Source organism: Lactuca serriola, chromosome 8 (genome assembly GCF_051521515.1).
Source record: "Lactuca serriola cultivar US96UC23 chromosome 8, Lser_US96UC23_V15, whole genome shotgun sequence".
In the NCBI taxonomy this organism is placed as follows: Eukaryota; Viridiplantae; Streptophyta; class Magnoliopsida; order Asterales; family Asteraceae; genus Lactuca; species Lactuca serriola.
Window position 1 is genome coordinate 143890262 of NC_136415.1, and position 72089 is coordinate 143962350.

Genomic DNA, 72089 nt, shown 5'->3' on the forward strand with positions numbered 1-72089 from the left:
TTTCTTGTCTTTCCCCTTTTCTAGTTTCTTTCCCCTGGGAGCAGGCCTGTTAGCGTCGTGGATAGATTGAATCATTTCTGAAGTGAGCTCTCTAGGGCCTGAACGAAGAAACTCCTTGTAAGTTTTGATGATGCGAATATCCCTTGGAACACACGCATACAATGACTCAGGGATTGAGCCAACGAACTGAAATTTGGAAGCATCAGTTACAATAATCTTCGTTGTGTGGAAAACGGCGATTGAGGAGAGTGGAGAATCAGCAACGACAGGGACATGATACTTGTCCATTGCCCACTTTGTGACCAGCGTCCAGAATCTGGCATAAGATATTTCAGAATGGCGAGAAGTAGAAGCGAGGCTTTGAATCAACTGCTGCCATAAAACCGAGGCATAGTCGAGATTGACGTCGTGGTACAGCCCGTAGAGAATTGTCATAAACAGTCGGCTAGCCCCATCAGAACCTGCACTTCGTTCTGATAATCCTTTGAACAGCACAGTGAAGAAGCCATTCCACTGAGGAGGAAGAAATGATTTCTTGAACTTGGTAACAGTGGTTAGAATCTCGGTGTAACCCATGTTGTAAAACATGGAGAACAACTGTCCCACAATAATAGACTCAGGGTTAACCCTTGACTCATCAGGCTCAAACCCTAGAAGCGAACAGAATCGCTGTTTGGAGATGGAGGATTTGGTATCAAGAATGTCGAAGAAGATGCGATCGACAGACTTGTCATAGTGGGCAGTTGAGAAGATCTGCAACAAGCACTCCATTGGAACGATTTCAGCCTTGGTTAATGCTTGAACCAGTGGAGAGTGCTTAAGACACTCCACAATTGGGAACATGAAGGCGTCGTAGGCATGTGGGGTGAGATCAATGACCAGGCTTTGCTGAGGTCGGATAGGCAGAATGTGGGAGGTAGCGTGAACAGAAGAAGAATCCGCCATTGAAGAGTGTTTTGGAGAAGAAGATGAACAGTGGGAGAAAATAATCGTTTCTTGCTCTCTGAATATTTGGTGCAGTAAAGAGGTAAAAGACTTTAGGGTTTACTCTTTATACCGTTGGTAGAGGAGAGAGAAGAACCCACCCCCAAATCTTCTTGAAAATCGAAGCGTTTCTTGAGTTGATTGATGCGTGACAGTTTAGCAACCCCTATGATTATGCATGAGAGATAAAAACTCTTCCGTTTTGCACGCTTTCCCATCAAATGCCCTTTTGAATACCAAAACGTTTAGACTTTCGGCTGAGTCAACAACTTATCCTTTTAAAATGAGTTGTCTTCATAGATAAAAGTGAACACGTGTAGCATTAACAACAACATCCCATTTAGAATATAGCATTAAATCCCGGAGCCAAAAAAAACTTGTAATGAAGGAAACCAGATTTTTGGAAAATCAAAAACATTTTCGTGCATAGAGTGTCAAAGATAAAGAAATAAATCTACATATATGTAGGAATTTGTGATGTCAATAGAGACACAAAACTATGGATCCCGGGCACGAATCTCTTCCTTCAAAGTCAAGAGAGACCTTAAAGTGTTTGTGTGGTTTCCCGTTGAATTACGTGTTGGATTAGTGTCTAAGTCCATAACTATTTTGGTATGTACTTGACCCGATGGTGCATGGTCCTTTTAGGTTGCCTTCACCAAAGCAACTTGATTAGAGAAATAAATAAAGAGAGAGAGGTTATTATGATTTATTAATATGTTATAAGAATAATATATTAAAGGAGAAATCATATTTGTTTAATTAATATTGGTCAGTAATTAAATAAGAATTAATTTTGTGATCAAGTGTAATTAATTAAACTAGAGGGGCTGAATTGTAATTATGTGATAGTTACAAAATAAGGTAAGGATTATCTTAAATATAGGGTGAACGAATTTAAGGAGATAATGCCTTAGAATTCGACTAGGATAAGGGTTTCTAAGACTTATCTTATGGTTGCTTGGTGGGCAAGCAACTAGATAAGGATAAGGACTAAAACCCTAATCTTTACACCTATATAAACCCCCTAAGGCTCATGAATTCGTCTAAGCCTTCCCAAGATGTCCTAAGGACGAATTCCTACCTCTCTCCTCTCTCTTTATACCTTCTCCATTTGCTCTTGGTGTTTGTAAGCCATTAGAGGAGTGACACTTGTGACTCTAAGCCTTCCAAAGTCAATTCAAGGAGGAATTGGGATTGTTATTGCTACATAACAATCAAGGTAATATCATAAATCTAATTATATGTTAATATTGATTTCCATATGCTAGAATTAGGGTTTATAGTCTTGGATTCAAAGCATGTACAATAGAGAAACCTAGATCCAAGCATTAGGGTTTGTATGAGCACATAGGATGTCTTATGACCAAAACCCATCAGTGGTATCAGAGCCTTGATTGGTTTCTATTGTATTGATGCTTGATATGTTTGGAAATTTCGAATTTTGTGTTTCTGGAGGCTGGACTCGTCGAGTCCATAGATGAACTCGCCGAGTCCAAGGTGACTCGACGAGTCCATGCCTGACTCGACGAGTCGGCTCGTCAGATGGAGGGTATTCTGGGATTTCTTGCTGTTTTTGCTTATGGATTGTTACCTTATCATGTTAGATCAATATTAATACGATTATATGATATATTTGACTATAATTTTGATCTAATTGAAGATATTTATCAATTAATAAGATAATTGATTAATTATTTTGAGTAAATTGATAAATTGTTTTGCAAGAAATCATTAAATAAATCAAATATGGATAATTATGTGATTAATTGTTAATTTAGATTATTTGTTATTTGATCCTTGTTGTTATGAAAAGTTTCATATTTTGCCCTTTAGTTTTATAGTTTAAATTTGAACCCAAAAGTTTTGTTGTTTTGAAATTTAAATAGTTGAAACCCTAATGTTTTGAAAAAGGTTTCAAAACTTGCCCTCAAGTTTTGGAATTTAAAATTTGGTTAATAGTTTAATTTTGATGTATACTTAAATTCTAAACCCTAATGTGTTGAAATGTTTCAAAACTTGCCCTCAAGTTTTGGAATTTAAAAGTTGATTAAAAGTTTAATTAGGAATGTTAAATTCTAAAACTAGTATAGTTTTGAAAAGGTTCAAATCACACCCTTATGGTTTTATTAATTAATTAAGGTGTATAATTAAAAGAGGTTTAATAAATCCATAAAAGTTTTGGTTTACAGTTTAATTGAATTAAAGGTATAATTGTTAAATTTGACCACCTAATATTTTAAAAGTATAAAATACACCTTATACTATATATAACATTAAAAGTCTAACATTATATATATGTATGAGTAAAAGTCAGTCTTACCGTTAGTAGGCCTCATTCACGAAGCTGGTCTATGAGGGGTGTTTAAGGAAATTGCCTATAAAATGGCGATTGAATGGGTATCCACTCTTACCCACCGCACTCTTGACTAGTGGAGGGTCGTTAGCCGAACGGGTAGGATAGGACAAAACCTTTCATTATAAGTATAATAAAGTACAAAAGTAACTAAATGTTTTACAAATTCCCAATCTTAGTTACTTAGGAAAAAGTGAATTAATGCAATTCCATGAAATTACACTTTGTGCCCTTGCAAAGACGTTAGTGGAGCGTGTGTGGTTTACCGGCACACTAAATGGTTCTAAGCAAAGGTAGCAAAGGGTGACTCACTGTTTGTCATAGTTCGGTGGAGCGTGTGTGGTTTACCGACACATCGAATAGGTGACTGTAACATGTGAGGGCACCATGTAAGTTTGCATGGTTATTCACACCCGCTTTGTGATCCTCAGCATCCCAGTCACAAATAAGAGGGGCATATCGAGATTTAAACATGCCATTGAAAGTTCAATGAATTTCAAAGGATCTAGGTGTTTTCATAGATTTAAAAACTTAAACTCCTTTTCATTTTTCATGGTGGAAAATTAGTGAATCATCATTCACTTACCTTCAAATGTTCTGCAATTTGGGTTACGGCATCCCTCTCCCGAGTTATAGAATATTGTGTTGGGTCCTAGCCTTAGTATTTCATTTGGGTGATTTACTAAGGACTCAATCAATCAACTAACTTGAATTCGTTTTCTCCCGTTTTGTAGATGTCAAAGTTTGACAACTATGGTCTTCCCGAATCCTGTGGAACAAGCTTTCCACATGAAGATGATATTCCACGATTTGATCGAGGAACGAGAAATCATGCTTCACTTCCTCCTCCTCCTCCAATTATTCTCCCTAACCCACAAGTTCAAAGGCTTGAAAAGTTCAAGATCACTCAAGCCCTTTTGGCAAGTAAACATAAAGAAGGAAAGCCGGTGTGTGCACACGTCCTGAGGGATGAAGTCACACATTGATAGGTTAAGAATGTTGGGATCCGTTGTCTGTGAGGAAATGGTTGTTGATTGGGTTCTTCAGTCACTTCCTAACTCATATAGTGAGTTCGTAAGAGAGTACTATATGATGAACTACGACTTGACCCTTATAGATCTCACCTATATGCTTATTGCTGCTGAATCAGCAATGATTTGGCGCAATAGAAAAGAAAAGTTGATTGGTGAATCTGCCTTCAAGACCTCTATGGATATAGACAATGGCAACGAAAGACATGCTATGATCGAAAAGTTTGATCATAAGAGAAAGGCAATGTCTGAAGTATTTCCATGTGTTGTTCCAAAAGAGTCGATTTGCTTTTATTGCCAAGAGAAAGAGCATTGGAGACGAAGCTGCCCTATTTACCTAAGATATCTAAGAGATGGGAGAGTCAAAACGCATGGCTTTGCTTTAGGTAAAATCCATTGACTAACTCTTTTAAGCTTCATTCTAGATTCTTAATACATAATGTGATAAGATTACAATTGGTGTTTTGTAGAATCGAAGAAAAGAAAGGAAGCTTAAGGGAAGAAGTGAGCAGAATCTAACCATGAAGGAATGGATTTCGATCGCATTTCTCGAAGATTAGATTCTTGAGGTACTAATTAGAGTTAGAATTATATTGCTAAGAAAGATGTATTAGCATAAGTTTTTCAATGAGTTGCATTGTAAGGACAAATTTTTCCGCAATAAAATAAATTTTTTATTTTAAATTTTATTTATTTATCCTTGCAATGGCGTATATGAAAAATTGATGTTTGAATGTTTCTATTATTAGCAATAATGGATTTGGTTCTTATTATGTTATTTATGGAAAGTCGAGAGTTTTCTAAATAGGGAGAGTTTCTCATCGCCCAAGTTTCAATTGGATAGAAATTTGGAATCACGCAACTTGGTTGCATGATGAATGAGAAATTTCATATTTGGAAATTAGACAAATTCATTGACAAAGTGTCAAGTAAAGGGCTAAGAGATCGAGCACACAATGTTGCGTGTTGATCAAGTCCACCATAAGAGTAACAATGATATTCGTCATGATTTACTAAAGGTTTAGTAAATATGATTATACTTACAAGATTAAGTGTAATTCTGAATTGATTAAAGGGTTTAGATCAATAGCAGAACGAATAAGAAGAATCAAGTAGGCAGAAAGATAAAAGTTTCTCCATTCTAAGAAGATGGGAGAGTACCTTTTATGCTTTATGATAGGTCTTAATGATTAAGAACCATATCTCAATTGATCCTCTAAGTGAGTCTTAGTACAATTGTATGTCTAAGAAGAGGAATCAAGAATTGAAGAAATGGTTAAATCAAGAAGTCAATCATACTTCGTTCCGAAAACAAGTCTTAAAGTTAAGATTGTGACATCGAGTGAAAAAGTAAGGTTTATAACATTCATCAATTGTGGAAAGTTGTGATGTCTTGGATAAGATATAGACCAACTAGGACCAAAGTTATGAAGTGTTTTGTTTTAATAAAAGATACACTAACTCTTGAATATTTGTTTGTCAAGAAATGATTATTGACAAGAGAATCTTATATGTCAAGGAGTCAGTGGGAGTCTTATTGTTCTTGAAAGGCTTCAAGAACAAATCAAATAGACCTTATCGATCATCACTAGCGCACGAGTTGAGGTTTGCAACCTATCGTGTTGACATTATTTGGTTTCTGTGCTGTTCCAATTGAGTTAATTATGCATGTGAGTTCTATGAATTCTCATTTTGAACGCATAAAAGGCAAGGAACCTTAATCAATGAAAGGTACATTGATAGGAAAATGTGAGCTGCTTAACTACTTGGAAGACGTGGTGGGCAGCTGTGCTACCATAAGGCAAGAAATCGAGATCTAGAAAGTTCGATCCATATGAGTTTGAATTTGTCGTAAACTTTGGTTTTGACAAATTCACATGGATAGGAACAAATAAACCATTAAATCTAAGTGTCATAAGATTTCCTCCTTCATTAAAATGATTGTGAGGAAATGCTTTCACTAAGAAAGATTTTAAGAAGATAGTGATTGTAAAATTGCATTCTCGAATTCGATTATGGTTACGGTATCCCTTTCCATAATTTGAATTGTGAGGTTTGGCAATTGTTTACACACATATAAACTATCTAAGGCAAAGGTGTATAAGTTCAAGAAGCATTGATAAAAGATTATCAAAGCACTAAGTATTAGAAACATGAACTTAAGAAATTCAATAAGTATTGTTTTTCTGAAAGTTAAGCTGTTTCTGAATACATGTCGAAGCTAGTGGGAGCATAAGTGTTATGTTTTATAATAATCATCATGATAGTGGGAGCATAAATGTTATGATTATATGATTATTAAGGCACGTATTGCAAGTTGGCAATATTAATTATAGAAAACAAGAGTTATACCTTGCAAAGTCGTAAGGGTTGTAAAGTTGTTTTGCTATAATAAAGGGAGAAAATATTATGCTTCATTTCAAATCTAAAGGTTTAGGTTGAGAAATGTTAATAAATTTAGTCAAGGGTACATAGTGTGTTCTTAAAATTTCGATTATGATTACGACATTCCTCTTCACAATTCGAATTTTGAGAACATAGCAAATAAAACATTATGCGTCATGTCCCATACGCTTCGGGTATAGGATCGATTGCAAATGCTTTAATGATTGACCATTCTAAAATTTTCCAAATGTCGAGCGCATTTAGAGGGAAAAGGGACTAGAATTGGTTTTGACTAAAAGAATTAAACAACTATCAAAGGACAATCCAAAGTTCGATGAGGATTGGTCGCTTGTGAGTAGTTGGAAGTATAGTATTGGAAAATATGGAAATGTTTCCATATTGGATGGACCATATCGACATCATTACGAATAGATAAGATTCTATTAAGAATGAGTTGTCACATGGAAAATATGGAAGCATATCCGTATTGGGAATTGAATATTGAGAAATCTATGACTAGATTAGAAACTTCTATGCAAAAGGATGTTCAAAGAATGTACTTTGAGTAAGAGACATCACGTCTATGGAATTGTCTTGTAACAATCTCCGATAAAGGACTTTGTAATATCATTGGCAATAGTCTTTGTGACTTTGGAGCAGTGACATTACGAAAGGATAGTTGCATAGAATGTTAGAATCTAGCATATTCTATAAGTAACAAGAATTTGATATTCTTTAACTTATGAAAAATGGATTTGGAGTTGTGAAATGAGAAGGATTGGAAATGTGTTCAATGTGATCTATTTCACAAAGTAAGAACCATAGGTAAACATTGTGTGCATGATAGGAGCATGGGACAAGTGTTGGAATTCAAGTAAGAAGTTGATTACCCGAAACGACAAATAATGAGTAATCAATATGGTGATAAATAAAAGGCGTTTTATTTATACTCAAAGGTTTGAGGCCATATGGGATTAGTATTATTCTTGTGTTTCACATTTGCATGTTTTGACTTCCAGAATAATTGAGTTTATTAAGAATAATCGAATTATTCGAACGGGCCACAGTTGTTCATATGTTGGAAGTAGGTATGAAAGAAGACTGTCATGAATTGGTGTGTGGATTGTCTAAAGAGCATTAGACATAAGCAAATGTTTGCTGCAACGTTCATGAGTGCTTATGAATATGAATTTGAGCATTGGATTAAACCCACACTCACTTGGATCACTCCATGAATTGTATCACGAGTGATTGGTGAGACGATAACATCTTATATTCTTGAAACCGAGATGTGTGAGTTGTATCTTGCGAATCGGTTGCACATTGATAATATGTAAACGCACTAGTAACTTGGTGTTATAAAACATATTGTTGTGAGTGATTCGGTGAGTGAGTGCAAGCAATCATTGTATCAAGGTTTATCCGTTCCTTTTATTCAAAGTAGGATAAAGGCGATATCTTTGGGCCCCATGATGGTTTAGTGATGACAAACGTAAATGCTCGGCCGGGCTAGGGCTAATTTGATTTGTTCAATTAGTCAGTCGTCATAAATCAGAAATCGAGAAGTAGTACAAAGAGAATGATTTGAAATCATGTCTCATATGATATCTAGAATGGAGGAATATGTGATCCCTTATCTAAGGACACGCGTATCTGATAGGATCAGAGTTGAAAGCGGCTTTGGAAAGCGATGGTTTAGTGATGATAAACGTAAATGCTCGGCCGGGCTAGGGCTAATTTGATTTGTTCAATTAGTCAGTCGTCATAAATCAGAAATCGAGAAGTAGTACAAAGAGAATGATTTGAAATTATGTCTCATATGATATCTAGAATGGAGGAATATGTGATCCCTTATCTAAGGACACGCGTATCTGATAAGATCAGAGTTGAAAGCGGCTTTGGAAAGCTACGATTGTAGATCAGGATCTGAAGTCATACGCATAATAGTTGTTAGACTTATCCAAGTGGGAGACTGTTGGATTAGTGTCTAAGTCCATAACTATTTTGGTATGTACTTGACCCGATGGTGCATGGTCCTTTTGGGTTGCCTTCACCAAAGCAACTTGATTAGAGAAATAAATAAAGAGAGAGAGGTTATTATGATTTATTAATATGTTATAAGAATAATATATTAAAGGAGAAATCATATTTGTTTAATTAATATTGGTCAATAATTAAATCAGAATTAATTTTGTGATCAAGTGTAATTAATTAAACTAGAGGGGCTGAATTGTAATTATGTGATAGTTACAAAATAAGGTAAGGATTATCTTAAATATAGGGTGAACGAATTTAAGGAGATAATGCCTTAGAATTCGACTAGGATAAGGGTTTCTAAGACTTATCTTATGGTTGCTTGGTGGGCAAGCAACTAGATAAGGATAAGGACTAAAACCCTAATCTTTACACCTATATAAACCCCCTAAGGCTCATGAATTCGTCTAAGCCTTCCCAAGATGTCCTAAGGACGAATTCCTACCTCTCTCCTCTCTCTTTATACCTTCTCCATTTGCTCTTGGTGTTTGTAAGCCATTAGAGGAGTGACACTTGTGACTCTAAGCCTTCTAAAGTCAATTCAAGGAGGAATTGGGATTGTTATTGCTACATAACAATCAAGGTAATATCATAAACCTAATTATATGTTAATATTGATTTCCATATGCTAGAATTAGGGTTTATAGTCTTGGATTCAAAGCATGTACAATAGAGAAACCTAGATCCAAGCATTAGGGTTTGTATGAGCACATAGGATGTCTTATGACCAAAACCCATCATTACGATCAATCACTAGTTAAGAAGTGTTGAAAGGCATCTTTTAATAAGGCTTATTGGGAGGCTTTCGCTTCAATTCAGAATTCCTGATCTTAACATAAGACAGAAATAGACTGAAGAACTTGTGAGACCAATGTGGTCTGTTGAACAATTAGGTTTGGATAATATTTAAGTGACATGTTGGAAATACTTGGTGTGAAATCTCAAGAAAAATTAAAATTGGATTCTAAGGGAAGAAATGTTATGGTATGTAACAATTTCATAAGAATCACACAAAAAGAAAAATGAGAGATTTCATGGTACAACCACTTGGGTGGATTCGTTAATTCGTGAGTGAAAACTAGAGCAAATTTAATTGTTCACCGTCAATGCATAGTAGGTATTGAATTGTGGGTTTCACTTAGCACGTAGTGACACGAAGCTAAGATCACAAACACAGAGATTGTGTAACTATAAACCTCAGTGGTAATTTCTGTGAGTCTTAAGGGTTACTTGTATGAAGCGAATATGATGGAGAAAAATATTTGAGGAGGTGTAAGGAAACCGAAGTACCTCTGCTACAAAAATAGTGACCAAGCAGAAAACTCTTATCTCATATGAGAAAAGAGTAAGGTAGCTCATGATTAGAATAAATGTATCAGCCTAATTGGGAAGACAAGGTTTGTATATACCAGGTCAGTAAGGCTTTATTCAGAATTAGTTGAGGCTTTGGACAACATGCAACAACATGCTTCTAGGGACACTTAACTATTAAAAAGCGTGAGAATGATACCTGCCCCATCGATAATCCATAAACGCTGAATACAAACAGAAGTAGAGACAAAAACAAAAAAAAATATTTTTGGAGTTTTTGATAATTTGGTAAAGAGAAAAAAACAAAACAAACCAAACAGAAAAAAAAATTTGGAACCGAACCCGAAATAGACCGAACGCTCGGTTAATTTCGGTTCCTAAAAAAATTTTGGAAAAAAAATTTTGGAAAATAATTGTACAAAGGTTTATAGCCAAAGATACCACCTTTTTGAGATAAGCGAAAACAAGTGCAATGGGACCGAACCCGAAATAGACCGAGCGTTCGGTTCATTTCGGTTCCCATGTGAACCGAACCCGAAATAGAAAGAACGTTCGGTTCATTTCGCTTCCAACTTTTAGTTTTGAGAAGGTGTTTTTGGTACTGACTCCGATTCCATCATACCTAGTCCTTGTAGAATATTATTAAAACTTGCTTCAGGAAGGGCTTTGGTGAAGATGTCAGCTAGTTGATCAGTGGTTCGAACAAAATGAATCTCTACGTTTCCGTCTTCCACATGATCCTTAATAAAGTGATACCGCAATGCAATATGTTTGGTCTTGGAGTGTTGCACCGTGTTATGACAAATCCTGATTGCACTTTCTGAGTCGCAATATAGAGGGATCTTTTTCATATTGAGTCCATAGTCCCGAAGTTGGCTTTGGATCCAAATCACTTGAGATGTGCACGAGGCGGCTGCAATGTACTCTGCTTCAGCTGTAGACAGAGAAACACATGTTTGTTTCTTAGATTGCCAGCTCACCAACTTCCCGTCAAGGAACTGACAGCCTCCTGTAGTGCTTTTCCTGTCTAAACCACATCCTCCAAGGTCTACATCTGAGTAGGCTTGAACAAACAAACCTGAGTTTGAGGGATACCAGAGACCGAGAGAGGTGGTTCTCTTCAAATACCGGAGTATATTCTTCACTGCCAGCATGTGTGGTTCACGAGGATTTGCTTGAAACCTGGCACAATAGCACACATAAAACATTATATCAGGTCTGCTAGCTGTAAGGTACATCAGGGAACCAATCATTTGGCGATATAGCGTTATGTCAACTGCCGGTTTTTCCAAAGATGGTGTGACCTTGGTACCGAACGCCATAGGGACTTTGACCATTAAATCTCCCATCATTCCGAATTTAGCAAGAAGAGTCTTGGTATATGCTTCCTGGTTTATAAAGATGCCTTTGGGTCCCTGTCTAATATTTAAACCAAGGAAAAAGTTAATCGGACCCATTGAGCTCATTTCAAAATTTGTCTCCATCAACTTTCTGAATTCAGCTGTTAGGCTAGGATTCGTTGAGCCAAAGATGATATCATCGACATAGATCTGAACTATCATAAGGTGGTTACCTTCCTTTTTACGAAAGAAGGTTGGGTCAACTGAACCTTGTTTGAATTTAGACATCTTTAAAAACTTAGTTAGTGTTTCATACCAGGCCCTAGGTGCTTGTTTCAGACCGTAAACTGCTTTATCTAAGATGTAGCAGTGATTTGGATACTTTTCATTCACGAAACCAGGAGGTTGCTCCACATACACAGTTTCTTCAAGTTCCCCATTCAGAAAAGCGCACTTCACATCCATTTGGTAGACCTCGAAATTCTTGTGTGCAGCATAGGCAAGAAATATTCGAACAGATTCCAGCCTTGCTACCGGAGCAAATGTCTCTTCGTAATCAATTCCTTCTTCCTGGCAGTAACCTTTTACCACTAGCCGAGCCTTATTTCGAATCACATTACCCTCCTTATCCATTTTGTTTCTGAATACCCATTTGAGACCTACGACTGAGGCATCTTTCGGTGTTGGAATGAGACGCCATACCTTATTTCTTTCGAACTCATTGAGTTCATCTTGCATTGCCTGAACCCAATCAGAATGATCAAGAGCAATATTGACGGTCTTCGACTCAATTTTGGACACGAAAGAATTAAACATGCAGAACCCTACTTTGGAGAATAAAGCAGTTTGTTTCGCCTTCAGTTGTGAACGAGTTAGAACTTTGTCTGATGCGTCACCCACTATTTGAGATACAGGATGATCTATGGTCCATTTGGTGAGAGGAAGATAATTTGGGTCATACGACGGATCCAATTCAACATTCACCATTTCTTCTAATTCTGAATGAGTATCATTGTCACATAGCATATCAGAATTCTCCCCCTCGACAGATGATGAATCATTTGGATTGGACCCAAAAATTCTTTCTTCAACCGGACTTCCGGCTGTCACTGGACTTTCGGGTGTAGCTGGGCTTTCGGGTGCTACAGGACTTTCGCGTGTAGCTGGGCTTTCGGGTGCTACTGGACTTTCGGGTCCGTAAAAGATTGGATTCTCCCCCTGAATATGTGAGTCCTGATCATTTGAAGAGGATAGATTCTCCCCCTCGACCGAAGTACCGCTCTGGGGAGGTTCTTTTCGAACTAGTTCTTCCGCTCCCATTCGTTTGGCTGCATCTTCTACGATCTTCTTAAGGTGATCAATCTTGTTGTCTGCTGTCGTGGCTTCAGAGTGGGCTGCTTTCTCAGGTTCATCAAATAGATCCATGAACTGGTCAAAGAGATTGGCGATAGAGGCTGTGACTTGACCTGTTTGAGAGAAAATCTCTCCAATTGCTTCTCCAGTGGACTTCAACTTCTTGACGTAATTGTCATCGAACGTCACATAACAGGTTTCTTCAATTCTTTTTGAACGCTTATTCAAAACCCTGTAAGCCTTTGAAGTAAGAGAATATCCCAGAAAGATACCTTCATCAGCTTTGACATCAAACTTGTTGCGATGTTCTTTGGAGTTGAAGATGAAGCACCTGGACCGAACACATGAAAGAACTTGACATTCGGCTTCCTGTTGTTGATTATCTCATAAGGAGTAAGAGAGAAACGCTTGTTGAGATAAGACCTGTTCTGAGTAAAACACGCTGCAGCAATGGCATCAGCCCAGAAATATAAAGGAAGAGAAGCAAAACTTAGCATGGTTCGTGACGCCTCACACAGGGATCGGTTTCGCCTTTCGACAATACCATTCTGTTGAGGTGTATAAGGTGTTGAGAAGTTGTGACTGGTCCCTTTTTCTGCCAAGAAGTCTTCGAATTCTTTGTTCTTGAATTCCAGTCCATTGTCGCTCCTAATGTTTCGAACGACTTTCCTCAGTTGCACTTCGATCTGCTTGATAAAGATCTTCAGTTTGGGAGTCGCCTCAGATTTGTGCTTTAGAAAGAACACCCAAGTAAAACGTGAGAAGTCATCAACAATAACAAGAATGTACTTGCTACCGCCAATGCTCTCGATTGATGATGGACCACATAAGTCGATGTGAAGCAACTCAAGTGGTTCAACAATTTTGGTGTTTATGTTGGTTGGATGACTTTGACGACTTTGTTTTCCCATTTCACATGCAGCACATAAGTGTTCTCGATCAAACTTAAGCAATGGAAGACCCCGAACATGACCGCCGGTGACAATCTTGTTGATGTTTTTGAAGTTGAGATGTGAAAGCCTTCGGTGCCACAACCAACTTTCGTCTAAAAGAGATTTGGACAAAAGACATATGGCTGGATTACCTTTGATTGGTCTGAGATCCAGAGGGAACATTTCACCTTTTCTATCTAATTTGAGAATGACTCCGTTGGATTTCTTCTCTATAATTTCTGAACCTTCGTCGTCGAACGAGACTTTGAGACCGGTACCTCCTACCAGTTGAGATACACTGATGAGATTATGCTGCAACCCTTCTATATATGCCACCTTCCTTATTGTAAAGTCTCCATTGGTTATCATCCCATAACCATTTATCGTCCCATAAGAGTTGTTACCGAACTTGACATTGCCACCATTTTGAAGTGACCGAAACTCCCTTAGCTCTTCCTTCCTTCCTGTCATGTGACGTGAGCAGCCACTGTCTATGTACCATTTGTCGTCAAACTGCTCGTCACTAATAACCTGCAAAAATTAGGCGGATTTAGGAACCCAAAGTTTTTTGGGTCCACGTGAGCCTTTTACAGAAACAGGAATAGTAAGAGAAACATCAACGAGATATGTTCGTTTTATTAAGGTTGTTTCATCTTTTCTTTTAATAGTAAACACTTTGATTTTATTAGAATTAGATGCAGGTGTTTTGGATTTAGGTTCTGATGTTTCGACTTTAGCCTGCTTTCGGTCTTCATTAGCTGAGGAAATTTTCCTTTTTCCTTTCAAATCCTTTGATGATTTTGAATTTGGTGTAGGACCAGAATTCGACTTAGAAGAAGATTAAGAACGAGAAGAATTAGAAGAAAAGAGATTAGAATGAGAATTTTTCCTGTCTTGAGGTTCGAAGTAACCCTTTGGTTGAGCTCATTTGATGGACCGAACCTGGACTTTCGGTTGCTGATTGATGATGAACCGAAGCTGGATTTTCGGGTGTTGCAGGTTGGTGGCCCGAAACTGGGTCTTTTATTGTAAAAGCTTGACAAGCTGAAATCTAGTCTTTTCCCGTTGTTATTTGGTGGACTGAAACCAGCTCTTCGGTTGTTGTTGCTTTCGGGACCGAACCTATCCTTTCGGTTTTGTTCTTCCTGTGGCCCGAAAGTCTTCCTCTGGTTCTTTTGAATCGGTGATTCGAAGTTCCTTTTACTCCTGTTTTTTTTCTCCTTTTGACTTAGAATGTTTGTCAAACATAGTGTAGTGAGGATTTTGAGAGCGCCAAAACTGCTTTCGCTCTGAGAGATTTTTCTTGTATCTCAAGTTTCTCTGCTGCTTTTGATTTTTCACCTGTTTCGGTTTTCTGTGGATATTTGCCTTTTGTTTCGGCTTCTTAGCAACAGGTTCACTTTTCATGGAAGAGGTTTCGCTAGTGGAGGTTACTTCTTCCGCTGGAATCTCTTTTGTGCCACTGGAACTTGGTACGTCAAAATTGGTAGGCTTATTCAGAGGTTCGGGCACATATCTTCCTTTGGCCTTCCATGATGTTCGCTCCGACAAACCGACTGTTTCATCTGCGTTGTCTATCGGTGCAGACCAGAAAAACTCATCACAACCATCTGCATTATCTTCATTCACCATGGCAGTGAGTTCGGCTGTCTGATGTTCGGTTACTCCCATGACCTTATAAACCTGATTGGGAGTTGTTCTGAACTTTTGAAATACAACAACCTTTTCTTTAAGGATTGGGGACTTAATTTTGGACAAACGAGCGAATTCCACAGAGTTTTCAGAAATCAGATTTTTGTGGTTTTCAGGTTCTCTGCTAATGAACTCGGAACAGTCAACAACATCCTCTACAGAAATTTCACTCATGTCATCATCCTCATTAAGTTCAGATTCGTTTTCAACATCAATTTTATTTTCTGAACTCAATTTGGTACTCAATGAGTCAAATTTTTGTATGGTTTCGGCCCTGAGTTTCAACTTATCATTTTCATCCAAAAGATTTTTAAGCATGTCCTTATGGTCTTTGGACTTTATAAAAGATTCAATTTTGTCCAGACCATACATATAAGTGGGATTGACGTCATCAGAAGATACAACACTTTCACAGTTGTATGCTTCGGCATCGATTTCATCCTCCTTAAACTCAAGGAAGGGTAAAATCATGCGATGTATCTTCTATCGTATTTCACAATTTAAATGCAGCTGAGTAATGTTAGCATAAAGCCTTTTGGCAATTAAACAAAAAACATTCCTATGTTTTAATAATTTGAGATTGTCTCTTTGCAAATAAATGTTCTCATCCCTAGACTTAACCAGCTCCAACTCTTTTTGCTCTATCCAAATCCTTCGCTCCTCACTCTTGGATGACTCCCTGCTTATTTGGTCAGTTAGATTAGAATTCGTGACCCGTGTTTGAGTTAAACAACTATCTAGATTCGAAATTCTTGAGTTCAAGTTATTTAATTCCTTTTCATATGATTTTTGTGGAATTTTAAATGAAATAAAAATAGATTGTACCTTCTTGATCAGTTCATCTAACTCACTGATCTGCACACTGAGAGGTTTCGTTGTAAAGCACAAGTCCTCTCGCTCCTTAGCCTCTTCGTTTCCACCGTCAGTGTTGTATCCCCTCATTTGAGATACATCTGTCACCATCAGACATCTTCCATCAGCTTCACCACTCTTTGCTACATAAGCCTTTCCATGAGAAGGCTTTCTCACTTCATCATCTTCTGAGTCAGTCGACCAAACCTGCACGCCACCGAATTCATCATCATCTACCGAACCCTGCACAATAAGAGCATTCATAGAGGGATTAGTAGTAGCTTTCTTCCTCTTTATTTCTTCCAGTCTTTTCATAAGACTTGCTTCTTCATCTTTATCCTCATCTTTCTCTGCCATCTTCTTCAACACGCGATCTTTTGCGTAGTGATTTTTCCCACCACAGTAAAAGCAACTGACACCAGAGTCAGCTTCACCCTTCGCTTCCTTCTTCGATTCTTCAACCTTCGGCTCCTCTTTCACTTTTTCAGAGCTGTAGCTTCCCTGCCAATTTCGATTTTTGCTGGTAGGGAACTTTTTCTTAATGAACCTTCTGGGATTTGACACCATCATAGCATAGTCTTCATCTGTCAAATCGTGATCTCCCAGATTTAAATCCTCTTCGTCTTCTGCTGCACTCTTACCTTTGGACAGAAGCGCCAAAGACCCCAAATTTGAAACCACGCTTTTCTCTTGCAGCACTGTCTTTTCCTGGGATTTCAGAATCCCCACCAGTTTCGCCAACGAGTACGATTTGAACTGCTCATGTGCTTTAACCGTTGACACAACAGCTCTCCATTCGGATCTTAGGCCATTTAAGAATGTGACCTTCTGTTCGATAAGCTTTCTTTCAATGTCATGCTTGATCATCTTGCTGAGAAGATGATTGAACCGATCAAATGTTTGTGTAACAGCCTCATCCGACATCTGCTTGAATTCTCCAAATTCAGAGAGGAGTAGGGTCTGAATCGAATGCTTTAGATCTTCAACTGTGGAGTACAGTTCTCGCAGCCGATCCCAGATCTCTTTTGCTATACTGCAAGAACTGACTAATCGAAACATGTCGGATTGAAGAGCGAATTGAATTAGTCTCAATGCCTTAATGTTGCATTGCAACTTCTCCTTTTCATCCTGAGTGACGTCTTTCACATCTTTTAATATATCATTATACTCCTTTTGAGTCTTAATGATCCTGGACGTGCTTGAATGAGCGAAAGGACCAGAAGTGATAGCTTCCCATATCAGATACCCGTTATCTTCAGATCCAATAACGTAATCTTCAAAGTGGTGCGCCCATACTTCATAGTCTTGTGTATAGAGAATTGGAATCTTAGTGGTTGATCCGATGCTGTTAGAGATGTTGATGGGATTGGATTGAGAATCGTCCATGCTTGATCGTGTAACCTGTTATAAGATCAGACTTTGTAATACGTAATATTAGGGCAAGATGAATAATTAATGAGATACGTCAATTATGAGTGACGGCTCAATAAATATCAATGAATGCGGAATAAACCCTAATCACTTCTATCACAGAAGAAATGTGTATGAATTACACAGTCTCCTGCTCTGATACCAATTGATGAGTTGAAAAACTCTTTGATCGTTTAGATCTTTAAACAGGTTAATCACAGAAACGTAAAACAGAAATATCAAGCACAAGAGTGAATCAAAATATGTCGAATCATTCAATAGATTCAAGCCTCAGCAGAGCTCGACAAAGAACTTCCGCTGTAGAGGCTACTAGGGTTACAAACGATAAAAATAATATCTATGAAATAATCGACTTCAAATCTTACGTAATAGGATGCATGCAATCATCAATAAATACTAAACCCTAGAACATAACTCACGGATGGACAGGCCCAATCTGGAAACAAAATTGGACTAATGAACAAGCCCAAGACGCAACACCCAACAGACCCTACAGTCTTGGACTCGGCGAGTCTGTTCTTGGACTCGGAAAGTCAAGTCGCGAAACCCCAAACCCTTCGAGTTGAGACTCGAATCAGTGAGTCGAGTGGAGACTCGGTGAGTTGGACAGGTCAGGACTCGGAAATCGGTAGACTCGGCGAGTCATGGACTGACTCGGTGAGTCGAGTCGCGAATGGAAGGACTCTGAGCTTATGAACTCGACGAGTCCGTAGGCAGACTCGGCGAGTAGGGTTGAACTGGGAGGTTGACTTTGACCAGGATTTTGACTTTGACCAGAGTTGACTAAGTTGACTTTCGGGGGACAGTTAGACTAAGTGTTGCATTGATATTGGTAGCTCGGGGAGCTAGTGGAGCAGGAGTCCAGGGAGTTGCCGGGAAACAGCTAGAGGGGCTATCAGCAAGTTCAGCAAGTGCAGGTGAGTTTCCCTTTGTGTGAATGGGTCTACGGCCACAATGCCGACCCATGTAGTTATGAGTAGAAGACCCGGGGGTTAGCCCTAGGCACAATATGCTAGTATGATATTCAGGACGAGGTCCAATGATAGCGGGCGGGTGCCCAATGAATGGTTTATGTGATAGTTTATACTTGTTGTCTGTGTGATACTTGTATGTGCCTGGTAGGGAGGTGAGTGTGGGCGAGGTCCCGTATCTCACCAATAGCAAAGTGTGAATGGTGTTCCACATCTCATTAGCAACAGATCAGGGGCGAGGCCCAAGTTAGGGAAAGAGTGAGTGTGGGCAGGGCCCGTATCTCACTATCAGTAGGAGCATGGACGGGGTTCCATGACTCATCAGTAGCAGGACAAGGGCGAGGCCCAGGATAGGCGAGGCCTTAGGACAGGATCCGTTAGTATGTGTTTAGCTTATGTGTTGTGATATGTTTGTGTGCTATTATATGTTAGCGGGCGAGGCCTAAGTGAAACAGATCTGTATCCGAGCGGGGCTCGAAGCCAGGCGGGGCCTGGATTGGCGGGGCCGTTGTAGCGGGCGAGGCACAGGATGGCGGGCGTGGCCCAGTATGTGTAGTATATGGTTATGCATGGTATGTGGTAGGGTGGGGAACTCACTAAGCTTCGTGCTTACGGTTTTCAGTTTTGGTTTCAGGTACTTCCGGTAGCGAAGGGAAGAGCTCGGGGTGATCGCATGGCACACACCATAGATTAGACAGCCTGTGAATGTTTTACTCTGATAACGAACATGTGTTCTGGAAATTAATACTCTGATTATGTTTTGGTTTGATGATTTTGCTTTAAGTAATGTTTTATTAAAAGAAATTTTTTAGTCTTGAATTTTGGGATGTTACAATTAAAAAAATGAAAAAAATAAATTATAAGGGCATAATCGTCTTTTTAAGTGTTTAGGGACCAAAAACAATAAAATTATTCAAAATTGGACCAGCGGTGCACCAAGGTATCATTTTGGACCAAAACTGCAGAAATTTGTCAACCACATGGACCATTTTTGCAATTTTGTCTATATTGTTCTACAAAATTATTTCTACATCTTTTAATAACCTTTAGAGTAAATTACACGAATGGTCCCTATGGTTTAGAGTAATTTGCGCATTTGGCACATAACTTATTTTTTTAACTCGGAAGGTCTATATTGTTTGTTTTTGGTACGCGCTTAGTCCCTGTCTTACCTAAAAAGACTATTTTGCCCTTGATTTTTATTTTATTTAAATAAACACACCCCCAACTCCACCCCCTTCACCTTACCTTCATTAAATTAAAAAAATCTAAATAAAACATGGATACATATAATTTTTTTTGGAAATATTAAATTTTATTAAGACAAATTAGCAACCGCCAACGAGCAAGCTTAAAAACATTAAAAAGAAGAAACAGATGCATGGTGCAACAAACCTACCCAATTCATATTACATTTACAACTTCTATTAACAATATAAAAGAAAGACCCGATAAAAATATTGTCAACAAAATTCTAAATCTCTTTTGGTTTTTCTGTTGCAAAAATAGGCCTAAATCGCCTTAAGAACCATAATGACATCCGTATCAAGACAATTTTGTTGGCAATCTATCAACTTGGTCATATCTATCCATATCCACTGAATCCTTTCAATTACTGAAAATAAATATCATTCTACATTTTAATCTTACTTATCCCCCACCATATCAAATGTTGACATGTGTCACATTTAATGAAATTGATAATATTTTAGTCCACTTGTCACCATTTAAAGTGGATATAATGATAGTATGACTAAAATGTAAGATGATAGACTCCACCAAAGGACATTTTGGTAGTAGATACTCCAAAATCGCATTATGTGTGTTACAAAACGCACAAAACAAATGATCACCATCAACCCCTTATTCAACAAGTTTGTTTTAGTAGGCATACGATCTAAACTCGTCGTCTAAGCCATAATATTATGCTTGATGGGAACAAAATTGTTCTAACGAATATCATTTCTTCCCGTACACAGGGAATCACCATCCAAAAAGCCACGAACAGAAGACATTAAATAAATATATTTATTCAACCATTGATTAAATAAATATTAACTCTCGTCTAACACATAATTCTGAAAATATGTGCTTCAAAACAATAGATTCTAACCATTTTTCATTCCATTACTTGGTCCTAGGGATGAAAGTGGGTCCAAATCCGGACCGGGAAAACCCGGAACCTGTTAACGAGATTTTGTAGAACCAAATACCGGACCGGTATATAGGAACCGGTTCCGGGTAAAGTGGGTCTAGAACCAGAAAACCCGGAAACATCAAAGTGGGTAGGTTAGAACCATATAAAATGGGTTTAGAACCGGTAAACCCGAAAAAACCGGAATTTTTTGGTAATTACTTACTACTTAGTGGGTTGAACTTTGAAAATTTTTCATATTGATATCCCGACTTTGGGGGACTGTAACTCATTGAATATGAAACCAAAATTATAGTCTAAAATCATATACAGACTCTAAAATACACTCTGGAAAAAATCAGATGTCAATCCGACTTTAAACGAATGAGATATGCATGTGTTAACATTTTCACAGAATACAAAGTACAAAAACAAATAACTTAATAGTTGAAAATTTCCAGTTTTGATATCCCGAATTCGGAGGACCGTAAATCATTGAATATTAAACAAAAAATGACAAAATTATAGTCTAAACTCATGTAAACACTATAAACTACAAGTTAGAAAAAACCACATGTCAATCCGACTTCAAACGAATTATATATGCATGTTTTAAAACTTTCACCGAATACAAAAAAACTGAAAAACTAAAAACTTCCAGCTTTGATATCTCGATTTTGGGGGACTGTAAGTCAATGAATATAAAGCTAAAAATGGCAAATTTATAGTCTAAAATCATGTACAATCTCTAAACTATATGTTGGAAAAAACCGCATGTCAATCGGAGTTGAAACGAATAAGATATAAATCTTTTAAACGTTTCAAAAAAACCGGTTCCGACCCTAAAAGTTGTTCCGGTTCCTAACATCGGTTCCAGTTTTTAGACCCGGTTTACCCGGACCCAATGAACCCAAACTTGGATTACCCGGAACCCGGATAAAGCCAATTTTTAAACCCGGAATCGGAATCGGTTCTATATATTCCGGGTCTAACGAGTCCGGTTCCGGTCCGGTTTACCGGTTCTAAATCTCATCCCTACTTGGTCCGCAAAACATTTCCCTCCTTAATACTACAAAATGAAAAAAAAAAAATTCCTATGACTCTAAATTTAATATATGGCTCTTAAAATGTTGCCCCAAGGTCCATATTCCACAAAATTGAGGACCAATCGAATTAGATGCCAAACCACCCACATGCCCATGAATATCATAAATCACTTGTACCTAAATGGAACTCTCATATTCAAAGGAATCTTTCAGCTCACTTGATAATTAAAGCACGGTTGAAAGAACTCAAACTTCCGACTAGAGTTGGGAATTTGAATCGGACCGGACCGGTTTCGAAGAATATTGTGGATCGTAGACCGAATTGGATGAGATTTACCGGGTCCAGTCTATATCTGAGTTTTCCGGTTTTTGGACCCGTTTGGATCGATACAACCTTACATGCATACGGTACAACTTATTAAAACATGATTTTAGGTTTGATACAACTCATTAAAACAAATATGTTGATGGGTTTGATACGTTACAACTCATTAAAATGAATATTTTTTGGGTTAGATACGGTACAACTCGTAAAAATAAATAGTTTACCATTTCTTGTGCCATTTTGACTGATCAAACTTTGATTGTTTATAATTTATACTATTTGTGTGAGGGATTGGAACTCATTAAATATAACACCAAAAACAACAAAATTACAGTTTAATCTCATCTACAAACTCTAAATTACCCGTTGTAAAAAAATGTATGTCAATTCGACTTGAAACAAATAATATATGGTTGTTTAAAGAATTTCACAAAATACAAAAATTTAAATTTCTTGCTGAAAAGCTGAAATATTTCAGCTTTGATATCTAATCTTTGAAGGATGTAACTCATCGAATATAACACAAAAAACAACAAAATTATAGTCTAAAATCATCTACAAATTCTAAATTACATGTCGGAAAAAATCACATGTCAATTTAACTTAAAATGAATGAGATATTTTTGTTTAAAATATTTCATAGAAGACAAATTTTAATTTCTTGCTGAAAAGCTAAAATATTTAAGCTTTGATATCTTATATTTGAAAGATTGTAACTCATCAAATATAACACACAAAAAAAAATTATAGTCTAAAATCATTTACAAACTTTAAATTACACGTTGGAAAAAAACTGTATAAAATATAACACCAAAAACAGCAAAACTATAATCTAAAATCATCTACAAATTCTAAATTACACGTTTGAAAAAACCGCTTGTCAATCCGAATTATAAGCTAAAGTCATCTACAAACTCTAAATTAGAGTCTAAAATCATCTACAAACTCTAAATGAGATATGTTGGTTTAAAGAATTTTATAGAATACAATTTTTTTTTTAAATAAGCCGGTCGAAAATCGGTTTTTTTCTGGAACCAGACGGATTGGACCGGTAAAAAAAACGTACCGGATTTGCTGAATTCCTAGAACCGAGAACTAGCCTGAGGGTCAAAAAAATAGTTACTTCCAATGCCACGAGCCCACGACCACCACGACCACCTGCTTTCTTGTTAGCCATATTTTTCTTTCTAGACACCGATGCTAACTTTTTTCTCCTAAATCTACTCCAAAAAATGGCTTCTCAAAGCTTACATTATTTTTAACAACAATTTTGGGAGCTTTAAACAAAGACATATAAGTAGATAACATGACTTTTGAGAACCAATTTAAACAGGGTTAAATTGCCTCCCGTAAAAAGAATTTATTCAAACAGATATGATTATTTACTTATTACCATCGAAGTGAATTATCGTTTATAATTTAAGAATTAATCGTTACAAGAAAAAGTTGTCAAAGTTAAGATTCCACATGTTCTCAACTTTAGGATGACCAACTATACTAAAAATATGTGATACTTTAGTTCCAGAAACAGAAGAAAAAATATTAAAAATCCAAAAGGGCAAAATATTAAATTCTATATTTGCATATATAACATGATTTCATTTGTAAATTTTTCCTACAAGGTCAAGATTATGTCGACCTTTTTAAGAAGAGAAATGATGTTTTATATATACACAGTTAAAAACTTATGCTGTTAAAATCTTTACAAATCTTAATCACTTATACATATAATAAAATAACCTCGTAAAAGTTTAAGTATGAATTTATCAGAAAATAAAGTTACTAAAATCCCCCATCAACATAAATTCCTTATAATTTCATTATATTGATATAAATGTTGATGTATAAACACTAAAACTCTATATTTTATAGGCTTTTTAGTTCTTGGTGTAACAACTCCATGTATCATTGATGCATTATATACCAAATGAGACCAAATATTCTTCTATTTGTTGGTCAAATTTTATATACGAAATGAGACCAAATATTCTTCTATTTGTTGGTCAAATTGTGATTAGATAGTTACAAATGATTGCCTATCATTGATTCCTTTCTTAATTACATATTAAAGTATCCTAACTCAAAGCTTTATCCTCCTTTTAAACTTTAAAAAAGAAATTTGGTAGCTGTTAATGGAGTTGTTATCCTATGTGGACTAATACTATTTCATATTCTTTCATGTTAGAGGTGTCAATTTTAATTTATTTATAAATAAATGGGTTGTTTTAGATTATAGTTTATTTTTAACATATCAAATATATAAAATACAAAAAAATCAGCAAAGTTGGCAAAACGAGTAACGGATCGAAATTGTCTCAAAATATATAAACCCCCCCTTCCTAATTCGTGTTATTAAAAAAAAAGTAGATTGTTGGTAATATAATAAGTTAATAACATTTTAGTAATCGTATTAAATATAATTAGGTGATATTTAAAAAAAAGTAGATTGTGTAAAAATTAAATGGAAAATAACATAAAAGTCACTAAACTTACAGGAAGTATGTATTAGTTATAAATACTATTTCATATTCTTTCATGTTAGAGGTGTCAATTTTTATTTATTTATAAATAAATGGGTTGTTTTAGATTATAGTTTATTTTTAACATATCAAATATATAAAATACAAAAAAATCAACAAAGTTGGCAAAACGAGTAACGGATCGAATGTGCCATCACTCTTAGCATGTTGGCACATAAGATTTTTAAGTTTTTTTCATGACACCTAGGCTTCGAATGTCTAGCACAAAAACGTAGGGAGTGGAAGTGTAACAATTTAATAGGTTTAATTATGGAGAAAAATATTAAAATATATATAGAAATACAAATCAATCAACACAACACATCTTTATACTTTCTCTCTCCTCTCTCTTCTCGCTACACCCATGACATCTCTTTCTTAGCACCTTCCTTGTCATAAGGTAGGGAATGGTGTAGCATATTTAGCACTTTTCTTAACACATTCCTTGACACCTCCACTCCCTTTAGACTAAAATTTTAATTTGACAATGTTCAATTTGTTACAATTTTGACCACTTGACCGATCAACTCTGTTGTCTACTGATGTGACATTATGACACATCAGTTTTGATGATGTGACATGCTGAAATTAAATGCTGACGTGTTAAATTTTTTTTTTATACAAAAGACACTAAGTTTTCATGTTTTTCAATTTTGACACCAAGTTTTTTTTACATTATTTTTTTTCTGTTTCAAATCAATTTTTTTTTTCAATTTTGTTCAATGTTTACCATTTTCTATTTAAAACAATATAAATATTTTTTATTCAAACCATATTGTTGTGTATAAATATGTATTAGTTATATAGAAACTGTATTTTATATTAAATATGCAATTTTAAAATGATGTTGGAGGTTTGGAGGCGTGTAGTCGTTCAAGGCAAGAGGCCAGGGTTGCAACCGTGAAATTTTTACATCTCATATCATCTTCATAATATTATTAGGAACATCTTGAATGTCATGACGTGACTCTCACATGCTGTAATGACTTAATATTGAATGACTATTTAATTATTAGATGACAAATTTTCTGTAGGTATGTAATTACTATGTCCATTAGCATTATTGAAAATCATATTTTTCAGCATAATTTTCAAAAATATATATGAAGGATAAATGTCACCATTGTTACATCTATTTTAGTATTCTTTTAAAATTTGATATTTTGTTACGTATATTCCCACCTCTTCTTTAATGGTTCAAATAAAGACATAAATATATATCTAATAGAATTATTTAATTATAAATAAAAGTACATGTAGAGTGAAAAAAAACCTTGTATTTACACAAAAATATGGTTTTTATATGAAAAAAAATATATATTTATAGGGTTTAAAATATAATAAAAAATATTTATACGGTTTCAAATAGAAAATGATAAATATTAAACACAACTGGAAAAATGATATCCGATTTGGAACAAAAAAATTATGTCAAAATTGAAAAAAAAAATTAAAACTTAATGTCAAAATTGGAAAAAGTGAAAACTTATTATATTTTAGAAAAAAAAAATCAATTTTGACAAGTCAGCATATCATGTCACGTAATCAAAACTAACACATCATCATGACACATCATGAGACAATTGGTCAGCGTTGATCGGTCAAGCGGTCAGAATTATAACAAATATAAAAACACAGTGCTAAATTTTAAACAAAAAATATAATGTCAAATTACAATTTTGATATAAAGTTAATTACATGTTATTTTTCCAAAATTAAACCTCGTAGGTGCAACAATTTAAATACTGGATAATATTTCATTATTTTGTTAATGATTTAAATTGGGCTTTTGAAAATAAATATATAAATGGGCTGATACCCACTTAAGGATTCAAATTCAATTACCTGGATTGGACTAGACGACAAGTGCGATTTATTTATGTTAAAATTTCTTTTCTGGGTGTGAAATCATATTATTATCAAACTAATTATAACTTTTAATTATTCCAACAGTTTTTATACAGCTATTAAATTGTTGATCATTTAACTTCTGTCCAATCCTAAATGTTTAAGTAACTGTTCTTTTTTTTTTTTCAATAAAAAAATTAAAGAATGATCCCATATTTTTTTATTTCGATTTTCTTCATTAAATACAACTTATTAATTTAGGAAAGAATCTGCAAATAGGCCCCCTCATGAACGGACTCGCTTAAGATTCCAATCCTCATTCGCCCGAAGAGAAGCAGTCACTCCGCCACATACATTGATTATGATGCTTTAAATCCTCCTGAATGGGATGATTTACAAATGAGGAGATGTAATTGGTAATTGTTCATGGAGGCACAACATATATTCCTCTTGAGAACTTTTAATGTTCAACTTATTCATTAACAAGGAACATGTGACACATAGCTTCTAATTCAACTCCATGCATATCTCATATTTTTACAAAGTACTAAAAACGTATAATTCAAATCCACTTATGAATGATATTTCAAATAAATTTCATCCACAAGACACACACATAGAAAATATGGCTAGAGACGAAAATTGTTGGATTCCAAGCAATAGTTATTCCTCTCAATGATAGTGAAAATCATTAACATCAAATTCGGTTATATTTACACAACAAGTTATTAGCGAACCCAAAAAGTACACAATAATTTATGGTGACTTTTTTAAACAACTTAAATTAGTCGTTGAATTTCTCTAGATCAGGTTTTGAGACATTTATATTGGATGATTATGTTGGATATTAGTTTTTTCATTGCTAACATGTATTATGTAGTTGTTCATTGTTTAAGCAAATAAAGTTCTATGACACGCTTTTCTATTTTGACGTAGTCCACAATACATTCCAAATCATATAGCTATTGTTATCACTCACAATTAACATTATCATTACATGAAGGTTGATTTACAAGGAACTATTATCGTCCACTTAGATTAGCTAAGTAAAATCTCCTTGGATTAGAATCTTTTTCATAATCTGTCAAGTACTGCATCCTTCATTCCATCTCAAATTTTCAAAATCCTAGCTCTTTATCTCACTAATAAAAGGGATATGGTGGTGGATGAAGCTTCTTCTAGGTTTTATTTTGATAATACCAAGAAACTTGTTGAAATGGTTAAAGCTTCGTTTGGATTTTCAACGGGTGGTTGTGTCACCAAAAAAATCATAGGGAAGGGGGGAGATAGTTTGTGGTGGGGGTGGGGATGAATTGATGGGCTCTTTGTTTTGTTTTTGTTATTTTATGTAATAATAAGAAATAATAAAAGGATAAAAGAAAGGGGTGAACTAGTATTATTTGTTGTACAAGCTTTTAATGGATTCTTTTTAATATGGTCAGTCAAAAGGACCAAACTCAGAAGAAAATAAAACCGTTACATATCTTGAACTAAAATTATAATTACTATTATAGTCTGTCTATAGAATATGAATCATTGTAATTTTGTCTATTATCTATATAACTATTATGTTACAACCCGTGGAATTACGGTTAAGATATTTTTAAAATTTTGGAATTACACGAATCGTCCATCGTCCAGGTGCCAAAAGGCATGTTCAGTCCCTATTTTAAAAAATTAACTCGGATCGTCCCTCGTTAGTTTTAAACTTACACGCTTCATCCCTCCGGATATAAAAAGACCATTTTGCCCTTATTTATTTCCTTTTTGATTTATTTTTTTAATTATTTGTTATTTATTAATTATATGTTGCTTTATTTATTATAAAATAATTATTATTTCCTTTTAAAAAAAGAAATAGCCACTAAATACGTTGATAACTCGTCTGGTTGCCCCCTCGCCCCTTTTCTTCTTCAGTGCATCTCATATCTACAGTTAACACCCCGCCGGCGACTTTTGCAACATCTCCGACCGACTCCATTATTCCGATCGTGAACCAACCAAATCAAAACCACCACTAATCGCCTCCCAAAAAACCCTATATTTTTTCGTTCGATAAACCTAGCAGCAACTACCAATCGACATAGCTGATTTCATCAGAATTCCAATCGGGGGTGTTGCAGATCCAGAAGGTGACAAGGTGTAGAAGGCGACAAGGTGTAGTACCTGAGTGAGGGTTTTCTTGAAGCACGTTGGGGACAGCATCAGTGTTATGATGGTTCGATTTCAACACATTCACCTCCGCTGAACAATACCTCTCTCCGTCTTCTTCTTTGATACTTTGAATCTAAAGCTCTGGTGCCGATTTTCATTTCCAATCTCATCTTTTTGAACGCTCCATCTTCGGCGAACAGGTGGTGACGAAGACGAAGGTTTTCAGTTGAACAAATGTAGACTCAACTGTGGAGCTTCGATTTTGACTGTAGAGATAGATGTTTTAAACGAAGATCTGTCGAAACCCTAACCGATGTTAATAGCGGCACACATGTGAGCCGGTGACGGTGAGGGTGGGCGTCGAAAGGAGCCTCTGTCAGATTTAGATTAAGAAAGAGGGTAGAGAAAGAGGTCGAAGACCATCGCAGGAGCCTCCGTTAGATCCCGTCGTTTCCGCCAGAGAAGACGAGCACTAGATTCCGATGAAAAGGCCCTAGAACAAAGACCACAACCACCCATCAGAAAGGGGTGAGGAATGTTCGTCAGAGGGTGGAGATAGTGGTGGTGGTCTGCAGTTTGTATGTTGTGTTTGTGTGCTTCTTTCCGATCAGTAACAATGAAGGGATGGATGGGTTGGGGAAAATGAAGGGGAGAGGGTTTATTTTATTTTTTTAATTGAAATTCATAATAAAAACATTAAATTAATTAAAAAAATAAAATATAAGGGTATTATGGTCATTTTAAATTAGGCATGGACTAAGTTTGCAACAAAATCGTCTTTCAGGGATGAAGCGTGTAAGGTTAAAACAAACAAGGGATGGTCCGAGTTAATTTTTGAAAATAGGGACTAAACACGCTTTCTGACATGTACACGAGGGACGAATGGTGTAATTTACCCTAAAATTTTATTAAATTAATAAGATTAATTTTTTTTAAAACTTTTGTATTAATTGTTTAATATATATATATATATATATATATATATATATATATATATATATATATATATATATATATATATATATATATATATATATATATATATATATATTCATTTGGTCTTAAATATAATATTCTGAAAATATGTGGGTGAGAGCGATATCCTCCATCTATAAGAAGTATTGGCATATTGTTTGAAAGAAACAAATGCTGGAGCGTTTTAAGAATAAAATATAGCATTTAAAGTTAGAATAAAAAGTGCATGATTTTAAAGAAGTTCGATGATTGTAGATATATTAAACAAAAAAATAAAAATAAAAATAACTACAAGAAGGATGCTATAATAGATGATGGAAGCGTTTGAACTATATGTATATTAAACAAAAAAAAAAAAAAAAAAGACCAGCTACACAACAGTAACTCCAAAAGTAAAGATATTGAATGAAAATGGTAAAAAAAATGTCACTATACTTCCATTTTTGTATGTGTTTCTCAAAAAGTCAAAAATACCATTATACTTTGTAATTTTTTATCAAATAAGATTAAGAATGTAATTATGTTGAAATTAACTATTTTCGGTATTTATAGTATCAAAGTGAAATGAGAAAGTATATTGCCATTTTCATCATAAGTACTTACTTAAATGCTTCCCGCGTATCTTAAAAATAAGAATAACACAAATTTTTTTTGAAGGTTTAATGTTATAATCATGTATACATAGTAGAAAGGCAGTTTAGGTAAATATGTACCATTTGTGTATGTTGTTTGTTTGAATTTAACAAAACTAGATTGTTATACATCCATTTACACATATATGAATGCATAGAACAATAGAAACAAAAAACCTATACACAGACAACATACATACATAGCACAATAGAAACAAAAATCACATCCAAAGAACAAATGATAGAAGCAGAACCTATAAGAATGCATAAATGGTTTAGTTTAACAAAGGTTAATGTAACATCCATAAAATTCATAAAAATTAAAAAAAAAATTCCAGCATTTAAAAACCATTATTTATTACAAAATGTTTTCAAAATAGTTTCATATCAGAGTATCCCAGAAATCAAATCATAAAATGGGAGGAGGTGCACGATCACGCCTTCACCTTCCCGCGATCATCCGAAGGACCCGAAACAAAATCCAAAACTATAAGCCCGAAGCTTAGTAAGTTCCCCCAAAATACCAACGTCATACGAACCATAACCATATCATAACAAACAACATGCATATAGAGTCTACAATATGATTAGACCACCCTCATCGGGCCTTCAGTCTATCTGGCCCACTCTCTGAACCTTTAGCATGTCTAGTTCGTCCTATCGGGCCTTCAGCCTGTCTGGACCGTTCTCCGGGCCTTCGGCCTGACTGATATGCCCCATTGGGCTTGCAGTCTATTCGGGCCGCCCTGGGTATGTTGGCCTACAGCACAAAGCAGGTCCACCTCAACCCACCAGCACACAATCAACACATAGATAACAATGCTAGCATGTATAAACAGTTAAATCGATCTAACAGATCAATAATCATAGCATCATCCTATATACCAGGATACCGACCTAATAGGTCACTAAACATAGCATCATCCTATATACCAGGATACCGGCCTAACAGGTCACTAAGCATATCATCATGTGATAACCAGGATAACAATCCAAAAAGAAGGGTCGACATTGGTGTCTTCGACCCTATTGATATAGTGAGAAGAACGCACCTCACAATGTCGATCGAAACTGAAATATCAAACTCCCGAAACACGGCTCCAAACACCAACACCTACAACCACCATTGATCCAATTCCATAAATTACCAAATTACCAAAATACCCTCAGGAGTCAAACTGGTCAACCCTTGGTCAAAGTCAAAGTCAACGGTCAAGGTCAATAGTCCATGTTGATCCAACTCGTCGAGTTCCTTCAGAACTAGGGATGAGCATATGGACCGGGGAACCGGCCGGAACCGGAACCGGCACCGGAACCGGAACCCGATGGAACCGGTCAGGCCGGGACCGGGACGTTATTTTTGTGGATTTTTGGAACCTGGAACCGATTTAACCGGAACCGTATGATGCTATTTTTCAAGGAGCGGTTCCAACATTTGAAGACACGACAAGAACCGGTAGAACCGGAACCGGTAGAACCGCCGGGCCGGTTCGGTTCTTGATTTTGGCCGAAGCCAGTTCCCCGGTCCGGTCCGGTTCGGGCCGGTTCCGGCCAGTTCGGTCCTTTTGCTCATCCCTATTCAGAACTCAGAAAGTCGCGAAAATCCAAGTCAACTCGTTGAGTTACCAAGTAACTCGTCGAGTCCATGCATTATCCAGAATATCAGGAAAAACCATAACCAACTCGTCGAGTCATCTCGTTAACTCGCTGAGTTCATGCAGAATCCAGAAAGCGAGAAACCCTCATCCAACTTGTCCAGTTGACTATGCAACTCGTCGAGTTCCTTTAATCCTTTTCTCATTCAGACGTTTCTAAGTGAAACCAAGGCCCCAAACTGTAGATCTAAATTCCTAGGGTGAAGTTACCACGTAAAGTTGCTAACTTTACGTGCATGCAAGGCTTCAAGAAGCTAAAACACTCAAACTAGCCTTAGGAAGAGGTTTAGGGCAAGGAAAAGGGCCAAAGCTTCATAAAGCTTGAGGCTTTATGTCAATGATGGCCTAGAGGAGTCCAGATCTGAAGTTACAACTTTAGATCGTGCTCAAAACCAGAAATGCTTCAAGGATAAGCTAGAAATAGCCCTAAACTTTTGAATGAAGAGATATAACAAGAAGATGATCAAGGTAATGAATTTTTACCTTCAAATGAATGCCAAAACAGTGTAGATGCTGGATCTACAACCCCTTTTTGTTCCAAGCTTCTAAGTCTTCAAATCTCTGCAATAAAGGCGCCAAACACACACTTTTAGCCTCATACATACTCAAAATAGGGTTAGATCGATTAGGGTTTGCTTATGGACGTGAAAAGGTGGTAAGGAGGATGGAATGAGGACTTAAGGTCCTTTAAATAGGGTGCAAACCCTAAAAATTAGGGTTTTCATGCACAGCCTCTACTCGTCGAGTTGGGGTCCTCCAACTCGTGGAGTAGGTCCCATAAACCACGCGGCCTGATCAGTCTCTACCCTACGAGTTGGGGCAGCTAACTCGTCGAGTAGGTCTATGATTATGAATATAAAGCTTTAAAATTTATATACCTAGGAGTCAGGGTGTCACAATTAATGTTGTTACCTGATGTTTTATTTTCTGTTTAATATGATGCAGCTTTAAAATTTATATACCTAGGAGTCTGGGCGTGTGTGTTGGATTTCGGTGGGAGTTGGGACACGTATTTGCCCTTGGTAGAGTTTTCCTATAACAACAACCATCATTCGAGCATTGGTATGCTACCCTTTGAGCTGTTGTATGGGAGAAGGTGTCGGACCCCCATTTGTTGGGGAGAGGTCGGGCAGCGTGTTATGGGTAGTACCGAGATCGTGCTTCAGATGACTGAGCAGATACAGCAGGTCAGGCAGAGGTTATTGACCGCTCAGAGTCGTCAGAAGAGTTATGCGGACAGGCGCCGATCCGAGCTCGAGTTCCAGGTCGGCGACTTTGTACTCCTGAAGGTCTCTCCTTGGAAAGGAGTGATCCGATTCAGGAAGAGGGGCAAGTAGGGGCCCCGATATATCAGTCCTTTTCGGGTGATCGCAAGGGTAGGCAGGGTAGCCTACCGGTTGGAGCTACCTGCAGAGCTAGGTCAGATCCATGACACTTTCCATGTGTCGCAGCTGCGAAAGTGTATAGCCGATGAGTCGGAAGTGGTGCCATTAGAGGATATTCAGGTAGATGTGGGCCTGAACTACGTTGAGAGACCGGTGGCTATTCGGGATCGAAAGATCAAGATTCTAAGGAACAAAGAGGTGCCTCTGGTGCAGGTCCAGTGGCAACACCGGAAAGGGTCAGAGCTTACTTGGGAGCCGGAGCGCGAGATGCGTGAGCAGCATCCGGAGTTATTTCCAGAATGAGACTTCGAGGGTGAAGTCTGATTCTAGTGGGGGAGAATTGTAACATCCTGATTTCCTAGGTATATTATTTTATTTTTTATTTTGGAATTTGTGGAGGAACTCGGCGAGTTGGAGCCAAGACTTGCCAAGTAGGGTTGCAGATGTTCATTCGGGTTCACGTCCGGACTCGGCGAATCCATTAGTGGATTCGGTGAGTCCACGCTGTTTAATGAAACCCTAATTCCCCGGGTTTGGAGCCTATTTAAGGGCACTTATAGCCTCCCATTGCGGCTACCAGTCCCTTTGAGAGAACCCTAAGTGAGCTAAATCGTTGTGAGGGAGAAGAAGTCACCTTTTGATCCTTGAACCTTTGGTTTAGTAAGAAGAAGGTGACAAGAGCAAAGAGGAGGTGTGATTCAAGCAGTTCCAGAGTTCATAAACTTCATTTTGAGGTAATAGTTCGAACCTCCTTCAGTTTTGGTGTTGATCTTTAGAGTTAGGGTTTTCTAACCCCCCTTTGGAGAGTGATTATGTGGAGCAAATAGTCCCTCTTCGAGTTTGTGCCTTGGATCTGGACTCAAAGAGGTCCAGAGACCTTAACCCTTGGAGCTTTATGGACCAGTTTGGGGTTATTGGACTTAGGTTGCCATTTGTGGGACTAAATCTCCTTTTGATGCCTTGTTGTGGTTGTACAAGCATCAAGTTTCGAACTTTACGTGACATTCATGCTTGGGGAGGCCAGATCTATGGTTTGGGGAAACAGATCTGACCTCAGGAGGTCAGTAGAGTTTGTGCATGGCATGAACTCGCCGAGTTGTTCTTGGGACTCGGCGAGAGGGTTAGGGTTTCACGTAAATTGTTCAGCGAGTAGACTTGCCGAGTTGGGGGATGACCCAGTGAGTCAGGAGGGAATTAGAGGACTGGAGTTCAAGGCGGTACTCGCCGAGTTGTTCTTGAGACTCGGCGAGTTGAGTCGGGGTGGCCCCGCGATTCATGACTGGTATGAATTGTCGAGCATAGGGAGGGACTCGGCGTGTCAAGTGGGACAAAGAGTTAAAGGACATGTGAGAACTCGCCGAGTCACCTGGGTGCACTCGGCGAGTAAGGTCAAAGTGGGACCGTTGACTTTTGTTGACTTTTAGGGTTTGGTCATCAATGGAGTCCTTGTGACAAGAGGGGAGGGTAAAATAGTCTTTTACCTTTCTGAGGGTACCAATGGCAGGTTGAGTCTAGTCTCGAGAGTTATATTTATAAGAATATTTATTTATGTGAATAGGCGGAGGCTAGGCAATATTTTCCATCGAGTCAGAGATTTACCGAGACGCCTGAGGTGAGTCTTCTCACTATACTTTACCTAGTGTGGTAACAGAGTTATGTGACAGAGTACTATAGAGTTATATTCCAGTGTATTTGCATGTTATTTATGTGTTGTGATTTATTGTGATATGTGCTATGCATGATTCGGAGTTACAGAGTTGGGACTTTCGGGTCCCTAGAGTTAGGGCCAGAGGGCCTATAGAGAGTTGGGGCTGGAGGGCCCCACTGAGACACATTGACCAGAGGGTCGACAGAGTTTCAGCCTCGGGTGGCTATTATGTGCTAGAGTGGTATTTTGGGGAACTCACTAAGCTTATGCATTGTTATGTGTTATGTGTTATGTGTTTCAGGTACCAGTGATGACCGCGGGAAGGCGCCGGCTTGATTCGTACACACACATGGGATTCTATGTATTGTGATATTAGGAGATATTTTGTGAAACAAAGACATGATATTATGACATTTTATGAATGAATGAATTTGTAAAAATGTGATTGAAAATGCAAAAAATTGTTTTAAATTTTCACGGTGTTACAATAGCCATAATTTCAGGGATTCTTATTTAAATCAGTGAAAATGATAAGGAGTTCAAATTTCAAATCCCTAAATTTATGGTAAAAAACGGGTATATAAAGATGACATTAATATGTTTTTAAAGATATATACCAAAAAATCTGGAAGTTGTTATGATGATCTTAATTTTCGTTTGTAATTGTATATTCAATTTCCAATTTTTGTTTCTAATTGTATATTCAGTTTCCAAATGCTGGTTATAAGAGGAAGAAAGGAAGAATGGGTATATAAGTGATTTTTTTTCGGAAAAATGGTTGTAGGATGGACACATGGCTGAAAGGGAGTCGTTTATTAGATAGGGAGATATCTCATCTTACTGGGCTCATTTTATCATCGTAAATTTAAAAGTATCCAATTTAGCCCGATAATTCTTACTCTCAAATTAGTTAGTGTATCCAATCCAATTTATGCCGAACTAACAATCCACTATCTAATTACATTTTTTTCATCTATTAAAGTCATAATATTAGACCAATCCAAATAAAAGCTATGATGTGATCCTTGTGATTTGGTCCGTTTTGACACTAAAAACGATGTATCCCATAATTTCGTGTACTACCATAAATTACACTATCAAAACATCCTATTTATTTACTCTTAATAAATTGAACTATGAAGGATTGTACGTGTTGACTGTGTTGGAGGATATTTGAGTAGGGTGATTGTGGAGAACCAGATTTCTTTTGGATCATGTAAGTTCACTTTTCGAATTGATATTTCCACATGATGCATGGGTTACAATATATCCAGTCTAGGATAATCCTAAAGGACACTTTTGTATCTAGACACAGAAATACAAGCCAAATCACCAGAAGGTTATGAGTTTGTGTAGAAGAAGAAGAGCTAAGAAGTGTATATCTTAGCTCAATTAAGGAGCCGTATTTATATACTAGACATATTAGGGTTTTTGTCTTTCAAATTAGTTAGGAGAATCACGAATTTAATGGCATAATTAATGGTCACCAAATATGATAAGATTTATCAATTTTACCATAAGTACCCACTAGAATTAGGATTTTCCATAATGTAACTAATCCAAATTTTCGAAGACCTTTTTAGGCACTGCCCTAAACCCCACGGGCCAGCGATACCACTGTCAGGGGATCTGTCCTTGGACCCCGCTAGGGGCGTTGCCTCCTTGACCTCCGTCTTTCTGTCGTACCAGATTATAGTTCGATTTTATGTATGCATGCACTCCACATTCACCTAACATATAACATAGAGTACAAATAGTAAGCCACTTAGCTCAAATATTAGTTCTAATTACATAAAGACATTTGTCGCATTGGTTTAATTTAAAAACATATGACAAAATAATCTCATCAAACTTTTGTTGCCATTGTTTGGGGGGCTTGTTTCAACCCATACAAATATTTTACCAGTTTACATACTATATGCTCTTTGCCGGGCATAACAAAACCTTTTGGTTGTTTCATGAAAACTTATTAATCTAATTCACCATTTAAAAAGGTTGTTTTGACATCCATTTGATGGATAATCAGATTGTGAATGCTTTCCAAAGCAATTAACAATCTAATTCAACATTAGGTTTTTGTTAAAAACCTTGAATGACCAACCGGGATTTGTACTTGTCAATAGTCCCATTAGTAGTCATTGTATTTTTAAAATCCATTTGCAACCAAGTGGTTTTGAACCTGGAGGCAAATCAGACAACACCCAAATGTCATTCTCAAGAATTGATGACATTTCACCATCAATTGCTTCCTTCTAAAAGACGACATCCCGATAATCCATGGCCACTTGATACATCTTAGGATCATCCTCAATACTATAAATATATTAGTATTCAAGACTTATTTCATTCCTTGAACCTTCCACCAAATAAAGTTGGGCGTCAGATTTGAAATTTTTCGCAATTCAGCCTCTTTTGCGTCTATGAAGCTATTGTGATTCTTGTCTATTACCACCATCTTGACTATCTGGATTTTGCACTTCATTAGTGGCAAAAATCAGATCCTTAGTCCTTTGAATCGATGAAAAACACATTTCATCAAAAATTGCATCCCGTGACTCGATAACGGTGGTAATCGGTACCGAATCATCGGGTTCTATTACATGAAACTGATAAGCATTGGAATGTTCAACATATACAATGAATATACAATCAATTCCACTTTCTTCCAAAAGTTTTTCTTTTGGGCTTGTTGAGTTTTACAAATGTCTGACATCCCCAAACCCGAAAATAGCTCAAATTTGGCTTTTCCTTGAACCAAAGTTCATATGGGACTGTTATGTTCCTTCTGTTTGAAACTCTATTCAACAAATAGCAGGCCGTTAACATGGCCTATCCCCAAAATCCCTCACTCAATACTGAGTATGAAAGCATCGAGTCTACCATTTCTTTAAAACTCGATTTTTACGTTTGATGATTCATTTTTGTTGGGGGCGAGTATGGGGCTGTAATTTAATGAATGATACCTACTGATTGGAAGTATATAGAATCCATATATTCACCTCCCCGATAAGTTCTAAGACATTTAACCGGATTTCCCAATTTCAATTCCACCTAAGTTTTGTATATTTTGAGCTTTTCCAATTAATGCTTCATTTTTAGCATTAATCAAATACACATAGCAAAACCGAGTACAATAACCAATGAATATGACCAAATACTTTTTATTTCCCAAAGATGGAGTTCCCGATAGATCTGGTCCCGATTGCAATGGGGGACGTGTGTGTTATAGTGGGCATGGATTGGTTGAGCCGATTTGGAGCTATCATAGACTGCGAGCGTCAGTTGGTGACGATACGAGACCCTAGTGGGGGAGTACTTACGGTGTACGGCGAGGGAACCCGATGTGGGTCAGTGTTTTGTTTGGCTGCCAGGGCAAGGCAGAGTTTGCAGCAGGGCTGCAGCGGATTCGTAGCCTATATGATGGACACACGAGTGGCTGCTGGGAGGCCAATTTCGATTGACGAGGTTCCGATAGTGTCCGAGTTCCCAGATGTTTTTCCAGAGGAATTTCCGGGTGTGCCTCCTGAGAGGCAAGTGGAGTTTCGTATCGATTTGGTTCCGGGAGCAGCACCTATCGCCAAGGCGCCTTATCGCCTCGTGCCGCCTGAGATGCAGGAGTTATCCTCGCAGCTTCAGGAGCTGCTGGGGAAGGGGTTTATTCGACCGAGTAGCTTGCCTTGGGGAGCGCCGATCCTTTTTGTCAAGAAAAAGGATGGTTCACACCGTATGTGCATTGATTACCGGGAGTTGAACAAGTTGACGGTCAAGAACCGTTATCCGTTGCCGAGGATCAACGATTTGTTCGATCAATTGCAGGGAGCGTCTTGGTTCTCCAAGATAGACTTGAGGTCGGGATATCACCAGATGAGGGTTTGGGATAAAGATATCCAGAAGACAGCGTTCAGGACTCGTTACGGACATTACGAGTTCGTGGTGATGCCTTTCGGGCTCACCAATGCACCAACATCGTTCATGGACCTCATGACGATATCTTGGTGTATTCAAGATCCAGAGAGCAGCATGAGGAGCATTTGAGGGAGATCCTCGGAGTTCTGAGATCGGAGAGGCTTTACGCCAAATTCTCCAAGTGTGATTTTTGGTTACGAGAGGTCCAGTTCCTAGGGCACCTCGTTAACCAGAAGGGGATATTGGTCAATCCGGCAAAGATCGAGGTGGTGATGAGTTGGGAGGTGCCGAGGTCACCTACCGAGATCAGGAGTTTCCTTGGTTTGGCTGGTTATTATAGGATATTTATCAGGGATTTCTCTAAGATCGTCGTGTCACTCACCAAGTTGACCCGGTACGAGATGTTTGATGGATCAGCCCAACCTGAATATGCACGGACCACAAGAGTTTGAAGTATTTGATGGATCAGCCCAACCTGAATATGCGCCAGAGGAGATGGCTGTATGTGGTGAAGGATTATGACTGTGAGATCCTGTACCACCTGGGCAAGGCTAATGTTGTAGCCCATGCCCTGAGCCGTAGGGCAGAGGGCGCCCCGATACGAGATGTTTGCATGAGATTGACAGTGATGACTCCGGTATGGGACACCATTTGAGGGGACCAGGCGGAGGCCGTGAGACCGAAGAACCGCAAGAGGGAGCGAGTGATCGGGCAGGTATTGGAATTTGTTACTGATAGTCGAGGACTTATGACCTTCCAGGGTCGGGTTTGGGTACCGTTTGTGGGCGGAACGCATACCGTCTTGGTGAAGGAGGCGCATAGATCGAAGTTCTCGATCCACCCCGGGGACACTAAGATGTATTTGAACCTGAAGAAGGAGTATTGGTGGCCCTGTATGAAGAGGTATGTTGCATGGTTCATAGAGAGGTGCTTGACCTGTTGCAAGGTTAAGGCCGAGCACCAGCGTCCGCATGGTAAGTTGCAGCCGTTAGAGATTCCCGAGTGGAAGTGGGAACAGATTACCATGGATTTTATCACCAAATTGCCGAGGACTGCCAAGGGTGTCGATGCAATTTCGGTGATTGTGGACAGGTTGACGAAGAGCGCTCACCTCCTTGCCATCAGTAAGAGCTATTCCGCGGAGAGGCTGGCAGAGTTGTACGTTAGGGAGGTGGTATCGCGACATGGAGTACTGATCTCGATCGTCTCAGATCAAGATGTGCGTTTCACTTCCAGATTCTGGAAGAAATTTCATGAGGAATTGGGTACGAGGCTGCATTTTAGTACCGCATACCACCCACAGACCGATGGACAAAGCGAGCGGACGATTCAGATGCTCGAGGACATGCTTCGGGCATGTGTACTGGATTTCGGTGGGAGTTGGGACACGTATTTGCCCTTGGCTGAGTTTTCCTATAACAACATCCATCACTCGAGCATTGGTATGCCACCTTTTGAGCTGTTGTATGGAAGGAGGTGTCGTACCCCCATTTGCTGGGGCGAGGTAGGGCAACATGTGATGGGCAGTACGGAGATAGTGCTTCAGGCGACAGAGCAGATACGGCAGGTCAAACAGAGGTTATTGACCGCTCAGAGTTGCCAGAAGAGTTATGCAGATAGGCAACGATCCGAACTCGAGTTCTAGGTCGGTGATTTCGTGCTCCTGAAGGTATCTCCTTGGAAAGGAGTGATCCGTTTCAGAAAAAGGGGCAAGCTAGGACCCCGGTATATTAGGCCGTTTAGAGTGATCGCGAGGGTGGGCAAGGTAGCGTATCGCTTAGAGTTGCCTGCAGAGTTGGACCAGATTCATGATACCTTCCACGCATCCGTGCTTTAGCTTGTGTGTGTGTTTTTGAGCTTGAAGTTATATTTTCAAGGTGAAAAAGGAGAAGAAGGAGCCATTGTTGGAGCTAGAAATTGAAGAACAAGTGTAGATCCGAGTTCTACAGTGGTTGGAGATCCCTTCTGAGGTAAAAAGCTCAAAGCTTTCCTTGTTCTTCATAAGTTTTGCTTTTTGGACCATTTTTAGGGTTTTTGGTTCAAAGTTGGAGACTTTGTGTGCAAAGAGTCTCCATGAGCTTAGATCTGACCTTTTCTAGAGTATATTGTGTGAGGATTCATAAAAATCCAGTCTTGGACATGGATCTTGTGTCATGCATGAGTTATAGTCTCATTATGGAAAGAGGAATGGTGTTTTGAGAACAAAGTGACCTTTACTTGTAACATCCCAAAATACGAGCCAAAAATTTCATTTTTAAAACATATTCTTAGCAAACCTTAAGAATAAAATGTTCACTGATCATATCATTTTATAAAAGTTATCGCATGTCTTGAAAAACATTTCATAAAAACATAATAAAGTCAGAGTACAAATTCCCAGGAGGATCTCATAGTGCGGAATACAAGGCGTGTGTGTGATGGGCCGCTACCGCGCCAGCTCCTTCCCCTTCGAAGAAGAGGTACCTGAAATCAAAACTGAAAACTGTAAGCACGAAGCTTAGTGAGCTCCCCCAACATACCATATACCATACAATCACATAACATACAAATATTGTCAGGCATATCTGGGTGCCCGACCTACCCCTTCGGTCCTCTCGACCGGATACTGACCAGTATATCTGGGAGCTTGCCTCCCCTTCGGTCCTCTCGACCGGACACTGACTAGCATATTTGGGTGTTAGTCTCCCCTTCGGTCCTCTCGACCGGATACTGACCAGTATGTCTGGGAGCTTGGCTCCCCTTCGGTCCTCTCGACCGAGTACTGGGGACTATTTCACCCCCTACCACTACCACCTAACACATATATCTCAAACTATCTAGCATGGCTGGGCATAACCGCCCCTTCGGGCCTATCGACCGGTGTTCTGGGGGACTATCTCCCCCCTACTGTCACTAGCACATAGCATCATATCATACTAGCACAATAACATATCACAGGTAGTAGCAACCTAGATGAATATCACAGAGACAAACATCTATCATACAACCCTACTGGTGGGCCGACATTGTGGCCGTAGACCCACCGCTACTGGAAGGCAACTCACCTCAAAGTAGCTGCTGATCTGCGTGGGAACTGACTGTCTTCTGCTGCTGCTTCGGAAATCCTCCAGCTATAATTCCCACAAAACCCTTAGTCAAATACTGCTAACCGACCTCAGGGTAAAATGACCATTTACCCCCAACCAAACCAAGAGTCAAAGTCAAAGTCACTGCCATTTGACCCGACTCGCCGAGTCCCTATCCCTTTGTCTGACCATAAACCCGTCTTTACTCGTCGAGTTAAGCATTGACTCGACGAGTTTTCCTTCTAAACCAAAGGCCAATAGTCCTTCATCCTACTCGCCGAGTTGTATGAACAACTCGCCGAGTTCATCTTCATCCGAAGAACACTCTATGCTGAGACTCGCCGAGCTGTATGAACAACTCGCCGAGTCTGTTCTTGAGGCAAGAAGATTGCCTTGAACTCGCTGAGTCATGGCATTGACTCGCCGAGTTACTTCATGAGTGAGTCTGGCTTCCGACCCACTGAGTCACACCCCATGACTCACTACTCCAACCCGCAACACGAAAAAGGGGAAAACTCGGGGACTCGCGACTCGACTCGCCGAGTCAGATGAACGACTCGCCGAGTCTGCCACATGCAAATACTATATACACGATTCTGCTTCAATCCAACTCATACCATACATAGATATGGGTTTCTAGGGCCTGGTTAACACGTAAAGTTTCCAACTTTACGTGTAAATAAACACTAATGAAGGTTTTAGGGCTCAAAATGCACTAAAATAGTAGATCTAGGGCTTTCATGCAATATGGCTCCATAAAGGCAGTAGATCCAAGCTCTTGGAGCTCAATCATGCCTAGATCTAGAGGCTAAACAACTTATTACAAACCCTAATACACAAACAATCTTGGGGAGAGGCTCAAGAAGGACTTTCATGGAGCTACAGGGGACAATAAGCATGAAAACAGAGGGAAACTGAGTTATGCCTCAAGGAAATCACTGAGATAACACAAGGATGCCTGGCCTCCTTCTTCTCTTCTTGATCTACTCTCCTTCCTTTTCCAAATCTTCAAGAAAACACACCAAAATGCTTCAAACTCACAAGGAACAAGGCTTGAACGAAGTAGAGAGCTTTGAGGGTGAAGGGGGCGAGCTTGGGGACGGATAAGAAGGTTTAAATAGGGTGCAAACCCTTGAAATTTAGGGTTTCATCAGACAGCGGGGACTCGCCAAGTCGCCAACTTAAACGTGCCCCCAAACCCGTCTCTACTCGGCGAGTCGGGCCTACAACTCGCCGAGTCCAAGGCTAAGAATGAAAAATACTTAGATAGATTTTACGTACCAGGAACCAGGTGCTACATTACAGCCATGCAAAGGCTTAAAGCTTTCAACTTTATGGATTAAGTCATATTAGAGGAGTCAGATCTGAATTTTGGATGCAAGTCTTAATCGATTAAGACCTGAATGAGATGGATAAGGAAGTTGGGTATTACGCTGGGCGTAATCCCAGTACGCGCGGCGTAAAGGGCCGTGTACCCCGATTCTGTGAAGGCTCCGGGTACGCCCAACATACACGTTTGGTACGCGCAGCGTAACCTGGAGGGTTGACTTTTGTTGACTTTTAGGGTTTGGTCAACTTTAGTGTGTTTGAGCAAAGTAAGGGGTAAAATGGTCTTTTACCTCTTCTGAGAGTGATTAGAGGGAATGGTCTAGCCTTGGGAAATATGTTGATGACGAGTGTTTATTTCATATGATTAGGCGGAGGCTAGGTCCTATTTCACAGAGTCCGAGATTTCCGAGTTACCGAGCTACACGAGGTGAGTCGTCTCACTATACGTTACCTAGAGTGGTGTTATGTGTTGACCATAGGGTCTTATGTGCTATGTATGAGATTATGTGGTGTTATGTGTTGACCGGAGGGTCCAACGATACAGACCGGGCCGGAGGGTCCAACGAGCTACGGGACTGATGGGTCCCGCTGAGACACATCGATTGGAGGGTCGTGTTATAGCCTCGAGTGGCGTATGTGTTGTATGCGATATTTTGGGGAACTCACTAAGCATTTATGCTTACAGTTGTTGTGTTATGTGTTTCAAGTACTAGCGAGGACCGTGGGAAGGCGCCGGCGTGACCCGTACACACTAGAGAAGAGATTTGATTTTGTGATCTTGGGATATGTTATGTTTCGATAACTATTGTTGAATACTTTTGAGAATATTTTTATATAAATTTGGTTGCTGAAAAATGAAAAGTTTGTTTTGAAAATCTCATCGTTACAAGTTACTAAGAAACGCCAAGGAGAAAATGCAAAGTTTTATGTCAAGTAGCTTTGGAGAATGGAAAAAAGATTGCCTTCACTATTGTATCTTATAAGACTAGTTGTGAAACCCGTATATTATACGGGTTGATTAAAATAAAATTTTAAATACGAATGATTAAACTGGAAGTTTATTTGAATTTAAAATTAGAAATGAGTAAAAGTTATGAGAAGAAAAAACATAAAAAAAATAAATTAAAATTATTTATTTAGTTGTGTGTACAAAACATGTTAATTATAACAAAATATTAAATATGAAAGTTTATACTATAAATTTATTTAAAATAGAAATTGAAGTTTGAAATTTGAAATTTGAAATTTGAAATTAATATAGCCATTATGATATGTTTAATTTATAGAAACTAAATTAATGATATATTGAAAAATAAAAAATGAAGTGAATGACAAGTGGAAAATATCTCAAAATTATGAGAAAATGACATATGACAAAATTATTTTCATTTATTAGGTAGGATGTGTCCCCGTTAATTTTTTTTTTTTTTGAACTGACAAATACAAATATACTAATCTACTCCTAAACTAACACCTAATTCTCATATGTCCATGACGGGACTTGAACCCTCGACCTCAAGAGGGAGGACACCACCTGATACCGCTGGGCTAGGAGCCTTTACACAAAAACCAAATGGGCCCATAAGTTAAGCCTTTACACAAAAACCAAAAGGGCCAAATTCGATATAACTTTTGTTATTAATTAGTAGTAAGATGACTAATGGAAATATTTTTTTATAATTAAACGAGTCAAGTAAAGGACACATTTGAGATGTAATTAACGACAACGATAGAATATTATGATTTCTCGAATTAAAATAAGAGTTGATTATGACTTGAGTGTCGATCGTATGTAAGATGCACTTGCTTGAGCATCCTATACAAAATGTATATAGGTGGATATACTGAAAAGGCTTGTTGTTGACGTGGTCCGACTTTCTAGCCTGATTTGGTGTAGTGGGCCAAGTCCATGGTTGCATGAGATACAAACAATTCAGGCCTGCTAGGCTCAAGCCCAATATTAGTAAGACCTCTTTCCATGTTCTCAATTGATTTCCCGTGATAATTTATACACAAATTCAATCTTGAATAAAGAAAATTCTAGTCAAACTCAAACAGATAATCACAAAACTAATAATAATGATAATGAACACTAATGATAAACGTTTACAATGTTCACCTCTACTTACCACTTCTATTTCTCACACATACACCACAACCGTCTTAACATAAATTATTTCAGTAATCGCTCACATATTTACACATTATATTCTATATCATAATACAAAATATCATTACCATAATGGCAACTTTACGAACTAAAATTTATTCACTAGGTTACATGAACAACAATCACCATCAAACACACAAGACACCAAAATGGTAAAGATTTACAACCATGGTGAATCGTAAATGGGAGTCACAACAGCTTTTGTTTGAAGATACTTCTCTAGGGCTTCCACACCATGATCCTTTCCAAATCCACTCATTTTGTAACCTCCAACAGGGCACCCCGAATCAAAATTATGGTAACAATTTATCCATATGACACCTGCCTTAATTGATCTCGAGACCCGATTGGCTATATTCAAGTCATTAGTAATGATTCCAGCTGCTAGACCATATGTCGTTGCATTTGCTCTTGTAATCACCTCTTCAGTTGTCCTGTAATATTGTTAACGTGTCATAATCTAGAGAATAATACCACTTAGTCTGATAAGTTATATATGTGTGTGTTTTTGTTACTTAATGAAGAATAACGAATTACTAAAAAGTAGAGAATGCAAGCTTTACTTCCATGTCACTTTATTAAAAGTTAAAACAACAATTAATGGAAAAAACATGGCCTTACTTGAATTTCATAAGAGCCATAACTGGACCAAAGATTTCATCCTTTGCAATAAGCATATCATCCTAGTTTAAAAAGGAGAGAAATTAAATTACTAACGATGGATATTAGAAATCTGAAATGTAGTTATGGATACATACCTTAACATTTTCAAAGATTGTTGGCTCGATATAATATCCCTTGTCACCACAAGGCCTACCACCAACTAACAACGAAGCACCTTCTCTCTTTCCATGATCAATGTATGAAAGTATTCTCTCATATTGTTTCTTATCCACCTTCAAAAAGAGAAATATAAAGGCCACTTATAAGTTATAACACTTAGATTTTCAATTTAATAACTTCATTGTAAAGTAAATATATATAATACTTGGGGTCCTTGTTGCGTCTTAGGATCAAAAGGATCACCAACGACCCATGTTTTTGCCTTTTCAACCAATTTTATCACAAGCTCATCGTAAATGCCTTCTTGAACAAAAACACGTGAAGTACAAACACAAATTTCTCCCTATATACCAAATATAACATGGTTTTAGACAAAATTAATATCAATGATATTAACATAAAATAATAAAACAAAATTTTCAAAATACCTTGTTAGCAAGACTCCCAAAGAGAGCAAGATCCGCAGCTTCGTCGACATTTGCATCGTTAAAAATCAGGAGAGGGGATTTCCCCCCGAGTTCTAAGGAAACTGTTTTCAAATTGCTGTTAGCTGCAGCGTGCATTATTAATCGTCCGACTTCCGTTGAGCCAGTAAAACTAACCTGAATAACAATGACATTTGTCATTAATTTTATAAAGTTACATGTTTAAACCATTACTTCTTCAAAATAAAAATAAAAATAACGAACACTATTTATATCCATATGCGAAGCGACAGCAGAACCCGCGGTATGCCCAAATCCTGTCACAACATTGACAACACCATTCGGGATCCCCGCCTATTAGAAAAAACATACAAAAAGCTAGTCATCATAAAATGGTACACATTTAAGGGTATGTTTGGTGCGCTAACTTAAAATATAAATATAGTTTTTTGCTTATAAATTAGCTTATCAGTAAATCAACTTATCAAAAGCTAGCTTATAAGTTTATAAGTTACTATAAGTTACTTTTGTGATCTCACCAAACACTAAATTGCAATAAGTTCAAAAAATAAAACTAGCTTATAGCTTATGTGCGCTGCCAAACATAACCTAAATCATTAACACCAACCTAAGTGGTTTGCTTACTAGTTTAGCCAAATGGGCCAAGTAGAGAGCCGAGAGGGGTGCTTGTTCGGCTGGCTTGATGACCATGGTGCAACCGGCGGCTAAAGCCGGTGCACATTTAAGAATGAACATGCCACTAGGGAAGTTCCAGGGGATTATAAGGCCAACAACTCCAATAGGTTCAAGCAAAGTGTAGCCTTGAAATTGGCGAGACAATTTCAAAGTTCTTCCGTGAATTTTATCTGCTGCCCCAGCAAAGTAACGAAGTTCTTTTGATACATCGGGGATGTCAACATCGGTTTCAAAACTAAAAACTTTACCCGCATCAATCGTTTCCAATGCTGCTAATTCTTCAAGGTTTTCATCGATTAAATCCGCGAATTTGTTCATTATTTTACCCCTCTCCTACATATATATATGATTAGGTTAATCACTAAAATTGCAACATTATAAGTAATTACAGTCATTTACAAAGTAAGAGAAAAGGAATATATGAGTCCTTATCCACAGTAAAAAGTTAATAGGTAAAAAATAATATATGTTTAATCATGAGACTTCTATTATGAAGTTACTATATTCTTACCACCATACCAATTAAGAAAACGACGCCCACAAAAATTTCAACCATCACATCAATGAACTATCGTATATCATGGTTATTTTTTTTCATATATAATTTCTAACATAATCTATTTTTACTTATTAAATTAAGCAAAAATAATTAAATACATACACATCCGGGCATACGAGGCCAAGAACCATGATCAAAAGCTTCTCGGGCAGCTTTTACCGCCAAATCGACATCTTCTTTATCTCCTTCTGCGATCTTTGCTATCACTTCTTCTGTACCCGGATTTATCGTATCAAATGTTTTTCCTGTTTAATTGTTGGTTTTCAATATTCAAAATGTAAATTTAATTAATATTTAAAGAATTAATGAAGAGACAATGAAAAGATGAATGAAAAGAAATGGACCAATAATTCATTGATTGTATGATTCAAGATGGAAGATTGAAAAAGGTGAAATGTCAATGCTTTCCACAATTAACAATGGATGCCTGGTTAATTTGGATATCTATCATTTTGGTTTTGTTTGATTAGTAAGAGTTACGTATGGTTATATATGTATCATTAAGATTTAATTAAATGATAAAGACATTTCGATATTAAAAAAAAAAAAATCTTAGTTAAAATGTATTTTGAAATATGGCACAATCTAATCTCACCACATACCTTTCGATTAATAATAGTATAAATGTCCAAATTTCATGAGTCGTATCTAAATGAGTCTTTAAAGTTAATTTATTGACAATATAAACTGTTTGGTTTTGGTTTTTTTAGTAATATACTAATATAAAATATTTGGTTTTATTCTAAATGAGTGTTTGAAATTAATATATTAGTAATATAAAATAAAATATTTGGGTTTGGTTTTTATATAGTGTCTGAAGCTAACATAAAAGTTTGACTCTACGGGTAATCTTCTAGATGAAGTAATCTAGTTTCTATTAAAATAAACCTTTTGATTCATAGATTGTGTATGTGTCAAATAAAATCTAACCCGTTTTATTCTTTATTTATATACAGTTAATTAATTATCATTAACAGCTGTATTCGGATATTATCATTTTCAATCATCGAAAGTTGAAACACAATTTGAATAAAAAAGGAATTTGTATTCGGATATTGATTTTTTTGTCCAACGTGTATCAATCATAATGAGACGATTGAACATTATTGCAAGACCACTTCTTCTATTTGGCATCAAATAGTTTGTTGGTCGGATTGGTTGGATTTGAGCATATTAAAGTTACTTCTGTATAAAGAAAAATCTAAGACGTTTTGGGTGCTTTAGAGTTTTCACAACAATATGTTGTTTTAATGCAAGTCTATGTTCCAAAAAAAAAGTCGAAACAATATGGTTTTAGTTACTATTTACGTATTTAGAATGAAAATGTTTTTTTTTTTTTTTTTTGATATTGACACAGTAAAGAACTAGAAACTTTAATGGTCGGATTGGATATGGGCTGGGTCACGGACTCACGGTCATTAAAATTTTAACGTCTTGTGTTTCATATATACATGGCTATCACGAAGAAGAAATTACAAATCATTTCACAACAATTATTAAACATAAATAATCAATTTTAGACAATAGAACAAGAGATGATCTTAAATTGTTATAGCTCGCTTTTTCTGTTATATAAATAGATGAAAATTAGACGAAAAATATAGAAGTAATATATTTGTGGGAGTATCTAATTAATGGATCTTTTTTCCACTTCAGTCGTGTATAAATAAAATTAATTATGTCTTTATAGACAAAATGTTGTCTATACAATTTTTTTTTTCTAGACTTACTAATGAAACTAAATAACTATTTTTTTACCCTTAAATATCAAAAAACTAACTTTAATTATGATATTTATTAAATTTTAAAATTATTTATCATGTGAACTTAAAGAGTTGGGAAGGAAAAAAAGATAAAATAAATAAATGAAACACTAATGTATATCGGTCCAGATTAAATACTTAATAATTAAGTTCATTTAATAAAAAATAAGTAATAATATGTTTGATCAAAGATTATATCAATTATATAAAACGTAAGTGTAAGCATGAGTACAACGCTACTATGTTATCTTCAGCACAATTTAACATTGGGTAGGGAATAGAAAAGAAACCTGAAACGGAATCAACAAAATCTCCATTGATGAAAAGCTTTGTAAACTTTATACTGGGAATCTTCTTGTAAATCTCTGAGTTGATGTTTCCGTTACTTCCTTCCGCCATGGACTCTCTCTATCTTTCTCTTTGAGTTTATTCCACCCTCCAACACTAATTTATATAATCTCTCTCACACACACACACACACACACACACACACACACACACACACACATATATATATATATATATATATATATATATATATATATATACTAACCGTTTACCCGTGCCAAGCTATGGATGCAAATTGTTTTTTCAGAAATTAGTTCTCAGAGACGATTAATTCTTTTGTGTAAATAGTTTACAACATCTAAACAATTATCAATAAGAGCTATGCTAGCAGAAAAGAAATCAATAAGATTTAAAAATGAAAAGTTAGGGTTCTTTACAAACGTACATGAATAAACGATTGACTGTGAATTATTAATCGTGCAACACTTCTTTATAAACCATATTTGATATTTAGACTCCATTGACGTTGAATTATTCATTAAGGATCACTAATAATTTTGTAGTGACACGTGATAACCTCTGGATAATGTCACATAAAGTTGGTTATGCAAGAAAACCTATTCCGGAAGATAAATACCTACATTTAGAATTATTTGCCGCCAAGCTTTATTGATGGCCATCACAAAATATAATCGAATTCAAAATTGTTTTCTCTTCACTTTGAACGGGAACATGACATATTCATATGGACATAGAGGAATCTCTGGCAAAAATATCATATTTCCAACATATTGACCAACAACTATTTCGACATTAATGACATTGTGCTGAAAACTTTTATATATCAATCACACAATCTATTTGATTGGTCGAGATTCTGTAACAGTATTTATAGGACATCCAACACTCACATAACTGTTCAGAAATTTAAAAGGAAACTTGTTAAAGTCATTAATTAAAAAAAGAAAGCTAAATACGTAATTTTGACTACCTAAGGTAAAATATGTGCAAAACTCAGTGTGTGTGTGTTTTTTTTTTTTTTTTTAATAAAATACATAACTTTAGAAACTTGTTTGAATTACTAATAATATCATTACATAATACTTTTATTACGTTATCATGTTCATACTTTTATATATCATACATACTTATAAAGCTAACATTTTTTCTTGAATCTCATGCATTTGAAACCCCCTTTTTTAACTTTCTTTCACCACATTCATTTGAAACTCCTATGACTTTTCAATTTCCTTACAATAATATTATAAATAAGTTAAATAATGTTCTATAAACAAGAAAGTGTGTTTTATTACAATGTCTTCATCCCACATCGATGATGAGAGTAAATAAGAGAATATTTCCTCTTCTATAAATAGGAAAGGTTGTGAAATGTTTCAAAGGGACCAAACCATGAGAACTTCCTCATGCCTACCTTTGTAGGATTTTGAAGGTATTATTTGGTGAGATTGTCTATATTGGCAAGTGTCTAGTTAACTTTTAGAATTCCAAAAATGGTTTTGAACCGAATTTTTTCAGGTTTAAAACGTGTTTCAGTTAAAAAAAAAAACTACGTAGTTGGGTATATTAAGTTGAACTGGAGCTGGATCAATTTGGACCAATAAAGGAATCATTTTCCTTTCACAACAAACATTTGAAACTCCCATGATTTTTCAAATTATTTCTAATAATATTATAAATAAGTTACATAATTTTATATAAATATAAAAAAACATCTACCTAAACCTAAAATTATAACTGTTTGAAAAATCACTTTGATTCAAAAGCACGAAATATATACAAACCGGGTTTCACTAGAAAAAAAATATGTAGTTTGGTATATTTAGTTGAATCGGTCTGAGTTTGATTTATTTGGACCATAAAAGAAACATTTTCCTTTCACTACATACATTTGAAACTCCCATGATTTTTCAAATTGTTTCCAATGATATTTTAAAAAAGTTACATAATGTTATATAAATATAAAAAAACATCTACCTAAACATAAAATTATAATTGTTTGAAAATTCGATTTAATCAAAAGCACGAAATATATACGCAAATTATATTTTATAAATGAACCTTTTTATAATGAACTTTTGAATCTCGAAAATACATATAAACAAACTTTCTATATTAAGTACCTAAATGAATTTATAATTTTAAAATTGAACAAAAAGTTATTCAGTAAAAACTTATTTTTTTGGATAGCAACTTACGAGATTATAGAAAAATGGAATTATTGAACAATAAAGAAAGGGTAAACAAGAGAAAGAGTGTTTTACTAAATAAGTTGAATAATGTTTTATTAACAAGAAAGCGTGTTTTATTACAATGTCTCCATCCCACATTGATGGTGAGAGTAAAGAAGAGAACGTTTCCTCTTCTATAAATAGAAAATGTTGTGAAATGTTTCAAAGGGACCAAACCATGAGAACTTCCTTATGCCTACCTTTTTAGGATGTTGAGGATATTCTTTGGTGAGATTGTCTTTATTGGCAATTGTCTATTTAAGTTTTAGAATCCCAAAAATGGTTTTGAACAAGATTTTTTTAGGTTCAAACAGAGTTTTAGTTGAAAAACCGTTATGTAGTTTGATATATTGAGTTGAATCGGTCTAAGTTTGATCAATTTGGACCGATAAATGAAGCATTTTCCTTTCAGCACATACATTTGAAACTCCCATGATTTTTCAAATTGTTTCTAATAATATTATAAATAAGTTACCTAAACATAAAATTATAATTGTTTGAAAAATAAATTTGATTCAAAAACACAAAATATATACAAACCGGGTTTCAATAGAAAAAACGTTATTTAGTTTGGTATATTAAGTTGAATCAGTCCGAGTTTGATCAATTTGGACCAATAAATGAAACATTTTTCTTTCACCACGTACATTTGAAACTCCCATGATTATTCAAATTGTTTATAATAATATTATAAGTTACATAATGTTATATAAATATAAAAAAAATCTACCTAAACATAAAATTATAATTGTTTGAAAAATCACATTGATTCAAAAGCACGAAATATATACTCGATTATATTTTATAAATGAATTCATTTTATAATGACATTTTGAATCATGAAAATACATATAAACAAACTTTGATATTAAGTACCTAACTGAATTTATGATTTTAGGATTTCACAAAATTTTATTCAATAAAAATTTAATTTTTTATAGCAACTTACGAGATTACTGAAAAATGGATCTATTGAACAATAAATTTTTTGGATAACGTTTTATTTTTATTATTTAATATTTTATTTTACAAAATGAAATTATTGGCAAATAAAGAAATGAGTTTAATTAAAATGTCTTCATCCCACATTGATCGTGAGAGTAAACAAGAGAATGTATTCTCCTCTATAAATAGCAAAGGTTATGAAATATTTTAAAGGGATTAAGCCATGAGATCCTCCTTGCGTCTAACTTTGTAGGACGGTGAGTGTATTCTTTGGTGAGATTTTCTTTGTCGACAAATGACCAATTAAATTTCAGAATTTCGAAAATGATTTTGGACCGTATCTTTTAGATTTGGATCGAGTTTAATAAAGATCCGAGTGTCTTCTGGCTGAGTTAGGCAAACTCGCTTCCATTGGAGGCCGAGTTTAAGTAACATGCCGAGTATTTGGTTGTGTTAGCCAAGTTTTACAACCCTGTATGTAATACAATTTAAAGTTTCAACCTTATAAAAGACGTCACTATTATCATATGTTCTACATAATTATGGTAATATATATGATACAAAACATTTTTTACTATTTAAGATAAAAAGTTGTCTCTATTATCATATGTTGTACAAAATGATAATATTTAAGATATATAAAAAGATGTCTCTATTATCGTATTTTCTACATACTGATAATATTTAATATAAACGTTTTAATTTAATATGAAATTATTATTTAATAGATAACAATAACGATTTATTTATTTTTAAAAATTAATTTTTTTTTATTTTAATCATATAACTTTGTATATGCAAAACAACTTCAAGTTCCAACTTTATCTCTTATAATATAGTTCAACATAATACCAATACTAAAAATCATTTTTTATATTTTTTTATGAAATTATTATTTAATTGTTAATAATAATGATTTAGTTACTTTTAATATAAAATATTTTTTTATATCCCACGCAATGCGCGGGCATTCGCCTAGTATATATTAAAGGAGGACACTTTTTAGGAATAGTAAACTTATGTGATTTTTGGCAAGAATGGTCCTCTGTTTATGTGTTTGTGTTCAAATCCGTCTTTAGGTCATTTTATGTCAGTACCCATATTTTGTGCGGATACGTGTTGGGAATAGTTCCGGTTTCCTGGTCATTTTGTGTTCAAATCCGTCTTAAGGTGCAATTTTAGTTTTTTAAAACAAATATATATATAAAAAAAACAAACTTTTTACATCCTATAGTGAAAATGAATATGTAAAAAATAGGAATTTAATTTTTTTAAAAGTCATTCTTAAAATGTAAAGTTATTTTGTTCATATTTCAATTTTGCTGAAAGACCTGTTGCATCCGACCTCTGCAACGCGGGGGTTCCTCACCTAGTTTTAAATAGTTATAGCATATTTTAATTCTACATTAACATTTTGGATTTGTTTGAGTTATTAATTTGGTTTGTTACTTATGATCCCTTATTTGTTTATTTGATCTTAAAAAAAAACAAAAACAAAACAAAACAAAAAAACAAACAAATTTGATTAACAATTACATAGTTTTACAAGTACAATCTTGCAGACCACGCATTATACATTACTCCACTTTAGAGACCACACCTTATTCTGAAATATCTTTTCCTATGAATTTGATAGGTTTTTCATTATACATTTTTCTCGTTTTTCTTTCTACTCCTCTCAGTGTCTTGTAATATAATCATCAAACTTTAGTAATCATGCGAAGAACCTCTTGACTACGGGGACAAAATGGTCAATTGCAGGAGCTAGGGATGAGCAAAAGGACCGAACCGGCCAGAACCGGACCAGAACCGGGAACCGGCTTGGGCCAAAATCAAGAACCGAACCACCCCGGCGGTTCTACCGGTTCCCGGTTCCTACCGGTTCTTGTCGTGTCTTCAAATGTTGGAACCGGTCTTCGAAAAATAGCATCATACGGTTCCGGTTTTTGCCGATTCTACCGGTTTTTGCCGGTTCTACCGATTCCGGTTATATCGGTTCCGGTTCCTACCGGTTCCCGGTTCCAAAAATCCACAAAAATAACGTCCCAGTACCGGCCCGACCGGTTTCGGTTCTGGTACCGGTTCCGGCCAGTTCCCTGGTCCATATGCTCATCCCTAGCAGGAGCAACGTAAAAAGTTTCGATCAATTGTCCCCAAAACAATATTCGGCCATTGTAGGAGATACAAATTTAATCAAAATAATTGATTTTATCAAACAAATTACCAGATGCAAATATGATCAGATTATTCGGTTGAATACTAAAACTAAAAAAAAGGTATATTCTTTATCGGTTTATTCGGTTAAATAATTGATGGAAATAACAACAATAAAAAAAAATTTAGACGATCAACAAATAGAACTTAAAGATTAATTACCAAATAACCATCTTCAAACAACATTCTCATAAAATTAGAATTATAGAACATGAATTTGCTACCTCTAGTAGATATAGGGATGCCTACTAATTTGTTCCATTCCGCCACCTAAAATAAACATATTAAAATCACAAAATGTAAAAGATGTTCCAAGATCTGGATTCAGATCTCAGTTTTCTCCATCGGATCATCCAAAGATACATTTTTGACCTCTATCAAGAAGCAACCTCCTCCGACTCTAAACTATATCAGTACAAAAATATCAAATCAACATCAGTCTTAGCGGTTGTTGTTGGGTTATGAGCGTTCTAACACTCCTAAGTATACATGCAACCCTAAATACCTTGGATCTATGTTTTCTCTATTATACATGCAAATATGAACTGTCCAAGATATTCATCCTAACTAGCATAATAACATTGATTCAAATGAATATATCAAGTTAGAATTACATACCTCTTTGATGTAGATTGTCTTCATGAAGCTTGAGTGCCTAGTGCCCCAAGTGTGACACCTCAAATGGTTCACACAACACCAAATGCACATGGAATGACTTGAGAGAACATCACACTTCATGAAAATCGGCCAGCCCTTTCTATTTCCCATAGTGGCCGATTTTCTCCAAGAATAAGATCGTTATATAGTTAGGGTTACACCATGTAAACCCTAATTGTCAAGGCCTTTCATTTCCATGATCCATGGATACAAATACACCATGGAGCATCTTATGGGTCTTAGCCCAACTTGACAATCCATGGAGCATTAGCCCACTATATAAGTATGGATGATTTACATTATCAACCCATATATTTAATTGGTCTTCTTTTGATTACTTAATTAATCCTAGATTAATTCTTGATCAATACTAATTAAATAATCTTATTAATATATTTGAACTTATAATATATTAACCAACCTTAAGTGTTATTTCTCTCATTATAGTCTATCCAAATGCATGATGCCATGCAACCCAAATGGACCATGCTGGGTCGGGGCAAGTCTCACCAATTATAGTTATGGAATTAGACATTAATCCAACAGTCTCCCACTTGTATAAGTCTAAAACTATTATTGCGTATGACTTCAAGAACCGACTGGCAATCGTAGCTCTCAAAAGCTTCTGTCGAACTCTGACCTTGTAGATGAACTCTGACCTTTGTCAATGACTTGTCCATTAGATAAGGGATCATATATTACTCCATTCTAGATATCATATGGACTGAGACATGGATTATAATCATTCTCTCTGTCCATTTGTTGTTTCCCGATTTCCGATATATGACGACTGACTAATTGAACAAATCAAATCAGTCCTGGCCCGGCCGAGCACTTACATTTGTCATCACCAAATCATCGAGGGGCCCACATATATCGCTTTTATCCCTAAGGTAAAAGGAATGGATAAACTTTGACTCATATGACTTGTTCTACTACTTGTTGAATCATACACAAAGGCACATTTTATAACATCGAGTTACCAATGCGTTTTCGTGCAATCAATGTACAACCAACTCATAGTAACAACTCATATCTCTAGGTTTGAAGAATATAAGATATTATCGTCTCATGATCACTCGTGATAAAATCCATGAAGTGATTCCAATGAGCACTGGTTGAATCCAATACTCAAAACTTATGAGCACCCATGAGTGTTGTATCCCTTTGTCCAACATCTTCGACCTCTATAAGCCAAGCCATGACAGTCTTAATTCATATATACTTCCAACATATGACCGACTGTGGATGGTTTGAATAACCTAGTCATCCAGAACAATGACCTAGTTATTCTGGAAGTTAAAACATGCAAAGTGAAACACAATAATAATTGAATCCAATATGGTATCAAAACCTATGAACATAAATAAAACACCTTTTATTTATCACCATATGATTACACATTATTCATTGTATATTGTTTCAGCTATCAACTTTATTCTTGAATTTAAAACAATAGTTGTGCCATGCTCTAAGCATGTACACTATGTTTTCTAAACACTACTCCTGCTATACACCAAGTATGCATACTATGTTTGTCTATGATCTTTACTTTGCGAAATAGACCAATTGAACATAACTACAATGATTCTCATTTCAGAGTCCCAAATCCTTACTGTAAATTCAAGAATTCCAAATTCATGTCTTTTACTGAAATTTGTTAGATTCTAAACTTATATGCATTGATCCTCTTGTAATGATTATGCACAAAGTCAGAAAGACTTGACAACAACCATTACAGAGCATTCCAAAGGAGATCAGCTCCTTGGAAACATCCTTCTTGCATTAAGTTTCCTAATCTTACACAGATTGAATAATTTCTAACTTTGAAACATTTCCATATTCCGTTTTGACTATCACTTCTGAACAAGAGTTTCCTCCTTACAGATTATGTCAATATGGTCCTTCCAGAGTTAACATTATGCTTCCAACTGTCATTGAGCAACCAATCTTTGGTAAACCTTAGATTGGCCTCAACAATTGATTAATCCTTTTAGTCATATCAAATTCTAGACCTTTTCCCTTCTTAATGCCCCAGTCATTTGGAAAATTTTAGCAAGGATGATTATAGCACATGTAATCGATCCTATATCCGAAGCATATGGGACACGATTCATGATGTCTCACATAAAGACTAAACTAGTCTTTTGCTATAACATTTCCATTTCAGTTTGCCAAGTTCTCATAATTCAGATTATGAAAAGGGATGCCGTAATCATAATCGAATTTTAGAACACAAATAATGGACCCATATATAGAATTTGCTTATCTTGAGCCATTCCAACATATAATTCCTATATATACTTGACTAAATTGATTAAAATCTCACGATCTAAGCTTATCGATTTGAGATGAAGTATAATTTCCTCTCCCTTAATTATAGCAAAACAACTTTTTCCCAATTGAGACCTTTTGTTTTCTATAATTAACATTGCTAACTTGCAACCTTTATCATAATTATCATGCTCCCACTAACATGATGATTATTAGCATAACACTTATGCTCCCACTAGCTTTGACATGTACTCAGAAATCAGCTGGACTTCTAGAAATCAATACTTTATTGACTTTCTTACCAAAGTTCAGATTTCTGATACTAGATTGCTTTGATAAAACTTTATCAATATCATACACCTTATCTTAGATAGCTCACAGGTGTGTCTAAACAATTTTAAGAACTATGAAAAGGGATGTCGTAATCATAGTCTTGATTGTTTAGACCTTTGCCACTTCTCATAAGTCCATGTTAGTGTGATGGTTAACCACACACGCTCCACTAACGACTTTGAGAATGAAAATATCACAATTGCTATCTACATAAAAATCTACTTAGTGAAAGTGTTTCCTCACCATCATTTTCATGAATCGGAGAGAAACCTTATGACACTTAGATTTTTATGGTGTATGAGTTCCTACCCATATGAATTTGTCAAAACCATAATCACAAGACAAGGTTAATGACAAATTCAAACTCGTATGGACTGAACTCAATCTTAATTTCTTGCCATCTGGTAGCTCAAGGGCCTGCCATTGCTTCCAAGTTGTTGTGTAACCAATTGAGAACTCTAAGAACTCATATGCAAAGCCAACATCAACTGGAATGGGCACGGAAAATGTCAACACGATAGGTTATAAACCTCAAGTTGTGCGCTAGTGAAGAACTTCAGGTTTTATTCTTGATTAGTTCTTGAGACTTTCAAGACCTTTAAGACTCCCACTGTCCTCTTGACATATAAGACTTTCTTGTCAGATATTCAAGACATAGTGTGGATTCTAATCAAGACAAACACTTCACACAATTGGCCTTAGTTGGTCTTTGTTTTATCCAAAATATCACAACTTACCAATTTCAGATGTACAAGAGTAGAAAACTTTTACTCTCACATTTGACAAGTGTTTTAAACATTCTTTAAGACATGTCACTCAAGTTACATTCTTGGAGTATGACTTTAAGAATTGTTTTGGAACGAAGTATGACTCATTTTCTTGATTTAACCATTCCAACACTTCAAGATTCCTCTTCTTAGTCATAAGAATGCACTAAGATTTCCTTAGAGATCTAATTGTGCTATGGTTTCTTAATCATTAAGATGATCATAAAACTGATACTAACGTACTCTCCCATCTTTTCAGATTTGAGAAACTTTTATCTTTCTGCCTAAGTTGATTCTTCTTATTCGCTCTGCCATACATTGGAACCTTTTTCCAATGTCTCAGAATTACACTTAAGCTTGTAAGTATAACCATATTTACTGAGCTTTAGTAAATTATGACGAATAATCTTATCGATATTTTGTGGTGGACTTGACCAATGCACAAGAATGTGTACTCGATCCCTTAGTCCTTCACTTGACTCACATATACATGTGAACAAGGAACTAGTCTTAATTTTCCGAAGATCGAAAGTTCTCATTCATCATGCTATATAATTTGCGTGATTCCAAGTTTCGGTCCAATTGAAACTTGGGTGATGAGGATCTTTCCTTATTTGGTAAATTTAGATATTATCACAAATGAAAGAATCAATTTCATATTTCCACTCTTGCTATTAATGAAATCATATAAGCAACATTTTTTTCTCAAATGCCATTGTAAGGATGTTTTAAAATAAATAAAATCAAAATTTTCCCTTTTATTTTAAAAACTTTGCGGAAAAACTATCCTTACAATGCAAAAGCGCATGAAAACTTTGTTGTTATCTATTCCTAAGCAATATATTATAACTCCTAAGAAGTAGCTCAAGAATCTGATCTTCAAACTATGCGATAGAAATCCATCTACGCGATCAGATTCATCATATTCTTTCTTTAAGTTTCTTCACTTTCCTTTGATTCTTAAAACATCAACATGTGACCCAGTCACATCATGTATAAAGAATCTCAGTATAGAAACTTAGCAAAGTTAGATAGTGAATTTTACCTGAAGTAGGGTCAAACTTACTGACTTTAACATCCGTAGGTAAAATTGGCAGCTTCGCAACTAATGCCCCTTCCTTTTGCAATATAAACATATGGACCCTTTGGTAATGGTACCGGTACTATCATAGACTTAGATTTTCTCTTTACCATTTGGTCAACCAAGTTGACTATGGCCGATCCCTTTCCATTGGGAAGAGAATGCTTTTTCTAGATTTCTAGTGTCATCATTGTCAATGTTCATGAAGTTTTAGGAAGTTGATCTTAGCAAATAGATAATATCATTAAGGGTCTTGTCATAGTCTGTTTCATAGGAGTCCCAAAGGAACTCACTATGTGACTTAGAAAGTGATTGGACATCCAACTTTCTCAAGACTTTGACACCCAACTCTCCCGGATTGTCAATATGTGACTTCATCTCCAAGATGTGAGCACACCTAGACCTTGCCTTGCGAATAGGGCTTGAGTGACCTTAAACTTTTCAAGAACTTGTAGGTTAGGGAGAATAATTGGAGGAGGTGAAAGAAGTATGATTTCCATGAGACATCATCTTCATTTAGGAAAGCTTGTTTCAAGAGATTTGGGAAGATCATAAATGTCTAAACCAGACATCTTTTTGGGAGATATTCAAGATAGTTGATATAAATTCCCTAATATAACACCCAATATGATATATTAAGGCTAGGACCCAACACAATACTTTTATAACTTGGAAGAGGGATGTCGTAATCCAAGCTATAAAATTTTTAAAGGTAGGTGAATGACGATTCACCAATTTCCACCAAGATAAACGAAATGTATTATTAGGTTTTAATTGGTTTTTGAAACTCCTAGCTTCTTTTGAGATTCATTGACTGGAATGCCGAGGATCACAAAACAAGGTATGAAGTAACCATGAAAATTACTTGGTACCCTTAAGTGTTTACCCCTTAATCGATGTGCCGGTTAACCACACACGCTCCATCGATACTATGATAAACATTAAGTTACCCTTTTCCTACCTTGTTAAATACGAGTTAGTGTGCCGGTTAACCACACACGCTCCACTAACTGACTTAAACAAAGTGCAAAGTGTAATTTCATGGATTAGCACCTTATTCACTTTTTCCTAAGTAACTAAGATTGGGTATTTATAGAAAGTTTAGTTACTTAGTATTTATCATTAATACCTTTAATGAAGGGAGAATTCTAGTCCTTGTCCTACCCATTTGGCTAACGACCCTCCATCGGTCAAGGAAGTGATGGGTGAGAGTGGACACCCATTAAACTGCCATTTTATAGGCAGTAACCTTATCCCCCCTTATAGACCAGCTTCGTGAATGAGGCCTACTAACGGTAAGACTGACTTTATATTATACATATATATAAATATTATTAACTTATAATATTATTAAGTATAAGGGTTGAATTTTAACTTTTAAAATTCTAAGGGCTAACTTGGAATTAACGTATTCATAAGTGAAAACTTTTCAAATTCCAAAACTTGAGGGAAAGTTTTGAAACTATTCAAAACTAATTAATTCCATAACTTATGAGTTTAAAGTAGTTTTAATTAAAAAAAGTCTTCAAGTTCCATAACTTGAGGACAAGTTATGGAAGACTTTAAACTAATAAAAGAATGTAAAATTTCTTTATTTCGTAACTTATGGAATTAATTAAGGTTACATATTTTGTTACTTAATGAAGTGACTCTTGAACCTCCATAACTTGAGGACAAGACTCTTCATTTTTGTAACCTTTGCCAAATTTTATGAGTTTTAAGAAACTTGAATGTGACCTTTCATGTAACTTGAGGACAAGTTACACAAACACATTTTAGAATCATCTCTTAGATTAAAATGGATTGAAAACAACAATTTCACATAACTTTCCTATTAATCTAAGCAACTCATAAGAACAAGATAATTCACATCAAACTTTTTCATGTAATTAGCATAACTTTTAAACTAATACAAAACATGAATCTATTGACAATTATCTTTGAAATTGGATTAGCATGAACATTACCACATCAAAAACAAGTTTATAAGTTCAAAAACAGCTTAGGGTAATGTTCCTAGTCCAATTCCAGCCAAAACAGCAAACAAGAAGCTGTCATCACCCAAAACTCGTCGAGTTCATGCCCAAAATGATGAACTCGTCGAGTTTTTTTTGCATAAACTCGTCGAGTTTTATGGTCTGGACAGATTCAACTTTGAAAAAACACATTTGCATCAAGTATAAGAGAAAGCAAGCCTAGGCTCTGATACCACTGTTGGGTTATGAGCATTCTAACACTCCTAAGTGTACATGAAACCCTAAATACCTTGGATCTATGTTTTCTCTATTATACATGCAAATATGAACTTTCCAAGGTATTCATCTAAACTAGCATAATAACATTAATTCAAAAGAATATGTCAAGTTAGAATTACATACCTCTTTGATGTAGATTGTCTACATGAAACTTGAGTGCCTAGTGCCCTAAGTGTGACACCTCAAATGGTTCACACAACACCAAATGCACATGGAATGACTTGAGAGAACATCACACTTCATGAAAATCGGCTAGCCCTTTCTATTTCCCATAATGGCCGATTTTCTCCAAGAATAAGATCGTTATATAGTTAGGGTTACACCATGTAAACCCTAATTGTCATGGCCTTTAATTTCCATGATCCATGGGTACAAATACACCATGGAGCATCCATGGAGCATCTTATGGGTCTTAGCCCAACTTGAAAATCCATGGAGCATTAGCCCACTATATAAGTATGGATGATTTACATTATCAACCCATATATTTAATTAGTCTTCTTTTGATCACTTAATTAATCCTAGATTAATTCTTGATCAATACTAATTAAATAATATTATTAATATATTAGAACTTATAATATATTAACCAACCTTAAGTGTTATTTCTCTCATTATAGTCTATCCAAATGCATGATGCCATGCAACCCAAATGGACCATGTCGGGTCGGGTCAAGTCTCACCAATTATAGTTATGGACTTAGACATTAATCCAACAGTTGTAACCTTGAAAAATTCTATTTGGCTAAAAGAGTCATCATGCTACAATGTTTTTTTCGAGTAGAATAGTGGTATTGGTCAAGGATGTTACATAGGTTTATGTTCAAAATTCCTAAATAATCAGTTGTTAATTCATACAAGTTTATTATTGTTTTTTTCAAAAAAAAAAGACTAAACTAAAGTAATTGCCTATACAGAACACCATAAACTCTTCAATCCAAGTGAGCCCTAATTATTCCTCAACTGGTTCTCATTCAATCAAATTGACCAAAATCCTAGTGGGATTTAAATGTCAATAAGCTAATCAATTTGAGATGTCAAAAAAATATACATGATTTTAACCCAACATGGATGAAAACGACGCCCATCATAAATAATGTTCCAAATACCTAAAATGAATAACATCACATATTAACGGTTAAATGTGAATGTTTGCGACAAACTTTCACCTTTTTTCATATTTTATGCTACATAGTTGTAAATTTAGTTCATCCGATCAAAATATGACAAAATAAAACTATTATGCTACACAGTTGTAAATTTAGTTAACCCCTACATTGTAGTCAAAGTAAAAAATAATAATAAATAATAAAAAATAAAAGGAAAATATGAGGAATCCGATTAGGGTCGAGGAACCGTGGGTTTTTGAGTTCTTCAAGGTAAGGATTGACCTTTTCGTTTTGTTGTATCTTCCACCAATTTCCCATCATCAACATTACTTTTTCCCTTGTCTTGATCACCCCTACGCATCAAGTGTTGCATCCTCATTAGATGCCTCTAAAGAACTAAAAATATCATCATAAAGGGTATTTTAGGTATTATTGAAAAAATATTGTACAAGAGTGTAAAGTAAAAAAGTGTGCAACAAACATCTTGGTTACACCCTGATGTGCTATCGTATATAGGATCTAGAACTTGTTCCATAACAAAACAGAGCACACACATCATACATAACATACACATACACATCGCAGGCACATACAAATATGTATAATGTATCTTATAAATTGGAAACATAAAAATTTATAAATAAAAGAGAAATCAAAAGAAAACAAAAATCCAAAGGAAGAGACCTACATGTTAACTCTTGGTCTTCAAAGTCATTTTAACTTCGTATAATTTTCTTCACTTTTCTCCTATTCCATGGGTGATATTTGTAAGGATGTAATATTTGGTTGTAGGGATGTAATACACATGACTAAACTAAGATTAGCAACAATTGTTTCTATTCTCTCGTCTAATAGCATCACATTATATTTTTTAGTACATAAGTTTTTAACAAGCTATATGCATTTAAACTCAAATCCGCATATAATAGAAAACATATCTGTAAGCATTTCCCTTATACATCAAATGATTCTTAGAAATCCCCCCTGTACATTGTTATTCCTTACATATAAACCTCTTATAAATTATATTTGAAGATCCATGGTGTACTTATCCGTCAACAGAACAACAAACAAGAAAATTTTAAACCCACCAATCAATCTGTTACCAATTTGATTGATTTTTGGTACAAAGGTTTGGAAATTGTGCTAGTGAGAGATTAGAAAACTTAAAGGGTAGCATGAGAAATACAAACCTGGAACCTCTCATCCATGACCAAGTTTAGTGTACTAACTTAGCCCTCTTAACTTTCATATTTTTATGGGTCAAGTGAATGAATAATAAAAAACAAGAATAATAAAGCAACCATAATAACAAAAAGTATCAACATGTCTATGTATTTTGAAACGTAAACAAATTCACTGGAAGTATATAGATAAAATGGTCATGAAATTGTATCCAAAAAGATGAATGTGGGTAACAGTGGCAAGATGATCAATATCATAACTTAAAAAAGTTTAACTTGTTTAACATTTGCAAATTCCATTCCAAAGTAAGTATGCTTTTTCGACGCATTGTTAGCAATAATTGAAACCTGAAAGAATAGAACAATCAAGATCAAAACTCAAATTAAAGTTGGGAAACCAAAGGGGAGACAAATCAAATAAAAATTTAAACCTGTTTAACATCATTTTTTGTGAAGATTGATGGAAAATATGTATCCTTGGTAGTCACAATGCTAAAAACATCTTCTAGTCTCTGATTTCTCCACCGACCTATCCATGCTTCCATTGCATATATTCTCTATGAGAGGGTCAACGAGATTTAGGGGTTGATTATGGAAAATAAACTGTAATCGTTACGCACATATGGGATATCAAGTTCAAGGGGCGATGTAATCTATGACGTCCTTATCTGCAGAATTCGCTTGATTTAATTTAATTCGGGGTTTTAAAACTAATTACACTTCCATAAATTAGTAACAGATATTGATTTTTTTACAAGTAAAGATGTTGATATTTTTGCTAAGGATTTTTAATAAGGATGGTTAATGTATGCATTAGAGGTTTATACAGAAGGCTTTAATTTTAGTACCTCTTAAAATTCAAGATTAGTGAAATATGTTTAATAATATATATATATATATATATATATATATATATATATATATATATATATATATCAAATGAGAACCCTTAAAGGTTAAGAACTCTAAGAACCATTTATTTTTAATTTATTTTTGTTTTGTTTTAATTTTTTTATAAATGCCAAACACAATAGCGATAATATGGTCATTTTGAAACCTTAACATTAAAACATTAACATCATTTACAAAAGTAAGATTTGGTGATTTCTTCCCCTCAAACTTTCTTACAAACTCCTCAAACTTTCTCACAAACTTCCAGGAACTTATATCAAAACTCTACCACTATCTCCTCTAACTACCACTATCGTCCACCTTGTCACCGCCATTTACGACCGCATCTACCTTATCACCGTTGTTACCACCATCCGTTGCCTCCTACCGTCAGCCAAAATCGCCACCAACGATCTCCGATCTATGAATCCCATCCTCCAAAAAATCTAAGCTCTAGCATGTCAATCTTAGATCTAGAATTTTCGGCAACTCTAAGCTAAATATGGTATATTACACCTTCAGATCTGGAACTTCTAGTGATTCTAAGTTAGATCTGACCTTATGCACCTTAAGATCTGTTGTGAACTACAACTATCACCACCAAAACACCATATCTAGCCAGGTCTGATGTATTTGGTGCATTTTTAGATGCTAATATACTCGTTTTTTGTTCCAGAAACTCTTGAACTCGTTTTTCTCTTTGGTAGTTCCATAACCGGAGAAATCTCAGTCGCATCCTTACCAGATATGTTTCGTGACCACCTTCCCTTTCTCTCTAACTCATATTTATATGTTTTTGTTTGATTTCTAGTCAAAAACCACCTGATCGTCATCAGATCTGATGTGTTTGTATATGTTCAGGTTACATATGGTGTTTGTGTGTGTGGTATTTCATGATGGTCGGCGGCAGTTCCACCACCGCATCAGATCTGGTCTTCGGTGATGGTGTATACATAAGAAAGTTCTACAAAAAAAGATGCACATACGGTGCTTGATGAAATGCCTCAATGGAATTAGGTAAGTTATTAAGTTCTGAATTTAATTGTAAATGCTATAGTGAAGTTCTTTTAGAGTTTAAACAATGAATATGGTAAATTAGGCTATGAATGAATGTATAAAATGTTAATATAGCATCGCCTTATATATATCTGATCAGATATGATGTTTTATGGTGATTGTGGATCTGATGTGTGTGGTGCACACAAAGTGTTTGATGAAATGTATCAACCAAATTCGATAAGTTATTAAACTGTGAATATGTGTTTTTAATGTATTAATTTGTGAATATCTAAGTTGTTAAGCTATGAATGTGTATTTTTCTGATGCACTAAGTTGTGAATTAATGTCTAAAATATTAAATTAAGTGATGATTTAGTGTCTGAAATGTTGCATTAAATTGTGAATTCTGACTTTTTTTATCCAGATCTGGTGTTTGAAAGACGGATGTTGGTGTTGTTTCTACCGGTGTTTGGTGGTGGCGATGGTTGATTGTGGCGTATGGTAGTTGGTGGTATTAATGCTACTGGTGGTGGTAGTGTAAATATATTTCTATTTCTCACTCATCTTCTTCGTTGATTTCAGAAAAGTTATCCCCTTTTATGATTCATGTAGATGTTTTTCTTTTGATGTTGGCTTCTAAAATATATAAGATAATTTATGCATATATTAAACTGTGAATGGGTTGTTTAGTACACTGAAATATGATATTATACTTGTAAATGATTTTAAAATGTATTGTATTAAACTGTGAATTTTTTGTATTAAGCTATGAATTTTATCTACAGATTAATATAAGAAATTCACAATTTAAAACACATGAATGTCTCTAGATATGAATGTATTAATGTAAGTTTTAGTTTAGAATATGGTTGTGAATATATAATTTTTATGTATTAAACTGTGAATTTATTGTATTAAGCTGTGAATTTTGTGTATTAAAAGTTGAATTGATTATATTAACCCTTGAATATTTTATGAATATTGTGTTTGCTTCTTTGAGAAGAAAGAAGCATTTATGATTTTCTTTAATTTTAAATAAATTATATAAACTTTAAACTAGGACTATTATGTAAATTAAACTTTGAAATAAGCACTAGCCTCTAGATCTAAAAGTATAAATGTAAGTTTTAAGTTAAAAATATGGAATTATGTGAATTAAAATATTAAATTATTAGATTAAGCTGTGAATTTTCTGTATTAAACGATCATTCATTGTATTAAGTTGTTAATTGACTGCATTTGTTGTGAAAAACTAACATGCTCCCGAATGTCGGCTCGCAGTATGTCATGATAGCGGGTCCTCTTCATATCCTCATCTCTTGCATATTGGGGCACCAGCAATGCCCTTTCTCGGAACTTGGCGGTGATCTCCACCACAGTCTCCGTAGTCTGTCTGATGTCCAAAAACTCTCTGTCCAGCTGCTGAAGCTCTACCGCTGGCGCAAACTCTGCTCGGAACCGGGTCACGAAATCCGACCATGACATAGTCTCAACAGCCGAGGCTCCCAATGAGTCACCAACAGACTCCCACCAGTCTCTAGCTCTGTCTCTCAAACACCCTGTTGCATATCTCACCTTCGACCCCTCGGGGCAGAAGCTGGTCAGCTGTGCGGACTCAATGTCCGCAATCCATCGTCTGGAAGCAATGGGGTCCTTCGCCCCATGGAAATCCGGCGCACCACTGCCCCTGAAGTCCTTAAAGGACAGCGTGCGAGATCCTGACTGGCCAGATGCCATGTCACTCCTGAACGCCCTGAGGCGGTGCTCCATCAGCTCAAATATCCCTTCCTTGATCGACCCGAAAATGATGGGGGTCGACTCAAGGATGCCTCTGGTGATCTCTTACGCGATGAACTCACGCAACCTCTCATCTACTGGCTCGAAACCTGATCCCGAACCCGATCCCTCTCCTGAACTGCCAACTGCTGGCCTTGAACGTAGTACCACCATTTCTGCAATACATACATGCAACCATTAGTGATACTGATACTTCTAAAGGGATCACATTTATTACAAGTTCCCTGGTCTTGCCTCAGTCCTCCTTAATTCGTGTACGGATCCTCTGCGGGCCCATACTACCTTCCACATCTATTCGTACCTTCCTTAAGGACAACTTTGACTCCACCAGATCCCTTTCACCACTGCTGATCTTCTGCTATTCCCATTCTAGGCTTGCCCTAGGGAAAATCTCTGACTCCACCCACCGGTCCTCAACTGCTGAAGGCCTCCTTGTAATGCCAATTATCCATTACCTGAATACCATCACATGTGATGAGGCTCAGATAATCCTTCGAGTAACATACTCGTCCCTATAACGGTTAGACTCAAACAAGAGCTGCGCAATAGGGCCAAATCCAGCACTCTGAGATTATTCAACCCTGATCACATGTAATGTGACGTATTCACCTAATGACTAAATCCCATCACTCAGAGTCCCACAAAGCACAAAGCAAGCAGCATTCGGACGCAGGAAAACTACTCAAGCAAGTCTGTCCTCATAATGAGAAGCGGAACTAGCATATAATGCTAAGCTCATACTACCAGGCATAACCTAAATAGGCTATCCTACTACTGTCTACTCAATACTAGCATGCAATTCTCATAAGCTGAAGCACATAAAGCAGGCACATAAGGCATCATTCCTAGATCCTTAGTCCTATTCTAGCATGCTGTTCTACTGAATCTGATAAACATAGTATAACACTGTATGGGTACTTTGGGGAATACTTACTTGAGCTCGGCCGGTCGCGCACATCACACACTTGTTCTTTCTCAAAAACTCTTCTAATTTATTCTTTAGAAAACCACTTTCTTATAAAATCTTTTAATCCCTCGGTTTGAGTCTAGACGCCCCCGAAGGTGTGTCTGAATCCCTCAAACCAGGGCTCTGATACCAACTTGTAACGACCCAATTTTTACGCCCAAAAATTTCATTTAAATTAAGTGGTTTGTAAAACATTTGTAGTAAAACATCATCCGATCATATCATTTCATAAAACATATCTCGTGTCTGAAAACCAAAACATGAAAATAATAGTAATGTTAGAGTATAATCCCAAAACATCTCATAATGCGGAAAACCAATGTGTGTGTATGATGTGCCGCTACCATGCTAACTCCTACCCCTTCGCTGAAGAGGTACCTGAAAACAAAACTGTAAACTATAAGCACAAAGCTTAGTGAGTTCCCCCATCGTACCACATACCATACAATCACATCACATTCATACTGCCAGGCATTTCTGGGGTGCCCGAGCTACCCGGTACGACCATTCTGGGGTGCCGACCTACCCGTACGGCCATTCTGGGGTGCCGACCTAACCATGCGGCCATTCTGGGGTGCCGTCCTACCCGTGTCAAGCCATTCTGGGGCGCTGACCTACCCAAGTCGAGCTATTCTGGGGTGTTGACTACCCTTCGGTCCTAACAACCGAACCTCAAGGACTATTTCACCCCCTACTACTGCTGCCACATATATCATAGCATAATCTATTGTCAGACATATCTGGGGTGTCCGACCTACCCTTCGGTCCTAACAACCGAATCTCGGGGACTTTTCCACCTCCTACTACCTCTATCTCAAGTAACATATCATGCTAGCAGCTAAACATATCATAACATACTGTTAGGCATATCTGGGGTGCCTAACCTACCCTTCGGTTCTAACAACCGAACTCTATCACTATCACATACCATATCACGCTAGCATATAACACATCAGGTAGTAACAACACATATGAATATCACAAAGACAAACATCTAGCATACGATCCCTACTGGTGGGGCGGCATTGTGGCTGTAGACCCACCACTACTGGAAGGTAACTCACCTCGTAATAGCTGCTGAACTGTGTGGGAATCCTCTGACTGCTGCCGTTGCTGCTCCGGAAATCCTCCGGCTAAAAATTCCCACAAAACACTTAGTCATACATTGCTAACTGTTCTTAGGGTAAAATGACCATTTTACCCCTGACCAAGTCAAAGTCAAAGTCAACTTCTAGTTGACCTGACTCGCTGAGTTGGCTCGCCAACTCGCCGAGTCCATATCCTTTCATTAGACCTCATACCCGACTTTACTTGTTGAGTTAGGCGATGACTCGACAAGTTTTCCTTCTAAATGAACATCGACTGAATCCTCATCTGACTCACCGAGTTGTATGAACAACTCGTCGAGTTCATCTTCATCATCAATTGATACATAGGTCCTGTCCTTTACTCGCCGAGTTGTATGAACAACTCGTCGAGTTCATCTTCATCCTTAAGAAGATTGCCTTGACCTCGCCGAGTCTGTTCATGCACTCACCGAGTCCCATGAATTTCCAGAACAATGGCTTAGTCTAGAATGTTGGGTCACTCCCTGGGACCCCCTTAAAACCTTTCCACACTCAGTTGGGTCCTTATGACCCTCAACTGATATGGGACAGAGCCTTGGACTCGCCGAGTTCAAGAACGGACTCGTCGATTTGGTCACATTCACTCACCGAATCCTCTATTTCTGATGTATAACCCTTGATCAAAAGGTAGATCTATGCTTCTACAATCGATCTAGCATGTAAAGTTACAACCTTTACGTGCTTGCATGGGACTTTAAGCTCAAAAGGTCCTAAAACAAGCTCTCACAATGCACGGGGCCTTCTTTGAGTGCAAAAGCCACTCCTTTCTGCCTTGTAACCCCTCTAAGGACCTAGATCCGAAACATCAACCTCAAACCATGCTTGCAATCATGGTTGGTGACCAAAATGGATTAGAAAAGCCCTAAAACTCCACAAAATGGGATCTATCAAAAGAGCAAGCAAGGTATAGACTTTATACCTTCTGAAGTCTGCAAATGATGCTCAAAACTGAATCCTTCTAGCCTCTTCTTGATCCTTCAAGCTTTTCCTTCCTTCCTTGGATCACAAAAGCACCAAAATCACTCCAAATGCCTTAGATTGTTTTAATAACGGCTAGGGTTTGTTATGGGGGTCTTCTTGGAGCAAATGGGACTAAGGAGGCCGAGTTAAGGTGTTTAAATAGGGTGCAAACCCTCAGATTAGGGTTTTGTCCAAACAGGGTCTACTCGTCGAGTCCGGGACCCGACTCGCCGAGTCCACTGCTTAAGTCCTGTGTCCTTTCCCACTTCTACTCGGCGATTTAGACCTTCAACTCGCCGAGTC

At 36.4% G+C, this 72089-nt stretch overlaps 1 protein-coding gene across 3 annotated transcripts; it reads right to left on the reverse strand.

Annotated features, from left to right (window-relative positions):
- Positions 1–45352: 45352 nt before the first annotated feature.
- On the reverse strand, positions 45353–50138 carry LOC145069400 (aldehyde dehydrogenase family 2 member C4-like). 3 transcript variants are annotated; one of them, XM_079016326.1, is made up of 9 exons: positions 49980–50138; positions 48029–48171; positions 47317–47700; positions 46936–47025; positions 46675–46848; positions 46452–46589; positions 46222–46359; positions 46085–46146; positions 45353–45897 (listed from the first exon to the last, which is right to left on the reverse strand). In XM_079016326.1, the coding sequence occupies exons 1-9, from the start codon at positions 50086–50088 to the stop codon at positions 45624–45626; spliced, it is 1512 nt and encodes a 503-aa protein (XP_078872452.1). In that variant the 5' UTR covers positions 50089–50138; the 3' UTR covers positions 45353–45623. The 3 variants fall into 3 exon arrangements, with proteins under 3 accessions (XP_078872452.1, XP_078872454.1, XP_078872453.1); XM_079016328.1 differs by lacking the exon at positions 49980–50138 and adding an exon at positions 48271–48389; XM_079016327.1 differs by lacking the exon at positions 48029–48171 and having other exon boundaries at positions 49980–50121.
- Positions 50139–72089: the final 21951 nt, after the last annotated feature.

What these genes read in the sequence shown, in the direction of transcription:
- LOC145069400 (XM_079016326.1), bottom strand. Translation starts at nt 50,088, where the DNA reads ATGGCGGAAGGAAGTAACGGAAACATCAACTCAGAGATTTACAAGAAG. An exon ending in CGCATATGGATATAAATAGT is followed by an intron (nt 46,849 to 46,935) that starts GTTCGTTATTTT and finishes ATTGTTATTCAG; the next exon opens with GTTAGTTTTACTGGCTCAAC. An exon ending in TTGGGAGTCTTGCTAACAAG is followed by an intron (nt 46,590 to 46,674) that starts GTATTTTGAAAA and finishes TTTGGTATATAG; the next exon opens with GGAGAAATTTGTGTTTGTAC.